Raw genomic sequence first — 67,306 nt, 5'->3', positions numbered from 1 at the left:
TGAACCATAACGACATTATAGTGAACTAAATGTTTTGCAGAGTAAATTCTTCACTATAATTGCGTTTTAGTGCACAACACCAATTTGCAAAACACGGAGTGAACCAAAACGTCATTATTGTGAACTAAATCGCTTTTATAGTGAAGTCCATATTTGTTCTCTAGTAATGGATTTTAAATTAGTTATATATTGATCATCACTTTATATTTATTGTCTATATTTATTAGGGCATCCGCAGTGGTCCGGATAGTCCCGGCGGAATTCCCAAAAACACCTCCTGCCACGTCATAAGGACTTCCCACTGCTCTGCCACGTCATACGGAATTCCCACTGCACAGTGGTGGAATTCCCGGCGGAATTCCCGACGGAATTCCCACAACAAACAAAATTCACAAAGTAACAAATTAAACACTTTCCGGAATTAAACAATGTACGGAATTAAAAAGTTCGATACGAATACGGAGAAAATTCAACCACTTTATTTAAAAAAAACATACTTGATTAAAAAAAGTACATTATTTTTTAAATAAAAATCGGCTCCTCACTCCTCGGATTCCCCGCCGTCGGTTCCCTCGCCGTCCCCGCCGCCGCCCCCCTCCCCGTCGCTATCCGACGTCGCATCGAACCCCAAGTCGAGACGCATACTGTTGAGGAAGGGTCTAAGCTTCCGCTTGTAGTGGGGGTCGGTCGCTTGGCGCCATTCCTGCATCCCACGTAACAATGCGTCATGTACGGCGATGCGGGCATATGAGGGGTTCTCGGGATCCGGATCTTTTTGGGTGGGTGCTGCCGATTGGGCCTCGGCGGATCCGCTGGGACTTTCCCTCGACAAACGCGCCACGGACCTTTGCGCAATCGGGCGACGGCGGCGGGCCGAAGATGTGGGAGTGGGGAACTATGCATCGGCGGGGGGGAGTTCAGCGGAACCAGCAATGCTGCTGTACTCTCCGTATGCGCTGATCCTCGTCCGCTTCGGCCAGCCGGATTCCACACCCGCTGTGAACTTGGGCGAATCCTGCACCGCGAGATACACCTCCCAATATTTGAATTCCCCAAAGCCCTTTTCGGAGTCAGGGAACTGCTGGTGAGACAGCAGCTTCACATCCTCGGCGGACATGCCACTGGTTGCCGAGCGGAGGTTGTTTATGTAAATGCCGGCAAATCGGCTGAGCGGCTTCTTCAACCGATCCCACTGTTTCCGGCATTGCTCCGAGTTGTGGAGCTTCCCCGTTGGCGGTTTGAACTGGAGGTAGCTCTGGCTAATGCGCCACCACATCCGGTCGATGTGCTGGTTCACCCCGACGTATGGATCCTCAACCACACAGATCCATGCCTTCGCCATCGCGACACACTCGTCCGAGCTCCAGATGGTCCTCTTGGTCCTGCTAGATCCCTCCCCCACGTCAGCAGCGTACATCGGGACGCCCCGTCCCCTGCCCCTCCCTCGCCCTGTCCTCCCCCTCCTCTCTGTCGTCGGCGGATTCTCCCGGATCGGAGAAATCCCCAACTCCTCCAACTAGAACATGTCGATGCCAGTGAACTGAGTCTCGAGAGGAGAACTCACCGGGTTGTCCGTCGACAGTAAGTCCATAAAGGGCCGATAGACATTGTCCACCGGCGATTGGGGGACCCCCGGCCTACTCCCCCCCGAAGCGCCAGGCGATCCTTGCATCATCTCGGTGTTAGGGTTTTGTATACTAGAAATCACCTTTCGAGTGATTGGATACTGTAAAACTCTAATGGTTATTTTCCAATAAATGCAACAGATTATTTTTGTCATAATATTGTTATGTTTTACATTTAATGGTTGTTTATTGCATATTTAAATGTATGAGCAAACGTAACAAAGTCTAAGTCTTTGTTTTAGTAGACCGGTTGTGGGCGTCGTCCAATTTAAGGTAACACGGTCAGTTCTAAACAAAGAAAAAAAAATAAGAATTTCACAACCTAGATAGGCCTAGACTACCTATCGCGAAAGGTTGCAATGTCAGTCCGATTATTTCTAAACCTTATTGAAATAAGATGACGTTGGTGTGGTATAGCACTGAATGGATCTAACAGCAAGACGAGTCTTTATGCTATCTACTGAAATACGAGGTCTTGAAAATTAATTTCTTAATCAATATACGTTAGCATTGTGCATACGATATTAAGGATCCACTACTTTGACTTACCAAATGTGTGGGTTTTTCGTAACCCAACGATCCAGGTATATTGGGTAGTGGTGATCATTATCTAGAGGTGCTAGGATTGCTATTATGTTGAAACGTGCGCGAGGAGAGTCTCGTTTGATAAGGCAGTGCAATATTACTTCTATAGTGGTTGCTCGTAATATTCCAATATAAGCTTATATTAAATTGTGGGTTTAATTTAATTAGTAAAAAGCTAATTGGGTGAGGCATGTTCCAAATTCTTCCTTAGATCCCTGACTGGGCCCAATGTGTGACTTAATATAAATAGGAGAATAAAGGAGACAGAAAAATACAACAATTATTGTCAAAATTTTCATCCCCCCCTCTAAAGAGAGATCTCGAAAATTGTGCTTCCTCTGTGAGCAGTTTCTGTCTTCCATTATTCGAGTCCTAGTACGTTGGTGAGATTTGCCCACACAAATATCAGCGTATAGTCCGGGACACCAGTCAGAAGATCCGAGGTCTTGTATTGAAGATCTTCACTTGGAGACGGAGCAAGCCATCATCGATTCTTGATTGAATCAACAAGGTAAATTGGCTAATTCCGTAGTAAGCATGTTTTAGGAATTTTATGTGCTAAAGCATGATTTAATTCAAGTTATGAGCATGATACATGTGACAATTACGCGAATAGATTTTGTCTAAATAATATGCTAAATAAATCAAATTCATGTGATCCGTTGTGAACACACGCTTCCGCTGCCAGCCCCCTTCAGTTAGTATCAGAGCCAGCCTTTGGCTCTAATTATTTGGATTTAAATTTCACGAAATTCATGTATGCATGTGTTATTTGATTGCAAAGCATGTTCTTGGTGTTTTTGTTTAATTTTATGCATGATGAACTCAAGAACTATCGAATCAAAGAACTTGAATTGCTCGAACGCACCACGTGCGATCGAGGTAGGGATGTCAAGGCAGTGGGAGCCGGGAGCCGTGATCACGGGGCGACGGGCAGACGAGTGGGGACTCGTGCGCACCACCGGCCGAGACCACACGCACCAGGTGGAACCCGGGTCATGTTCGACGAGGCGGTGACTGGCGCGGAGTGGTGGCTCGTCCGAGAGCCACCTAGACACCGCGAGACACCAGGCCGAACCCTAGGCGGAAGGTCCGAGTTGGCCGAGAGGTGCCGCGCCAGCCGTCGAGACGCCTGGCCGAGACGGACGCGCGGTATCGCCCACCGTGTGCCGAGGCAGTGGGAGCGTCGTGCCTAGGACAGGCCGCGATGGGGGACGAGCCACTGGCAGAGAGGAGACGCGCCACCGCGCAAGCTCCTGGCCGAGGACTGCGTCACCCGACGTGCCGAGACGGCCGAGGAGCGTCGGCACCCGACGGTCGACATGACCGAGACGGGCGCTCGCAGCTGGCCGAGACACGACGACACCCGAAGGCTCGACGGGCCGAGACGCTGGCGTGCCACCTGCGCGCCGGTGTCCGAGACGCTGCGTGCGTCGTGATTCGACGACGAACTCGTTGGATTTTCGTCGTTCATCGTTCGTGCGAACCTTGTACGATGAGATAACGATGAAAGATTATTTTGATGATTATTTAATTATTTTATTAAAAGATATCATTAAAATATTATTATTTAATGGAAATAAAATCTTTTTGGAAGATTTACCTAGATTTTAGGAATATTTTTATTATTATCTATATCTATGGAAATAAATAATACTCCCTCCGTCCCGTGCTACTCGCACGTTTGCTTTTCGGCTCGTCACAAAGTCCTTACACTATTTATAATTTAAGTTAGAATTAATGCATTTAATTAATATGTTAGTTTAAGTTAAGAGCTCTTTTATTAAGTGATGTCTCATTACACCTAAAATTCTTTTTTAATTACACAAAAAAATCAATCCCAAATTTACGGCCTAAAATGAAAAGTGCGAGTAGCATGGGACGGAGGGAGTATTATTTTATTCCTAGATGATATAGATGAGAATAATTTAATAGTTTCCTAATATTTATCTAGATTTAAGGAATGTTTTCATTATTTTCTATATCTATGGAAATAAATAATAATATTTTGATTCCTAGATGATATGGATAAGAATAATTTAATAGTTTCCTAATATTTATATATCTAAGGTCCTAAAAAGGATAAATATGTATGAATACATTAAATAATGAAATATCTCTTCCTAATCTTGAACATGGAATTAATTTGAATTTAATTTTTCATGTCTTATTAAGAATTAAATAATTCATTTATTTTAGTCAAATCTTATAGTAGACATGAATAAAAATTATATTCTAGAATAATTATTTCCTAAAGGAAGATACCAATTAATAAAAGATTTAATTATCCGGTAGATTAAATACCAACAGAATTTAATTAAGCCTTAAACTGCCTCAAGGCTAAAGATAATTAAAGTAAAACCATAACCCAAAATATCTAAGCTATAATTACGAACTCAACGTTTGTATATGGTCTCCATCAATTGGTCTGCAATTTATGAAGCCTTTTTCTAATATTATCGCCACCTGCTCTGTGGGGACAATAATCCTAAGAAAATAGCAAGTTCATGAAGGTGGACTTCTCAAATATAAATAGTATGAACTAGAATGTAGTTTCCAATATTATCGCCACCTGCTCTGTGGGGACAATAATCCTAAGAAACTACGAGATTCAGAAGTTCACACAGAATTTATGAGATAGCTTGATCTTGTTAGCAGCACATAAGCATTGTTATGGAAGTGTGTTGTAGAAACAAGATTCTGTAATGCTAAAGAGATGGTCTTGCTTAGGCAACATTAGGCGGCCATGCCACTCTGTGGTCTCTGGACTATTCGTCGGTGTTGTGACCAGTAAAATTGTAAGATTTTAATGCGTATTGACTTCCTCTGGAGGGTACAAAATTTTAATTTTACAGTTGTAAGATTTTGAAAAGTTTTATGGTTAATCTAATCAAACTTCTTACATAAGTTTATGACAATAGTAAAATACTCTGTTTTGCAGTGCAAATCAAATCGTCAATATGTCGTTTAATCCTCTTTCCGCAATTCTCAAAGAAAATAAACTCGAGGGCCAAAATTACATAGAATGGAAACAAAATTTGGACATCGTTCTCACAGCAGATGAGTACATCTTTGTGCTCACCACCCCGCGACCTCCAGTACCGCCGGCTAACGCTGCGGCAGGAGTCAGAGATGCACACAGATGGTGGCATAAGGCGAATGAGATGGCTAAGTGCTACATGTTGGCTTCTATGTCTTTGGTACTCAAGCATCAGCATTCAGCCATGGAAACAGCCGCCGAGATTATGCAGAATCTCAAAAACTCTAATGGTTATTTTCCAATAAATGCAACAGATTATTTTGTCATAATATTGTTATGTTTTACATTTAATGGTTGTTTATTGCATATTTAAATGTATGAGCAAACGTAACAAAGTCTAAGTCTTTGTTTTAGTAGACCGGTTGTGGGCGTCGTCCAATTTAAGGTAACACGGTCAGTTCTAAACAAAGAAAAAAAAATAAGAATTTCACAACCTAGATAGGCCTAGACTACCTATCGCGAAAGGTTGCAATGTCAGTCCGATTATTTCTAAACCTTATTGAAATAAGATGACGTTGGTGTGGTATAGCACTGAATGGATCTAACAGCAAGACGAGTCTTTATGCTATCTACTGAAAGACGAGGTCTTGAAAATTAATTTCTTAATCAATGTACGTTAGCATTGTGCATACGATATTGAGGATCCACTACTTTGACTTACAAATGTGCGGGTTTTTCGTAACCCAACGATCCAGGTATATTGGGTAGTGGTGATCATTATCTAGAGGTGCTAGGATTGCTATTATGTTGAAACGTGCGCGAGGAGAGTCTCGTTTGATAACATCCAAAAGAGGAGCTCGAAACGAGGTTTTATTATTCGGAACCTAGCTAGTTGGAGTTTGATTACTCTATGAATAATAAATAAGAGTTTCTTGCTAAGTCCACTCTTGGAATTCGAAATATGTTAATTAATTAAGTCTATAGCAGACATTAATTAATTAATGGATGTTTCTATCTTAAGCGCGGGAAATAAATCAAATGCAATTAAAGGAAACCCGGAATACTTGTAATTTCGGATTTGGAAGGCAGTGCAATATTACTTCTGTAGTGGCTGCTCGTAATATTCCAATATAAGCTTATATTAAATTGTGGGTTCAATTTAATTAGTAAAAAGCTAATTGGGTGAGGCCTGTTCCAAATTCTTCCTTAGATCCCTGACTGGGCCCAATGTGTGACTTAATATAAATAGGAGAATAAAGGAGACAGAAAAATACAACAATTATTGTCAAAATTTTCGTCCCCCCCTCTAAAGAGATATCTCGAAAATTGTGCTTCCTCTGTGAGCAGTTTCTGTCTTCCATTATTCGAGTCCTAGTACGTTGGTGAGATTTGCCCACACAAATATCAGCGTATAGTCCGGGACACCAGTCAGAAGATCCGAGGTCTTGTATTGAAGATCTTAACGTGGAGACGGAGCAAGCCATCATCGATTCTTGATTGAATCAACAAGGTAAATTGGCTAATTCCGTAGTAAGCATGTTTTAGGAATTTTATGTGCTAAAGCATGTTTTAATTCAAGTTATGAGCATGATACATGTGACAATTACGCGAATAGATTTTGTCTAAATAATCTGCTAAATAGTTCAAATTCATGTGATTCGTTGTGAACGCACGCTTCCGCTACCAGCCCCCTTCACTCGGGCATCATCATCCCCGCCATCTGGGGCATCATCCCCGCCATCTGGGGCATCACCCCCGGCATCTGGAGCATCATCCCATACCACTGTGGGTACATGTTGTAGTACCCCGCATCATGCCCGATGGCATTTGAGATTGGTGCAGCATCCCCGGAATTTGGGACATCGACTGGGAAAATTGCGTACTTCTGCCGATGGGAAAATGCGGCGCCGATGAATCGCTCGAGGCGGGAGAAGAATCGCTATCGTGGTGCTCCATTGGTGATTCGAAAGAAAGGTATTTAGAGAGAGAGATACTCGTTAAAACAAGTGGTGTGAATGAAATGAAGTTCAACGGGATGTATTTATAGAAAATAAAAAAACATTTAATGCAACACACGGGAATTCCGTGACAGTCCACGCAATGGCGGACGTCAGGACGGAATTCTGTGCGGAATTCCGCTAAACTCCGCGGACCTGCGACGTCCTCCTCGAAATTTCGTATCCGCGCCCGGTATGCACAACGACGGAAGTCCACCACGGAATTTCGGCACGTCCGTGGGAATTCCGCATTGACGTCCGCCATTGTGGATGCTCTTATGGGTGTACATATGATGTATCTAACATATATAGAAGGTGTAAACAAAATTATACTCCCTAGGTCTCAAGGAAGTGACCCCTTCTTTGGGCGGCACGGAAATTTATGAAATTTTATTATGTGTGTGAAGTGGAGAGAGATGAGGAATAAAATAGAGATAAAAGTGTTTCTATTTTTAGTAATGAGTCATTTTGATTGGGACAAACCAAAAAGGAAAGTGAGTCATCTTCTGTGGGACGGAGAGAGTGCTACATAATTTATAATTATAACGTATCATTGTAGTTGGTATGTTTCCATAGTGTACATATCTAGATGGAAGTAAGATTTTATATTTTCACTTATCAAATATTTATTGGTGGTGTATACCAAATTATATTGTTACTTGGGAAGTATTTTACTAATGAATTTTTCTATATCCATCTAAAGTGAGTCATTTTCCTTTTTGACAACATATAAATTAATTACTCTTATTTTATTTTATTTTTCTCCATACGCATCTACTTTATCCTGTACTTTATTGTTTTCACTTAACCCTTTAAACATTATTTCTTTAATCTTGTGCCTAAGAGCATCCACATCGGCGAGCATGCAGTCGTCCGTCCGTCCGTGCCAGCGGCACGGAGACGCTGTCAGCCGCTGCGCTCGCGCCGTTGGTACGGCGCTGCTCGATGCATCGAGCACGTCCGTGCCAGCGAGCAGGCGACATGGCACGTTCTGATTGGCCAACGGCATATCCGTTGGAAAATCATTTTTTTAAATAAAAAATAATACCAAAAAAAATCACAATCCCAAAAAAATTGGCCGTTTTTCCCATTTTTCTGTATTTTTTGAATTTTTTTATATTTTCCCCAAAATCATCTATAATAAACACACACAATCATTATCCATTTTTCACATCAAATCATCTCTCATTACGATGAGGTCTTCCCCACGCCGAGGTGTGCATACGTCGGTGGGTGAGAGGATCGAAACAAGACACACAATGCGTGATACCCGAACCCACGTTGAGCTACAAGAAGACCTAATCAAACACATGTGGGCGAAATTCGGCCACGAGTAGTGGGTTTTTTAATTTTATGAATTTAATTATGTAATTTTTAATTTTTAGGTGTTTAATTATGTAATTTTTAATTTTTAAGATTTTAATTATGTAATTTTTATTTTTTAGGATTTTAATTATGTAATTTTTAATTTTTAATGTATTTTGTAATATTATTACGGGTATTTTTAATGCATTTTAATTTTGTGGAAATGTTTTTATTTAAATTGAGTAATGGAATGGTGGGACCCTTGTGCTCATCCTTGCGGAAAAGCACGGATGTGGGTGTTGTGCTCTTGTCTAAGAGCAGGTAGAAAAAGTGGGGCCGGGCCCACATCTGTGCTCGTTAGCAAGAGCACGGATGTGGATGCTCTAAAAGAAACGTTCGCATGACCGGTTGGATGAATAACTTTTTTTGGCATTGTACACATTGCACTCATGTCATTGTATATATTGCACCTGGCTTATACCACCTTAAATGCATAATTAAGACCAAACATAGTCCACTAGATTAAAAAATGGATAATGTAGATTTTATTGATTCCGGCATTGTATACTTTGCATTTAGATCATTATATCACTGCAACAACCTTCATTATATGCGAATTATTGAAATAAAACAATTGTCAGTTTCATCACTACAAAATCAAAAATATACTTATATATTAATTCTTCTATCCTATAAGAGTATGTATTCTTTCCTTTTTGGTTCGTCCACAAGAATATGCACTAACTAATTTTGAAAACTATTTTCTCTATATTGAGGTGAGACTTATTCTCCACTAACAATACTTTAATTACTTTTTTTTCTATATCTCTCATACTTTACTAATTATGCATTAAAACTCGTGTCCAACAAAAGTGCATACTTCTGTGGACAGAGAGAATATATTTTTTTGACATTATATACATTGAACGTATGTCATTCTAGATATTGAACTGTGACATTGTAACATTGAAATGAAGAGACATATACCGCACGTTAGCATAAATAGGTACAAATTACTCCCTCCATCCCACAATAGGAGTCGATCTTATTGTGGTAACGGATTTTAAGAAATATAAAGAATGATGTGAAAAATTTAGTGGAATATGAGACTCATTTTTTTATATTGGTTTTATAATAAAATGTGAGTGAAGTGAGTTAGTAGAACGTGGAACCTACTTGCCTTTTATGATAAAGATGAAGCGTGACTCTTATTATGGGACGGACCAAAATGACAAAGTGTGACTCTTATTGTGGGACAGAGGGAGTATATTTTTTCGTGAAAATTTATTCGTGCAAATATATGGAATTGAGATTTCTTTAAAATCCTTATAAATTACCTTTAACTTGATATATGATTTGTGAAAAATAATTTTAATGGAGAAAGTTATATAAAATTTCAGTTTGTTGAGATATTCTAAGATTGTCATTTGTCAGTAAAAATGACTTGTGTCATTAAAGATTCCAAAAATATGTAACATTATAACAAAGAATCAAGTTCATTATATACTTTGTGTTTACGTAACATCTATAACATGGAATAACCAATAAACAAACTAATATAATGTGCTAAAATCTTTTAATTATTTTTTAGTTTATATTATAATTTATAGACTACTAAGACAGTTGGGTTATATTATAAGTACATAATCATTAATCATTAAAAAAGTATTAGTATATAAATATAAAAACAATCATCATTCTAACTAAATTCAATTTGAAAGATAAAAATGATGTTATATAGGGTAGTGATAAAATGCAAACTCATATATTGGAGTTTATATAATATTTAGAGTTTGTATTTGATTATATTACTTCCTTTATATATTGAAAGAAAAATATTAAAAACTTAAAATCTGTATATTTAGATACAAAATAAAAATTGAGAAGAAACAATCATAAAATATTGAAAATTGATTTCCAAAAATAAGTGTATATAAAAACAAGAGTACAACTCCATTTTGGTCCAAAACATATGGTCAAATTACGAATTTTGTCCATATTCATTTTCAGGTTTTCGGGTCCATAACATACGAAAATCGCTCTCGGTTAGGTCCTTTTTGGATGGATCCGTTAAAATACGCAAGTCAACCGTTACTAGCAAAAGTTTGACTAAATTAAACAAAAAACTAGATTATTAGTGACTAAATAATTTGCTAATTATTTTCTTAAAAAACACCAATTATCTTTTTTTCTTAAAAACCAATTTTCTGCCTTCAACTCTCATTTTCAAAAGAAGAAGGCAAAGCGTCGTTCTCACTTTTAGGGCGATACATTCCAACTCTTAGGCGATCTTCAGGCGATTCGAGGTGATATACCATTGTCCATCCATGAGTTGGGAATCGCCGTCGCGAAACCCACCTGAACCTGAGAATGAAGGCGAGAAGGGTCATGGTTCGTGTGTAGCTAACCCTAGTCCCGAAGGTGGATTGACCTCGTCGAACCTTAGCCACGTCGCGGAAGTCGAAGTGGAGCTACATTCCGGTAACGACGGGTCTATGTCCCCTAATTCTTCGAAGGCTGACCGACGACCTCCGACTGACGCCGATTTTCCCAAAGTAGAGAGGAGGACGAAGATGAGACTCGACCGCTCAGTTTCTCTTAAGCCGCCACTTCCTCCGAATGAGAAGGCGCTTCTTCTTCTTCGAAATTCAATTTGAGTTCGCCAGTTGAAATCCTCAGAGATAAGCCGCCATTTGAAATTCTAGTTCCACGCCCTCGAAATCCACTTCGAGAAGGTTAGTTTCGAACTGAGCATATGAGTTATTCGTTGCATGTAAAAAACTAGGGTTTGCAATAATTGGAATAGATTGAATTGTGGTCCCATAGAATATGTATGTAAGTGTGGTCCCACCGAATATAGATTGAATTGGTGGTGGGGAAAACAAGTAGATGGTCTGGTTGTAGGGAAACCAGACGACAGGGATGAATTTTTTTGTCTTGATATGTGTTGGACTAATAGGGTTTGTTGTGTATAAATGTTGGACCACTTTATGTTTTTATTGTTTACTTATAGTTGACACCTTTGCTTACAGATGATACATTCACTACAAGGATCCACTACAATGGTGTTATGGAGACATTGGAAGGGGGTGGAAAGCGGTATGTAAATGGTGAGTGTTATTACATTCATAAATGCGATATGGACAAGTGGTCAAAACTGGAGGTTGATGATGCTCTGGAGACACGGGGGGTAGATGTTAGTGGTTTGGAGTACTTCTACCTGTGGCCAAGGATGTCTTTGTGGTGAAAAAGGACACAACAAGAGGAGATGTCCCCAAGCCACTGATGCTGCCGATGCGCCTAATGGTATTTCACTAACATTGACTCTTCTTGAATTCTGAGTTTTTTATTTGTTGTGCTATAATCTGTTCACAAAATTAGTTTGATTCATTGGTTATTGTTTTGTAGAGCCAACTGTGAGAAAGAAGTGGAATCGTGCCGAGGAACTACCAAAGTGCAGTTTGTGCCGCCAGCCGGGACACAATAGGGCACGTTGTCAAAGTACGATCGCGAACATGCTTCCCGAAGGCGGTGCCTAGTCCTCTAACCCTCTCAACAAAAAACGTGGTTCATCCTCACTCACTCGGAAGAAGAAAGGACAAAAGAAAACAGATTGATGAAGAAAACAGATTGATTTAGTGTGATCGGTTTTTTGTCATGTAACATATACAATGAATACTTGCTGGTTTTCTTGCCTGTTGCTGGATTGTTGGTTTTTGGATTTGAGTGTTGTTTTGTTTTGGTATGTGAAGATGCAACCAGTTGCAAGTAACGTAACGTTTGTTTAGGACCAGTTTGAAGTACTTTATGAATATGAAGGATGGCTTTCGCATGTATATTTTTTGCATATTTATGCCCCAAATTAATTTCGAACAAGAACATGTTCGAATGCCAAAGAAGAAGCAAGCAAGCAAGCTAGCTCAAAAATGCATCGAACTCAAAATACAAAATTCAGACAAAACGGTATGTGAAGATGCAACCAACTGCAAGTAGCGTAACGTTTGTTTAGGACCAGTTTGAAGTACTTTATGAATATGAAGGATGGCTTTCGCATGTATATTTTTTGCATATTTATGCCCCAAATTCCAAACCCAATTTCGAACAAGAACATGTTCGAATGCCAAAGAAGAAGAAGCAAGCAAGCTAGCTCGCAAATGCATCGAACTCAAAATACAAAATTTAGACAAAACTAGGATTTTCATGAAATTAATTCATCATACAAAATAACCCAACAATAACTACAAAACATAGAGCATATACAACAACATACACTAATTTCTCCAATTTTGCCTTCATTTCTGCTTTAATTTCGTCCAACATCAACTCTACAGCCTCAATGTTTTCATTAATTTCTGCTAAAACCAACCCTAAATCAGAAGCAACAACTGAGGTTGACGAAGAAGAGGCTCCGCCTTGATTAATGTCGCTACTGACGATTTGGAGTGCCGCTACCTCCTTACAAAAGCAGCGCAGGGTCCTAAATCGAAGGTCGCGCCAACCGCCGTTGTCGCCGGAATTGCCGCTGGAAGTCGACCGATGCATTTCAAACGGTTTGTCGGTGTGTTGCAGGGATGGGGGAAACCAGACGAAGAATTAGGGTTCTTCGCTGATTGTGTGGGGAAGAAAGAGAGTAAGAGTAATACAAGAACAAAATGTTAGTGTTTTATATTTTTTAATACAATTAATAAATATTAGTGTTTTTTAAGAAAAAAAGATAATTGGTGTTTTTTAAGAAAATAATTAGCAAATTATTTAGTCACTAATAATCTAGTTTTTTGTTTAATTTAGTCAAACTTTTGCTAAGTAACGGTTGACTTGCGTATTTTAACAAAGCCGTCCAAAAAGGACCTAACCGAGAGCGCTTTTCGTATGTTATGGACCCGAAAACCTGAAAATGAATGTTATGGATAAAATTCGTAATTTGACCATATGTTTTGGACAAAAAAGCAGTTGTACTCTAAAAACAATCCGAAACCTAAATATGAATTGATGGGTGCTAAGTTTGTTCCTCTCCAATTGAAGCGCACAGACTTCATCTCTGCCCGCGTCTTCTCCTCAAACTCAGAATCCGTTTACCTACGTGCCCTCAAGCTCCAGCGACCCTCCACTGTCCGCTACCAACAATCTCTGTACAACTTTGTCAGTTTGATTGGTGAGATTGATTATCATATCAAACCTTGCAGCAGCGCCACTGCCCAATTCGGCGTCTACGCTTTCCTAAATGTTAGAAGAGCGCCCCACCGCGATTTAGTGTGAGTAGATGCTTAATTTCGTCATATCTATTTCAATTCGTATGAAAACATTGATTGATTAACATTTAACAGGAGGATACTGCTTAAATTTCGGAGGGAAATGGCGCAACTCTCTGTCCAGCATCTTAAGCTACACGATTTAGTTTACGTTTCAGGTCATCTAGGATCATACCTCAAGCTCTCTGAAGACGGGAGCTTTGTGCGTAATTACGAGGTCCCCCCCTTCGAATCCCTTACCAATAAAATGTGACTTGTTTGATTGATACCTTAATTTCAAATTTCATGCCATATAGTAAGCTACATTTACCCTCAGATACCTTTCTCCTTAGATTTTACCTTTCTGGAGAAACTTTTAGATAAATACCCAACCACTACTACTAGTCTACTATGGCAATGCCCTTCCTTGTGTTAGTTTATGTTGGTTTGCAATTAATTGTTTAGGATTTGGACTGAGCAATCAACTTCTTACACAATTAGGAAAGGATCTTAAGTCTGGGTTTTTACCTGATCGATCCGGTGCGCCCCAAGTCCCTAACTAACACCTGGGTATTGGTTACACATTTGTTCTCACTGATTTATAAATAACGATGGGGTAATCATGTGATAGGCATTAATTGTCAGATCTTAGCTCATGCCATTCTCTCCTCTCCTTAGAGTACTTTTCTACCAGATTCTTTCTTCTTTCCTTGCATCCTTGCCTATTATCTGTATTGAATTCATGGTAGTGCACTAGTGCTACAAAAATTTCTTAATCAAACATCTTTCAATCCAATTTCTTGCTCATTCATGCTGGTAAGCCTTACATTTTTTGTTTTCCTTCTTGACCTCACCTCTCCTCCATGGCTAACAATACCGATCTTGCCAAGCTTGGCACCATTGTCACCTAACTTCAAGGTCACTTTGTGGCCCAGTCAACAACCATGACTTCTTCAATCCATGGTGTCTGTACCCAACAAAACACAATGCTTTCGATGAAGGACCTGATGCATGATATAAGTAAACAACTCATCCAGATTGGCCAACTCCTAATATATAAACACACCTTGGTATATGGCTTCTATATATCATTGAATGATCTACGAGTGATATATAGGGTGAGAAATACACAAGAGAGATCTAATCTAGATAGATATATGTGGGATATTTCCTATCTATTGTAGATTTATATCAATCTCTAATATTATCTCATGATTTATATATAATATTTCCAACACTCGCCCCAGGTTAAGTGAGGGGTTCATAGATACTTAACTTGCACAACACATATTAAAACTCTTGGAATATATTGCTTTGGTCAAGTTGTATTTTTGAGATTCAAGCTCCCTAAAGTATCACATTTATCTTGTGGATCATGAATCTCCAGTCAAAACAATTTCTTGTCATCGATATGCCTGTTGAAGTTTTAGCATAATGCTTGAGTTCCATATCCATCTAAATTTTGATAACTTTGATCATGATGGAGTCATCTAGTCTTCCACCTAGAGAAGCCGTATTCCGTCCACAAGCATTGACCTTGTTAGGGCCAATATTTCTGAAAACAAGGTAAAAAACAAAAGTTGAAAATCGGAAATTCCCAATTGCTCCATTTGCTCTTATGTACAAAGGGAGCTTGGCTTTCACACGGTCAAGATCATGATTGCATAATTCGGGTTGCGACCATCGAAAATGTTAGACAAAGATGACTTTAGAACATGTTTACAAAAAATGTAAATAAAGAAATTAGAGCCTTGACAAACTTCAATTGAAGAGGAATGATGCCCTAAATTATTGCATAATTATTTCCTAAAGAAAAGCTAATATTTTCAAGATTCAAGTTGTAGAAAACAGCTCTGCTCCTTTCTAAAATTTTCTAGACATTGATTCTTGCAAAATTAATTTGCAGGCATTGCTGCTTTCCATAATGAGTTTCATTTGGATTGGTGTTTGTTATAATTACGATGTGATAGAGTAAAGGCTGGTGCCAGTAAGGAGCACGAGGAGTGCTCGACAAAATGCCCCAAAGGATAACTCACAATGTGTTTGACAAAATAATCAAATGAAACAATAATTAATTCTGGAAACAACTCTCGGCTTTATTGAATAACATGAATGGAAAGGAAATGAGTAACAAGACTAATCCTCACAAAGGAGGCCTGCGATCAATCGCCCTCTAAACTGATCTTCCTCGATGCCACAACCATTAAGAGGACTCTCTAATTTATAGGTGATTAGCTTAACAAGAAGTTACTATAATAAAGGAAACTAAATAACAAAAGTGGACTAATGACCGCCGAGATTTTCAAGCTGCTATAACAACTTCATTCCACCAAATCCTCCATTTCGGTTGGCCCAGCTTCTCCCTCCATATCCTCCTTTTCGGTTGGCCAAACAACCTCTCGATTTCCCCGCGTGTACACCCTCCATTCCCTGTCCGTAACAACTGCCCCGTCCGCCAAAACAGCCTTGTCCTCAAGGCGGAAATAGGGGAATTGGCCGCACACGTCAGCTACATTCATCCACGTGGCTTCGTCCTCCGGCAGCCCCGCCCACTTAATTAGGACTTGTTCTTCTGCCAGTCCATCCCCTGAGGTGGAACGTCGATCAAGGACCCTTTCCGGCAAGAATGGTGGGTCAGCATCCATGAGGCCTTCCGGAAGAGTCTGCTCCGGAACCGCATCGCCAATGGCTCTCTTCAAGAGGGAAACATGAAACACCGGGTGTATGCGGGAGTCGGTGGGAAGTTTTAAACGGTAGGCTGCTTTTCCAATCCGCGCCTCCACCTGGAAAGGACCAAAATAACGGGGAGCTAACTTCCGATTAGTGGACGTGAACAGCGTTGACTGTCTGTAGGGCCTGAATTTCAAGTAAACCCAGTCACCAACATTATATTCGACATCCCTCCTATGTTTGTTAGCGGCGACGGCCATGCGCTGCTGGGCACGAAGTAAATGGTGCCTCAAGTGGGCTAGTGCGTCGTCCCTTGAACGCAAAGTGTCAACAACGGCCTGTGAACGGATCTCGCCGGGTAAGTAGTTGTGGAGAGTCGGCGGTGGTCGGCCATAGACGACCTCGAAAGGAGTTGTGCCTAATGCGGAGTGCATACTTGTATTATAACAAAATTCTGCCCAAGCAAGCCAACGGTTCCAGTTCTTCGGTCGGTCCGATGAGAAGCAACGCAGGTATGTTTGCAGACAACGATTTAGCACCTCAGTCTGGCCGTCCGTTTCGGGATGATATGCCGAGCTCATCTTTAGTTTAGTTCCCGTTGCACGAAACAACTCCCGCCAGAAGGAGCTAAGGAAAACCGGGTCTCGATCCGAGACTATGGACCTCGGGATACCGTGGAGGCGGACCACCTCTTTGGTGAACAGGGCGGCGACCTGTTTTGCAGAAAATGGGTGGCGGAGAGCGATAAAATGGCCGTATTTGGACAAACGGTCCACCACCACGAAAATGCAGTCCATTCCGCCGGCCTTGGGGAGTCCGGAGAGAAAATCCATACTGACGTCTTCCCAAATCCGCTCTGGAACCGGGAGGGGTACAAGAAGTCCGGCCGGCGATTTCGTGTCAGATTTATGGCGTTGGCACGTTGAGCAAGCTGCCACAAAATTCATGACGTGTTTCATCATCCCAGGCCAATATACGTTGGAAGCTAGGCGTCTGTAGGTGCGATATGCTCCGGCATGACCGCCGCTCGGCGTTAGGTGGAATTCTGCCAGCAGCTTAGGGATCCACGACGACTGGGATGGTACCACAATGCGGCCTTTATAAAATAGAACTCCATGGATCAGTTCGTAGTGCGGTGCCGCCGGCCGTCCTGCTTTCAGCTCGGTCTTGATCTTGGACAGCAGTGGGTCAGCCGATAGCGTGGACTGGACATCAGACCAGGCCGGCCAAGTCGGTCGTGATAGCGCTGAGAGCTCGAGACAATCCTCATCCCTCCGAGATAATGCGTCTGCGGCGCGATTATGTTTCCCCTCCTTGTATAAAATAGAGAACTCGTACCCGAGCAGTTTGGCCGCCCAATTCTGTTGTGCTGGCGTGGATAACGGGTGTGCTAATAATTGCTTCAAGCTTCGTTGGTCGGTGTGGACCACAAAACGGCGTCCCAACAAGTATGGTCGCCAGTGATGAATGGCTAGGACCAGAGCCATTAATTCTTTTTCGTAGGCAGACTTGGCAAGCCAACGGTTAGATAAAGTCTTGCTAAAGTAAGCTACCGGCTGTCGATCTTGCATGAGGACCGCCCCTAGGCCACGGCCGGATGCATCGCACTCGATGACAAATTCTTTGGAGAAATCAGGCATACGGAGTAGGGGCGCAGAGGTCAAGGCCGCCTTCAAGTCAGAGAACGCCTTGTCTGCCTCAGCTGGCCACGCCCATGTCCTCTTCTGGGAGCTTACCACGGCCTTCTTCAATAAAGAAGTCAGGGGTGCTGCAATTTTACCATAATCCCGGATAAAACGTCGGTAGTAGCCGGTAAGGCCGAGGAATCCACGTACCCCCTTCAGTGAAGTTGGGGTTGGCCACCGTAGGACAGCCGAGATTTTAGATGGATCCATTCGAACACCATCGAAGGATACTATATGGCCAAGGTACTCCACGCTGTCGCGGCCCATTAAACACTTCTTTGGGTTGACCACCAGCGAGTGCTCCTGCAGGAGTTGAAAAACCCGGCGAAGATGATCCAAGTGGTCCGACCAAGAAGTGCTATAGACGAGTATATCGTCGAAGAAAACCAAAACGAACTTCCGCAAAAATGGGCGAAAAATGTCGTTCATTAACCCTTGGAAAGTGGCAGGTGCATTGGTGAGACCGAAAGGCATCACGAGGAACTCATAGTGACCGGAATGTGTGCGGAAAGCAGTTTTGTGCACGTCGGGGGCAGCCACGCGGATTTGGTGATATCCCGCCTTTAGATCAAGCTTACTGAACCATCTGGAACCATGCAACTCATCCAATAGTTCCTGAATCACCGGAATAGGGTACTTGTCAGGAACTGTTCGCTTATTCAGTTCGCGATAATCCACGCAGAAACGCCACGACCCGTCCTTCTTGCGAACGAGGAGAACCGGGCTTGAATAGGGGCTCGTGCTTGGTTGAATGACCCCCGAAGCTAACATTTCAGCGACAAGTTTTTCCATTTCATCCTTCTGCAGGTGGTTATACCGATAGGGCCGGACCGAGACTGGCTGGGACCCCGGTTGGAGAGGGATCCGGTGGTCCGCACGTCGCGCTGGTGGCAGCTTGGTTGTAGCCCGGCTGACCGTGGGAAAGGCGGCAATAATGTCTCGGATCTGCTCTTGGGCTGCAGCCGACAGATTGTCGTCAAGCCCAAACGCCAATGTTTCCTCGCTGCCTTCCAAAGAGCGTAAAACCCAGCAAGCGTCGCCCTCTTCGAGTGAATTGATGTCGTGGGAAGAACATGCCCGACGAGTGAGAGTGGGGTCGCCTTTAATAGTCAATAAACGGCCATTAATAGAGAACTTCATAAACATTCGATCCCAATTTGCCATTACATTGCCCAGTGAGGCCAGCCAAGTGACTCCTAAAATGACGTCGACGTTGCGCAGTGGAAATACGTAGCAAGATAACTGAAAAATCTCTGTGGCTAGCCGAAGTGGTACGGCGTGACAAATGCCTGCGGCCCGAACCCTTGAACCATCTCCCAACATAACGGAATAAGGAGAAGTCGGAGTGATCTGTAGCTGTAGGAGTTGGGCAACCTGTTCCGAGATAAAACAATGGCTCGCACCACTGTCAACCATCACCTTCACGTTGTGCGAGTCAATGTCGCCGAATAGCTTCAAGGTATAAGACGTGTCGAGACCATTTGATGAAAGTTCTGACAGCTGCAGCTCGACACCCACATCTTGATCGTCTGGATCGTCTATTATTGGAACATCAAAGACAGGTTCCTCATCATCAGCCACCAAAACATTCAAAGTTTTAGGGGGACATCTATGCGTGGGGCTGAATTTTAGTCCACACTTGAAACACGTGCCGGCGGCGATGTGTTTCTTATACTCCTCCGATGACATGTTCCGAAACTTCCGTGGAGGGGGACGAGGAGAACTTGCTGACGAGAAGGATGAGGACGAAGAGGAAAACCCCTTCGGATTTGAACGCACCACAGAATGTGGCGAACTGCTGGAGAACGGTGCGGCTGCTGCCGTTTTCTGCGCTACTGCCGGGTTGTCCAGCCGTAAGGCTAACTGGACCGCATCTGAATAACTGGTGATATTTGATGCCTTCATATGCATCCGGATCTCTGGGCGTAAAGCTGCCAAGAAGAACCCGAGATATTGGTGGTCGGAGAGATCAGTCTGGGCGAGGCGGGCTTCGAAAGCTGCCACGTAGTCGGTGAGAGACCCGTCATGGCGAATAGCCGCGAAAGCTTCATACTCATCGAGCGCCATATTATCCCCAAAACGCTTCATCATTTCCTGTGTAAAACGATCCCAGGACAGAGTGGGAATCCGTCGTGTTAAAAGGTGAATCCATGGCAGGGCCTGGCCTGCCAAGGCTGCCCTGGCAACCTTCAAACGGTTTTCTGGTGGGGTGTTGGACACCAGAAAGTACTGCTCCGCCCGCGCGAGCCAAGCGATTGCATCGGATCCATCAAACGTCGGCATAAGTATGGGCGACGTGCCCACAGAACCGGCTATGTTTGATTCATGGCCTGCAGATGACTCTGTGTCGTGTCCCTTGCCGGAAGCCATAACCTTCCGGACTTCCTCCATGAATGTTTCGAGCTTAGACCCCAACGCCGAAACCCGCTCATCGTTTTTTTGGAACTGAATACTCATCCGCTCGTCCGTTTTCTGGAACTGCATATTCATCTCGTTGACCGCATTGGCCAATGACTCATGACTCTTCTCCAGATCTCCCGCAGCCTTCTCTAATCCTCCCAATCGGGCCTCCGTACTACGCGTACTAGCCACGTTCACCGCACCAAATTGATAGAGTAAAGGCTGGTGCCAGTAAGGAGCACGAGGAGTGCTCGACAAAATGCCCCAAAGGATAACTCACAATGTGTTTGACAAAATAATCAAATGAAACAATAATTAATTCTGGAAACAACTCTCGGCTTTATTGAATAACATGAATGGAAAGGAAATGAGTAACAAGACTAATCCTCACAAAGGAGGCCTGCGATCAATCGCCCTCTAAACTGATCTTCCTCGATGCCACAACCATTAAGAGGACTCTCTAATTTATAGGTGATTAGCTTAACAAGAAGTTACTATAATAAAGGAAACTAAATAACAAAAGTGGACTAATGACCGCCGAGATTTTCAAGCTGCTATAACAACTTCATTCCACCAAATCCTCCATTTCGGTTGGCCCAGCTTCTCCCTCCATATCCTCCTTTTCGGTTGGCCAAACAACCTCTCGATTTCCCCGCGTGTACACCCTCCATTCCCTGTCCGTAACACGATGTCAATAAGTTATGTTAGAAATCTGCTTATGTTTTCTATCTCTCTCTTGCTTTACCAATTCTCCTCTAACAATATTTCAATCACTTATATTTTCTAACTCTCTCATACATTACCAATTGTACATTACTTATGTCAATCAAAAGTTGCTAATTTTAAAGGACGAATGTAGTATTATATAAATGTGAAGCATGTTTGTCCGTTAAAACATCTCCTCCTATGAGATTTACTGTGTCAGTATGATGAGATTTATGTATATAGGTTGATGTCAAAGAAATGAATTTTGTTGCTCAAAATGTTCCAGAGCTGGCCTGTCAAAACCTTGTCAAGTTGGAACCAAAAGGTACAGTTTCTTTTATTTATTCCTTTAGTTGAGAAGAATGAACCTTGGATACTCTCTCAGCAATCCCTTTCTACTTTCACTTTCATGATCCACTTTTCATTCTCTATGAACATAGTTTCAAGCATATGAATAATTGAATTCTGATAATCAGTTTCATTTTTCGATATAGGACTATTAATCTATGCATTGTGCTATTGACTGATACAGTTTGGAACCAAAGTATGTGGCTCATTGCTTTACCTTCTTTGCTCTTCTCCACTCTGCTTTATCTGATCATAATGCTTCTTACTGGATTCTACTCTGGATTGATAGGGGTTTGCATACCATGTGTACTAGCATACAATGATGTGATGAACAAGTTTACACCCATTTTATTCTGTATTTTCTAGCTATTTGTTAATTTCTTCAAGTGGCAGTTTCATTGGAGGATATGATGCAGAAGCGTAGGAACCGGCTTTATTTGTGGCAAGTATTTTTTGCTAATCCGTCAGAGTGGTGGGATAATCGGAACTCTAAAATGAAAGGAAGAGCACCAGACTTTAGGCACAAGGATACTGGTGAGGCACTATGGATAAATGACAATGATCCTCCATGGATCAACCAGCAACTCCAATTGCACGATTCAAGATCGACTCAACGAAGATATAGACCGGACAGAGGCTTGGTCTCACTTGTCCCCTTTGGTTTATGATGAATTTATAAGAAATTGAAGCCAGGGTATGGATCTCAGATGATGAAATCACTATTTATTTCTGCATCAGAAAAAAGTCAAAATCTTCATTGCTGTGTTTGTGTTTCTGGATCTTAAAATCTCTGTATCTATGAGACTGCAGTAGCTCTAACCCTTATTGTTTTATATATTGGTATGATATCAAAGCATCTACTGCAACAGTCTACCTTGTGGACATTTACTGTATGGTTTGTGCTGGTGACACAGATTGTTATTGGTTCTATGTTTTAATCGCCCAAGAATATAGTTTGAATTTTGTAGCTTAATAGAGTTTATTAGAATAAAGAGAGGTCAACATTCTCTACGGTTATGTATGTGTCAATGCCAAGGATTTGAATCTTGTTAAAAAATATAAAATCAACCAACTAAAAGTTTACACAGTTTAAGCATATGCCCCTCAACAAGGTATAACTAACTGTTGTTCATCATTGATATATTGCTATTTCAAGTGTAGTTTCAAGATGTCAAATTTTCTTTGGTTTGTATGATCTGATCGCGTGAAACATTATCAGATATAGGAATTTAAGCAAAGAAAAATCTAGAAGTGGATTGGATCACCGACATCGCGGATGATGATGAGCTTGCCTATGCTGCCGAGGGTCAGCAGGGGATTGGAGTTTTTAAGGACAGGGTCATCCCGGTTGGCAATCCACACTGTTTTATGATTGTTGTATGTGGATTGATTGGATTCAAGGGTGAAGAGGCCGTTGAGAGGATGAGTTGAGAGTGTCGATGGAGGAAAGTTTGATGAGCAGAAATAGCAACACACAAACACTGCAAAATTGATCTGGATGAAGCTTTGGGAGTCTGCATCATGGAGTAGCTAAAATCTTTGGTTAAATTCCTATATCTGATTCTAGACCTTGCAGAAAAGGCGAGCAGGATGTTGTTAGAGCTTGAGCCCACAAATGCGGGGAACTATGTGCTTCTTGCTGAGATATAAGATTTGAAGAGAGTTAAGAAGCTGTTGGAAAAGAAGGGGCTGCAGAAGAAGAGGGTGTAGTCGATTAGGCTTGTGGACAAGTTGAATCCTCAAATCGAGATCAATGGTTTGGTGGTGTGAAGCTGTCGGAGGAGATGATGGAGTAGTGGTATGTGCCGGAGACAAAAGCGGTGCTGTACGAGCTTGATACTCTCCTCAGCGTTTGCTATTGGGGCACAATAAGAAATTGCTGTAGAGGAGAAACCATAAGGATGAATTAGCAAGAATATGAGGTTAAATTAGAATTCAATTCCACACCAATTCTTTAATTATACCAAACAAAGGATTTAAAATTAAATTAAAATTCAATTCCAATATCACTTCTCCAAATCACAATAACTCTGCAAAGCCCAATGACCCAAGAAAAAGATGAAATGTTTCAATCTAGGCACATTCTTAGAATTATCAGTGACCAGAGAGAAAAAAAGATGATGAAACGGAGATGCATATCGCACCAATCATCGAGCAGTCAGTACATTGTATTCGAGAATAATACTGCACATGGGAAGAAAACATTCTACATATATTTACCATACAAATTAAATGCTCGTCCCTAAACTGTTTCATTAGTAAGTTGGAGGTTCCTTGCCAATTCCTTTCAAGGAACAAAACACACAGATCCATACACACCGTTATGTATTCTCAATCTCCTGGTTAATTTCATCGACGTGATCTCTAAGAATTTTCCACTGCAAGAAGGGATGAACATCTTAAGATAGGGAAAGCATGGAGAAAGTGCTTATGAGTGAGTTATAACTGAAACATACCTGGTCCATGGACAACGAGATACCTGTAATCATACATAAAGGAGAGTTACTTACAGCCATCATAAAACAAAAATATACTGTAGTAGTTTCATATCAACAATGTATAAGTTTTACATTACTAATCAAAATAGGCATCCAGCGGATCACAATACAACACTACAAAATTTTTAGCAAACTCTCTCTGTAGTTTAGAAAGACTAGTATGAATATATAAGGTATAAAGGCGACAACAGCACAATCCAAGTGAAGATATCTAAATAACAATGTATCAGAATCCATGTTATTAAATGCGTAAAAAACTACCACAAGGAGTGTCTCCGATAATTAAAATATAAAACCATCAACATCAATGCTAATTGAGCCTAAATTTGAATCCTCCTCAATCAACATCAACAACCTAAACTGCCATCCTCATTCTCATTGATATCATCGACATCAGAATGTGTATTTAATGTGTTTGACAAAAGGACTGACTAAATTGTAATGTGCACAAACTGTTAATATAAATGACTGGCCGGATTTATGGAAATGGAAGTCATACGCATCATGCATTCATGAATGTACTGTCGAACTACAAAGGAGATTCATTAACTTAGTCTTCCATGGCACTTTCTGGGTTACACGTTCAATTCATAACATAGATGACCACCTTCTCTAATCCAAGTGGTATAAATAATAACTACACATAATAGCATAACTAACTCAACCCACTATTCTAATTAACTATCCACAACAACTTCCCCTTACAAAATCCATCTGTACACTTTCTCCGATGGATATTAATAATCCCACTGTCGAAACAGCCTTGTCCTCAAGGCGACGATTAAAACCTAGACACGTTGAGTCTGGAGATGGCTCATACCCATGCTTGCAGACTTGAGGGAAAGAAACACAAAAGAAGAATTGTCTAGAGGTGGAGACTTGGGCAATGTTGCAAGTAAACCCAGTAATGTTGCTGACAACTTCTTTGATGTTCTGGTACTATTCTTGCCCTAATCACTTTCAGCCCAAAGTTATCACTGCCGCCGCTGCAGCCATATTACGTAATGGCTTTCAATAATATTTTTTAAACTATTTATAAACCGCCATGACCCTACAACATATCCCATTGACAACATTGGTCCTCCATGACACTTGTCCACATTCAAGTCATAACATAGATAACCAACTTCTCTAATCCAAGTGTAATAAATAGTTCAGTACACATAATAGCATAACAAACTTCCCTCTGCACATTTTCTCTTATTGATATCTACTTACCATTCAAAAAGACAGAAAATATATGTAAAAGAAAAATGAGCATGGGCGTTTGAGAAAAAAATCAGTTGAGTTTGAAAAGGTTCACTATTCCATGCTCAATATGGACCAATTCACTAAAATGTTACTCGATCTTAACCTCCTTCAAACAACTAAAGTCAATTCACTTATATAACAAAGTAAAGAAGCAAAGTCGAAAGCATCATGGTTATAACGTGTACTTACACGACCTACAGATAAAAAGAGGGGAAAAACATGGACACACATGACACAGCATAAAAAAAATACACTAAGAGCAAAATAACCAAATTTTTAGCAAGATCAATCCTTCTTGGCTCCAACAATCATCTTAAGAGATTATCCGATTGTAATAACAAAGCTTATAGAAGAAAGGACAACGAAGAATGCTGGTAAAAAGTTTAAGCTAGAAGCCTAAGCTCAACTCCACGTTCCCAACCTTTCCACCACTTCCAAGTCTCTAAAAATGATACACTATATGGCACTAAAAGTCCAAAATTGATGAGTCAAATGTATCTCATCTGTTAGCTTTACATCAACATAATGTCTCCTTCACAACTTCCAAGATGGTGATAACAGCACTCATTATCATATTTGATAGAATCCGAGAATCTAGTAGTCAATGATATAAACACGGTCAGAAACCCTAGTTATGACACTAAAGCTTTATGAACATATTCTAAGAAACTAATGTATATTATGTAATTGAAGGTACTTCAACCAAACTCATACACTCAACTTCAAGCACATGTAAACAAGCTATCATCTACACTCACAAGTCAAGAAACATATGTTGAGTTTGTATGTATAATTTTGTGTTTTCACATAGACACATACAGTTGACATAACATTATCAAACTAAAAGGTCGTTTAAACATAGATTAGAATTTTAAAAAGTGAGACCTTTCTTGCCAGGAAATTCCTTGCCGTCTTTAGAATAGAATTCCCTAATGTCCACCACAACCTTTCCCTGCCAGTTCCTCACGGACACTTTCCGATTCTTCGACAACTACATTCCACATAATCAAAATCAGGGTTTTAAAAAAGAAAATCAGTTTACGGTATTAAAAGACGGGAAATAAGCACAGATACCTCACATACTACGATTTGATCAGGGTCATCTAAATCATTGTCGGGCTTGGAAATCTTCTTTGGAGGCTCGTCGCCTTCGGAGAGCGCGCCTTCCTCCTCCCTCTTCTTGCCCTTGTTCGACATTTCCACTTATTTCAAGCAACTTTAGTTTAATGCAGCAAAAGCAGTCAAATGAGAATAATTGTGAGAGAAGAGTGAGTGATAGAGAAAGGGGGATGAGAGCTAACCACTCAGATGTACGGAAGTTGGATGAATTGGGGAAACAAGTGGAATGCGTTAGGGTTTTATTATTGAGCCGTTTAAGATTGCTAGCCGGTTCAATCGGACTTTTAAATAAAAAATAACACTATATGCTCTAGAGATGCCCAGGTTTTCAGTTCCTGCGGTTAATCGGGAAACCGTAACTGCCATATTTTGAACCGCGGGCTGGTTCTGGTTTCAAATTTTACTAACAGAAACCGTGCCGGAACTGCCGGTTCTGGATGGTTCCAAACGGGAACCGTGAAAAACCGTCGGAAAACCGTGAAATCTAGTCGGAACCGCGAAAAACCGCCGAAAACCGACTGTTCGGAACCTTGAAAAATCGTAAAAAATCGGCGGTTTGGAATCGGAACCGTGAAATAGCCTCACAGTTCGGTTCTGGTTCCACATTTCTCAAAATCGGAACCGCCGGTTTACGAACCGTGGGCATGTCTAATATGCTCCTCCCCCCGTCCGCCATTGGAAGTCCCATTTATGAGCTGCACGGGTTTTAAAAATGTTAAGAAAAGTGGATGGAAAAAAGTTAGTAGAATAAGAGTCTCTCTTGTATATATTAGTTTTAAATGAAATGTGAGTAGAATGAGTTAGTGAAAGGTGAAACCATGTTACCATTTATGGTAAAAGTGAACCGGGACTCTTATTTGCGGATGGATTAAAATGGGAAAACGAGACTCTTATTCGCAGACGGAGAGAGTATTTATGTCGTGTGACTGTGAACCTCCCGTTGTCTCTTGCACCCTTCTCTTCACCACAATGTGATGGTGCATATCTATACATCTAGATGACAATCAACAAAGATTGAGACAAGGAATAAGGATTGAGAATTTAGAAAAAATAAATTGAGAGGGTATTCAGAAGTAGAGAAACTATGTGACATCGGCGTGAGGGATTTATCTGATATGGCGGCATAAGGGATTTAGATTAAGGTTCGTGATTTAAATATGGGTATTCCGTGTTGGGGTAGGTGGACAATGCATGGAAAGACAAGTTTAATTTTTTTCTAATTTCAAATTTTATTTTATTTTGTTTTAAAAGTATATTATGTACTTTTATCCATATGATTTTTTTTAATTTTTAATAAATTAAATTTAAATTATATGTCAAGTTGTAATTGACAATGATATTGCAAATGATTATTGAATATCAAAATTTAAATTTATTATTTTAAATTTGTTGTTATGTTTAAGTATTTGTAAAAAAAATTCATAATTTATCATTTGAATTTATGCGTAATTGGGTACACTTATTAGCATTTTAAATTTATTGTTATGTGTAACTATTGAATATATATTTAATTATATACTCCCTCCGTCCGCCATTAAATGTACCATTTTTCCTTTTTCGTCCGTCCGCCAATAAATGTCTCATTTCACTTTTACCATATTTAGTAAGTGGACCTAACATTCCACTAACTCATTCCACTCACATTATATAAAATTAAAGCCCACATTCCACCAACTTTTCTACCCACTTTACTTCATAAAGTCAAACAATTTCTTAAAACCGGGCCAGTCAAATATGAGACATTTAATGGCGGACGAAGAGAGTATGTAAACGTATATGCTACAGAAATCGGTGGTTTGATCGGTCTGACTAAATGAACCGTGAACCGATAGCTACAACAATTCGCTTGCCGATCTGATTTTTAAAACATTAATTTTATTTTATTTATTTGTAGAATTTATCCAAAAATATATAGTAGAAGTATTTTTGTGAGGTATTTATACATATCTAATCTTTACATATCTAATGGGACGGTTGTGAAACTTCCCTAGAAATTACCATGGTGTGTCCTCTTTGACGGGAAAAAGATAAAAGCATGTGTAATTACTTTTTTTGTATAATTGTTGGGCATGTGATAGAGAGAGACCGGGAGAGAGAAAAAAAGAGAGAGGGAGACAAAAAAATGGTGCACCAAGGGTGAGGGAGGAGGGGTGGTGGCGACAAGGCGGTGGCTGGCCGAGAGAAAGTGAGGGATCCGGAGCGAGAGAGATGGGGACGAAAGGTGAGAAGATGAAAAAGAAGAGGAAGTAGAGAAAGAAGTATTGCAGCGGTGGCGGCTGCCAGGGAGTGCAAACCCATCAAAATCCTCCACAAAACTCCAATTTCCTATGTTAAATCCCTCCTTCGCGTCCTCTCGGCCTCCCTATCATGGTATCTCTAGCCACCATTTCAAAGATCCGATCTTTACCGGCAACAGCGACAAGCGGCAGTAGGGCGGCAATAGGGCTAAAACGAGAGGCAGGGCAGCCGGGTGAGGTGGCGGGCGTGACGAGTAAGGCAGAGTAGTGTCGCGGATGAGGAAGGCGCGACGGGACGAGCGACGAGGCAGTGTGGAAGGAGAGACGGCAAGGAAGAATGAGCGGTGATATCCGCCGCTGATTAGGGAGGGAGGTGATGCACTTTCTTAATAAACCTGCAAGTATACATGGTATATATAGTATAGTAAAGGTCGGTACCAGATATCGAACTCAGGGAAAACTATTACAGATTGTCTACCTTCTACTAAGTTTCTTCTACTATTTGGAGAAAACAAAAGGTTTTTGAATTTTGAAAATAAACTTATAAAAACAACGAAAGCAAGTAAAATTTGCAGGTAAAAACACAAAGATGAACAGATGTGATAAGGGAATTCCAGTGATGTGTTTTTACAGTTATGGTTTATACAAATTCCAACTACAACACCCCAGCACAATTCATACTTCACTAGAACGACTCACATATTTATTGTTCATGAGGCACAAAGTGGATTTCAGACACTAGAATCCTAGATTAGTAACTCCTAAAGGTTCCTAAGACTCTATGTTCTCGCTCTCAATTAACAGTGCCATTTTAAGGGAAGCTAATTGTAACGTCAACTAAGCTCTTCAAACTCGCAAACCTCCTCTCATGATTTACGTTGCAAGCCAGTAGATCATCTCAGAATGTGTACTCAAACATGAAGCAATTATCCAACAGTTAGAATAGAAGCGAAGTAATGAACAAAACGAATATTAAATAAATAGGAACTTTACAAACCAAAGTCGTTACTAACACATCCCTAGAATTCTATGAGTTTAGTTACACATAATGGAATAAGCTAAACACATAGTTTGTAGGGAAAACAAAGAAAACATTAGAACTAAAATGATAGAACACAAAGGGTGAATCTTGTAGCCTTGATCTTCTCTTGATTCCACACTTCAAACTCCTTTGATCTTGATGAAGAGTGAAAGGAACTCTCAAATATTATGCTCTGTAAATTATGCAGCAATAGGTTCCTTTGATGAAGCTTTAGGGAGTATTTATAGTTATAGGGTCGAACTTTCTTGATATGTGATAAGGCTCGTTTCATGCATTAGTTATGGGGTAAATTTCTGTGTTTTCAAGGAGCTAACATATGTTTCTAAGTTCAGGTGTGTAGAAATCTGTCGGATCTGGGAAACATGTGCAGATCAACCGGGCAGATGCAATCAAAGAGAATTTGAAGTGAAGTACGCCAAGCCACCAAACTGACCTAGGAGAATCCTGAAAGCGGTGACATGAGCAGATGTGGAAGCGAAGAGCATATTTTAAAGGATCTTTCTCAGGGGCACAAGTGTCAAGTCAGCAAAAAGGCACCCTAGGGATCCGAGCCTCACCTATAAAAAGGGACGACCATCTAAAGAAGAGGCAGCTCCACTTAGTTTTCACCAAAGCTCACTTCACTTTTACTTAAATTTCTCTGCGACATGGAAATGAGATGAAATTAGGGTGGCTGTGGTAGTTTTCTGTCTAGTTTAAGCTGTGTAACACCGTCCCAAGGGGGCAAAGATACAATCTCTTTAAATTTCTGTTATTTTTAAGTGTTTTTTTTAATCAAACACCTTCATAGTGGAGGGTTCGTGGGTCCCTCGTCCTTATATTTCAAAGTAAATGGATTACAAACGGGGCCCAACCCAAAAGTAGTGTGCCAAGACAAAAAACGGGAGTAGTAGGCGGTCTGAACCCATATGATTCGCACCTCATCACACTCCTTACAAAAGTACAATTGAGCCAACAAAACAAGTAATTCTTCTTTCTCTTGTCCTCATTCCGATCTCTAGTCATCATCCTCACTTATGGCCCGGATGTTTGGGACACCCATTGCGTCAAGTCGGACGATTGCTTTGAGAAGCCTCGGCGCTGTAAGGGCATTCATGCAGAGGTACTCCGCTCATTCCAGTCCCATTTTGGCAAGATGGTCAGCTGCTTTGTTCCCCTCCCGATGGATGAAAATAGATCGGATGACTTGCTGTCTTTTGTGGATGACAAGGCGCGCCATAATTCGGCTTATATATGCTGGGCCCCAGTTCGGGCCATTAAGGAGTTTGACCGCTTGTCTAGCATCCGATTCGACCCAGATAGGCCGATAAAATTCTGAGGCAAGAACCAATCCATGATGAATGGTTAGTAGTTCCGCCTCAAGGGCCGAGTATGCTTCGAGAGGGGTAGCGAAGGCAGCAAGCATATTGCCCGCATAGTCTCGTACAATACCTCCCCCTCCAGCTTTGCCCGTTGATTCCATGAATGCACCATCAGTATTAAGTTTGATCCAGGGGATGTCCGGTGGATTCTTTTTTTTTTAACACCTTCTCGGTGGAGGGTTCATTGGTCCCTCATCCCTATATTTCAAAAAAAGAGGAGTACAAATCATGGCCACACCCAAAAGTGGTGTGCCGACAAAGCCAAGAAGAGGAGTAAGCGGTCTGAACCTATATGGTCCGGACCTCAACCTACTCCATCCAAAAATACAAAACCAAACGACCAACTACTCTAGGTACGATCGTCCCCTCGGACTCGAATATTAGGGATCCCCAGTTCCTCCATGCGGATCATGGTCGTCAGGAGCCGTGGCGCTGTGAGGGTGGTCATGCGGTGGTATTCATTCTTCTCGGTACCCATTTTTGCAAGGAAATCAGCCACCTTGTTGCCTTCACGATGGATGAAGGTGGCGTGGAAATTGATGTGTCGTTTGAGGACAACCAGCCGTGCCACTTCATGTCTGACCTGAGACGGCCCCCAGCTTACGCCATTTAGAAGATTGGGGGCTTGCTCGGAGTCTACCTCGAGCCATATTGGTTGATTGAGCTCCTTTGCCAAGACCAAGCCCAGGTAGATGGCCTTGAGCTCGGCCTCCAGAGCCGAGTGTGCATCGAGTGGTGTAGCGAAGGTGGAGATCATCTTTCCCGTAGAGTTTCGGATAACACCTCCCCCTCCGGCCTTGCCCGATGTGTGCAAAAACGCGCCATCCGTGTTGACTTTAATCCAAGGCCTGTCCGACGGGTGCCATTTGATCGGCACGGCAAGGGGCCACGGGGCCCTTGTCTCGACCTCGATTGGTATGTTCATGTCGAGCTTGACACCTTTCCAATGTTTCGGCTTAATAATCCCATTTGCCATGCCTTGAGCCGTTCCGGGATGGTATCATTGATCCGGATCGGGGGGAAGGACCCTTCAAACCACCTGTCAAATTCTCTCCAAACACTAACCGCGCCACAGCCTTGGATGAAGAGGTGCTGAAGTGACACCGTATTCGGCCGGTGGGGGCAGCATTGACACCTGGAGGCCATCTCGATTTTTCGCCACTGGAGCTTCGAGTCGACTGGGATTCGGTTCAACAGGAGACGCCAGTTAAATATGGAGATTGATTTGGTGAGGCCGACCTTCCATATATCATCTAGACCTTGGACGAGTGGTCTCTGTGCTCGGATGGTCTCCCATGTAGTGGACAACGAGAACTCTCCCAGACGCGAGAGAGTCCATCTTGGAACATCCGGAGCCCCAGAGATAATCGGCGTATCCAGGATTTGGGTGGTTGCTTGTTGCGAGAGGCCTGCTTGGTCTTGGAGCAATCGAAGTTTTGGTTCATCCCAAGACTCGTCCCTAAAATAAACACAATACACTACACACGCATAGTACTCTACAGAGAAGCTCTTCCTTCTCTCTAAAAATCACCCAACTATTGTCCCACAACCAATCACCCACCACCACCCCACCTTCCGTCGGCCTTGGCCGACCTCCGCCACGCACCTCTCTCCCCCGACGTTTGCCCCGCCGTCCTTCACCCTCCGACGGTAACAAACCACCCCGCCCGCCCACCCTCCTGTGTCGGTTCGGCGTCTAGCCAAGTCGGCCGCCGACCAAACACTTTGTTCGAGCAGCCCAACCACTTCCCCGGCCATGCCGGACGATCCGCCGAACGACCCGCCACCACCCGAGGAGGTGCGAGCCATCTCGGACCAACACGATCCACCGAATGACGCGCCTCCAACCGAGGAGGTACGCGCCTTCTCGGACCAACAAATGGTATTTTGCTCGAGATAGGCTTCCTCCCCAAAAAAGCACCCAAAACCGTGAAGATGAAGGCATCCAAAGCAAAAATCAAAATGAGACGTAGAATCCCGGCTCCTCCTACAAAAGGTACTGGCCGGAAACGGTTTGTTCCGTCCCCGCTCCCGGAGGACAAATAATTACGGAAGAGGTTGTCATATGGTGCCGATGATAGCTCCAATCCCAAGAGTTCAAAATGCAAAGGAGAAATCTTCCCGGCGAGCCACCACCATGGAGAGGATACTACCGTGAACCTTGCGAAGGAAGAGAAAACGGCGCATTGCATAGAGCAAGAAAAGCTATCCGCGGCCCCCGACTCCAATGCCGCATCCATTGCAGACTTGTCGCCGGAATCTGCCCATGCCGCCGGCACCCATATGGCCGTTTCCGATGAGGGACCCCCCCTTCACGACCCCCAACCGAAGATATTTGGATCATGTGAGGTACAAGCTTCCTTGGGTGCTGAAAAAGCAAGCTTGCCCGAAATGGAAGTGGAGACAAATAAGCTTTTGGAAAGTGCTTTGGTGCCTTACCATGGAGAGAGGTCACGTGATGTCCTTGCTGGGGAGTCTCCAATGCAGCCAAAAAAGGATAGCATCTTCAACCTAGCATCCTTGGAATCCGTGGAGATGTTTGACTCCTTGGAGGTGAATGACTCGAGATTTAGCTCCATGAGTGTCGCATGTGAGCCCCCCAACCGGGAGATAGAGGGCCTCATCGAGGACCTTGATCCAGGAGGGCATGTCCCTAGCGGAGGTATCCCGATTGCAGGCCTTAGCTAGGTGAATGGACACGATTTTTGGGGATGCAGAGTCGGCATCAAATGGTAATTGGATTTTGAGAGTATTTAGATGACCATCCTAGTTGTTAGGGAGACCCTCGTTGTACTCTAATTGTCATGTCTTGGCGAGTCGTCACTTTTGGGCGACTCGGTGTATGTTTGGCTGTAGCAAATGGTTCCGGGTAATGCACAGGCGTGGGTCCGCCTCAACCCTCCGCCCCTTAGGGTGTTTTAAATTAAAAAAAACCCCTCCTCACCCATAACCGGACGATCAACGGGAGCGCGACCGATAGTACATGGCTCACCTTGACGGGAACCACGACTACGACGGTGGAGGCCCAACCGAACACCCATGCACCGTCACTTGAGGATTTTCTACCCCTTGAGAGGGGCCAAACTAGGAAGATTCGGGAGTCGTTCGAACATGCCTCGATCCCCCCAAGGAAGGTAGGGGGATGGTCGGGCAAAAAGACTAATGTCCAAGTGTTGATAGACGCAGATACTATCCCGGGTCCGTAAATGGATGCAACATCTCCGAAGGAGGCCAATAATCCTACGGAGGCTTCGACTTCTTCTTGGGCCGGCCGAGGACCCAAGAATCAAACCGATGGCGTCGAAGAACGGAACAAAAGCCACACCAACCCAAGCCTCCATGGAAATGGTGGGCCGGCCACGAACCATGCTAGTAAGCCGAGGACCATGGCTGATTTATTTCGGGATCAACCTTCATCCGATGGACCGCAAGTATTTATCTCGTAAAACATCAAGAATATTGGTTTTGCAACTACCTCAAATGGCATTCCGACAATCTACTTCTTGGGGTCGGAGATTGAAAATTTGGCAACAAACCTTGGGCACTCCATCGTCGGTAAGTTTTCACACTCTATCCCGACATCTTCCCAAATTCAAAAGGCTCTTGAAAATATTAAATTTCGTCGAGGTTACACTTGGAAATATATTAATGCAAAACATATTCTTGTGCAATTTGAGGACCTTGCGGATTACGCCCGGCTCCTAAGTGGCCCCAAAGGAACACCCGTGTGGTTTATTGATCGTCACCCGATGAGGGTCTTCAAATGGTCTCCGAACTTCGACGCCTATTGTGAATCCCCTATTGCGGCAATTTGGTGCAACCTAATCGGCCTACCCATTCACCTCTATGATCAATCGGCGCTCTATGCCATAGTCAAGCTCCTAGGTACACCGATCCAAGTCGACCGGGCAACCGCTAACAAGTCTCGCCTTTCCATTGCCCATATATGCATTGAGATCGACATCACTAAGCCGCCGCCGAATGAAATCATCTTGGATATTTGTGGCCGGGAGTCGGTGCAACAAGTGAGATGGGACAAAATCCCACCTTATTGCCGAGAATGCAAGCATGTAGGGCACACGAGTGAAGTGTGTTATGCGGCCAGCAAAGGGGAACGCCCATTGAAGAGAAACTACAACATAGCAACCCCAAAACAATCACACCATGAAGGCCATGCCGAGAAAGGGAAACAAAGCCAACCGAGACAAGCTTCTAGCACCAACGACCGGAAATACCAAGGAAAACCAAAGGGATGGTCCAACCACACAAGCTTGGTCCCCATGGAACACGAAACCGAGGAGATTGGATGGGATGGTCCGGACATCATGGGAGGGTCACAAGAAGACCATGGAGGACATTCGGCTAAAATTGGCGAGCAAATTTTTCGAAGCAGCTGGGAGGGTAATATGCTCCCAAGTGGCTCGGCAATCGGGTCTTCAGCCCGGGACGATGAATTCTTTGGTACCGAGAGGGAAGGATCCTTCGGGTACCGAGGAGCTTTCACTCCTACCCGAGGTGGCATGTGAGGCACGGGGCGGTTTGCCTCGGCAAGGGGCCGTGGTAACCAAGCTCCGAGGAACCTCCTAAGCACCAACCAATATTTCTCCCTCATGAACAACGAAGCGTTTGATGACGAGGAACATGGGGGGGACATTGGTATGGAAATGGACACGCTTGCCAACATGGAAACCGATGGTGATAACCCCTCAAACATGATTGCCACAAGCGATCATGGAGAGAATATGGCCGTCGACCCGAGCTCAAAGGTGAATAATGGGCAACTCGTTGAATTTCAATGGGGTCCTTCAAGCCCGCCGGGTATGAACTCACCTTGTTAATTATGTCACTCAATTTAATGTTTTGGAACGTTAGGGGGGTCGCTAATGCGCCAACCCAAAATGTTTTGAAAAGATTAATTAAATCTAATAATATCAACTTTCTTGCTATTTTGGAGCCGCTTACTACTTCGAATCCGGATAGATACTCGAAGGCGTTAGGGATGGCTTTTAAAGGCTCAAATACAAATGGGAAGATTTGGATTTTTGTGGAGGAAGGGGCCAATTTTGAGATTGAGGATGACACGGAACAACTCCTCCACGGTACATACTCATCCCCTCGCTTGGCTAGTTACATTGCTGTCTCGGCCGTTTATGCGAAGTGTGCTAGGGCTGAGAGGTACCCGCTTTGGGACAAATTGAGGGATCTTTCGCATCTCTCCGAGGGCACTCCTTGTATGGTTGGTGGTGACTTCAATACCATACTCTCCCCGCAAGACAGAGTTGGGAGTAACACCAATAGACAAGCTGAAATGATTGATTTTGCCGAGGCCATCGAGGATTGTAGACTACTTGACCCGGGCTTCGACGGTGCGCACTTTACATGGGCAAAGAATGGCTTGTTCGAAAGGCTGGATAGGTGCCTTTTGAATGAGGCTTGGTCGCGACTTTTTGAGGCTACTCGGGTCTCGAACCTTCCCCATGTTGCCTCAGACCATAGGCCGATTCTTGTTAGGTGCAAGCCGTGGAATCATCACAATGGAGGCAGCTCTTTTCGTTTTTAAAATATGTGGACGCGGCATGAAGGGTACGCTGATCTTGTGAGTGAAGAATGGTCCCAACCGACCGGGGTCGGGGGTCTTTTAAACCTTCAGCTTAAGCTCTCAAGATTGAAAAAAGCCCTCAAGAGGTGGAACAAAGACACATTCGGAAATATCCACAACAACTTGAGGGACATGGAAGGGAGGATAGTCGAGGCTCAAGCAGACTTTGAAGCAATGCTGACGCCCGGAAACAGGACGATGATCAACAAGCTTATAGCCTAGTACATCCTCCTTCTTAAGATGGAAGAAGACTTCTGGCGACAGAAGGCAACCCTCCGTTGGCTAGAGGAAGGGGATAAGAATACTAGGTTTTACCAGAGTTGGGTTAAACAGAAGAAGATCCGGATGCGCATCCATAAGATCAATGTGAATGGCCGAGAGATCACTGATGAAGTGGAGATCAAGAACTCGGCTATTGAATTCTTTAAAGAGCTCCTTGCGCCAGGTCCTCTAACACTTGCAGAACCGGACCTTGGCTTGATCCAACGAATCCCAACCTCGCCCGAGATGGAAGCCCTCCCTAACCCTCCAGAGGCGGAGGAGATCAAGCGAGCCGTGTTCACCATCTCGGGGGATAGTGCACTTGGCCCAGATGGTTTCACCTCTACCTTTTTCCAAACAAGTTGGGAGACCGTGGGAACGGATGTAGTGGTAGCAATAAGGCAATTTTTCCAAGGGGCGTTCCTACCCCGGAGTATCACAGCAACAAGCATCGTGCTCATCCCTAAGAAGTCATCGCCTAGCACGTGGGGAGATTACCACCCTATTAGCCTCTGCAACGTTCTCAATAAGATCATTACGAAGATCCTCACAAAGAGGCTCACTCCCATCCTCCCACGGGTCATCTCCCCAAATCAGAGTGGTTTTGTGAAGGGACGACTCCTGAATGATAACGTCCTACTTGCGCAAGAAATGTTCTATGAAATTTCAAGATGTGCCCCGGCGCCAAATGTTGCGATCAAGATCGACATGGCCAAGGCCTATGACCGTGTTCAATGGTCGTTCCTTGTGAAGATTATACGACGTATGGGCTTCCCGGAGACCTGGATTTCCTTGATTGAGAGATGTGTGGGCTCTTGCTGGTTCTCAGTACTCATAAATGGCGTACCATCCGACTTCTTCAAATCGACCCGAGGGCTGAGGCAAGGAGATCCCATATCCCCGGCCTTGTTCGTCCTTGCCGCGGACTACCTCTCAAAGGCTCTCAACCATCTAATCTTGGGTCGAAAAGAAATGACCTACAAGGCTTCGAGACGGTGCATGGAAATTAGTCACCTCGCCTATGCCGATGACATCATCATCTTCTCACAAGCTGCAACGACTCCCCTTCGCCGCCTTAGAGCATGTCTTGATGAATATGAGGAGATCTCGAGGCAACAAGTCAACTTGTCAAAGAGCTACTTCTACATCGCTGAAATCCATGACGGCTGTGCAAACCTAATCCAGACTGAAGGAGGCTTTTCTCGAGGTACTTTCCCTTTTATTTATCTGGGGGTCCCTATCTATCGTGGAGTTAAACGCACAGACATGGTTATGTTTATTCTAGAAAAGATAGTCGCAAGAATCGCTGGGTGGGCACACCGCCACCTCTCTTTTGGAGGAAGGCTCACTCTCATTCGTAGTACCCTCGAGGCGGTGCCCATTCATATCTTTCAAGCCATAGAACCGACTGCCGCTGCCCTCAACCAACTGGACCAGCAACTGGCTCGGTTCTTCTGGGGTGCAACAACCGAAATGAAAAGAACACACTAGATAAGTTGGGATCAGATTTGCCTACCGACGGCGGAGGGAGGCCTCGGCATCCAATGATTCAAAGAGGTCCTACGAGCTTTCAACATTAAATTGTGGTGGAGGTTTAGAGAACAAAACTCCTTATGGGCCAAGTACATGAAGGCTAAGTATTGTTCTAATGTGTCCCCCTTAGCGGCCAAACCGTCGGGGAGGAATAGCCCTAATTGGAAGAGGTTATTGAGGGCAAGAGCCCAAACGCAAGCACATATTAGATGGGTGGTGGGACATGGAATCTACTTTTGGGATGACGTTTGGCTTGAGGATGTGGCCTTCAGAGAACTCTGCGTTGACGAGAGGGGCGCCCCGCTTACCTTGGTTTCAAATTTCATTCGGGAAGGGAAATGGGATGAACCTAAACTCCAATTGCTCCAGTACCAAGCCGGAATCCCTCAACAGACCATTAGCAAGATCCTGGAAACGCCTATCTTGGAGGGGGAGTTGGATGTCCCGAGATGGACCCTCTCTCGGAGTGGTAATTTCTCGCTGACTACGACGTGGGATACAATTCGAACACACAGGCCGATCATCCCGGGGCTAGATGACATTTGGAAAGCCAGACTCACCAACACAATTGCAATCTGCAATTGGCGGCTGCTATCGAATCTTATTCCGGTCGATACAAAGCTCCAATGGCGCAAGATTAAGATGGCATCCAAATGCCAATGCTGCCCTAGTGCACCTAACATAGAATCCCTTCAGCACCTTTTCATCCAAGGGGGAGGAGCCACCAACATATGGAGGGAGTTTGACGGATGGTTCGAGGGAACTTCCCCACCTCTCCGCATCAACGACACCATCCCCGAAAGACTTGAGGTATGGTCCAGGAGTACTCAACAAAATAACAAGAGGCATCTTGGTCGAACCATACCCTACCTCATCTTTTGGTTCATTTGGGCGGAGCGTAATAGAAGTCGACACGACCAGGTGCAATTCAAGCCGTTCAACATGGTGTGGCAAGTTCAAATGTTCCTCCGGAACGGCATGACAAGTGGAGTTATCAATCCTAAACATTGGAGAGGCGTGACACCTAAGATGAATATCCCGAGCCAAGTCATCCGAGACCGCTTGTCATGCCTATCAAATGGTAGCCCCTGGACGCACCATGGATAAAAATCAACACATACGGCACTTACTCGGAGGCAACTGACAAGGCAGGAGGGGGGGATTGGTTAGAGATGGGAGAGGTATCATCCTAGCAGCCTTCGCGACCCCCCTCGAAGCACACTCGGCTCTGGAAGCCAAACTTTTAGCTATACACCATGGCATCGTCTTGGCCAAGGAGTTCGAAAGGCCAATGTGGGTTGAATCGGATGCAGAACACGCGACCAAGCTCCTGACTGGCACGGATTGGGGACCGGCTCATGCCCGCCAGGCCATGGTGCGCCTAGCCATCCTCAAAAGACAACACAATCCCCGGATTACTTTCATCCATAGGGAAGGAAACAAAGCGGCTGAATTTCTTGCTAAGATGGGACTCGAGCAAGCCTCCTTCCAACGTATGTCAACACAAACTTGCCCAAGAATGCTTAAGGCCATCGCGAGTATGGACGCGTTGGGAATCCCCAATCTACAGCTCTGGGATGATGATCGAGAGTGATACAAGATCGTGGATGGACCAGCTAATCCTGATCTCATTGGATACTGTAGAGTACAAAGGTGTTGAGCCATTTTTCGGCATGTCCCCTCCCTACTCTTATGGTGTATTCGTCCTAGTGTAGTTTGTAAATGTATTTTGTTACCTAGGCTTTGATAGATTGGTCCTCTTGTATCTCCCTGATTGTAACCATCTTTTGATTTGATATATAGGGATGAGGGACTCACGAACCCTCCACCGCTACGGTGTTAAAAAAAAGACCCATCCCTAATGAAATCCGAGACCAGGGTCTTGGGGTTACCCTTATCATCAATACACTGTTCTCGAAGGGGTGAGTCGTTGAGCCAGTTATCATCCCAAAAAAAAGATCCTCCCATGTCCCACGATCCATCGAATGAATGGTTGGGCTTGGGCTTGAACTTTCAGCAGTCTTTTCCAAGTTGGGTTGTTTCTCCCGGAGGGTTTGCAAGATAGTGGGAAGCCATTATTACAGTATTTAGCCATCATATACTTAGCCCACAAGGAGTTTTGCTCACGGAACCACCACCACAACTTGACATTAAAAGCGCGCAGCACTTCTTTGGTCTTCCGGATGCCTAGGCCACCTTCGGCCGGGGGGAGGCAGATATGGTCCCAACCAATCCAATGTGTCTTCCTTTTATCATTAGTTGACCCCCAGAATAATCGGGCCAATTGCTGGTCCAATTGTTTGAGTGCCCCTACCGTAGGTCCAATTGCTTGGAAGATATGTAGGGGCACCGCTTCAAGTGTACTCTTGATGAGCGTTAACCTTCCTCCGAAAGAGAGGTGGCGGTAGGCATGCACAAACCGACCCGGCCCGGCGGTTAACCGGCGGTTCGGAACCGCCGGTTCATGAACCTGAACCGGGCCCGGAACCAGCGGGTCGAACCGGCAGAAGGGTCGCAGGGTCGGAAGGGCCGGTTCAGGTTCGACAATATATTGAACCTAAACCGGCGGTTCGGCGGTTCGAACCGCCGGTTCGGCGGGTCGAACGGCATACGGTTCGTAGGGGTTCGTAGGGGTTCAAAGTAGGGATTGGTATGAACTGGCGGTTCACCGGTTTTGGGCGAAAACCGCCGGTTTTGGACGAAAACCGCCGGTTTGAACCGGCAGTTCCGACCGGTTTCCACCGGTTCCGGAAGCTTTTCAGGCGTAGGGGCTAGGTGAGGTCAGAAACCGGCGGTTTGTGTCGGAAAACCGTGGACCAACCCGCCGGTTTTGTGGAAAAACCGCCGGTTTTGTGGTTGAACCGCCGGTTCAGGCGGTAAACCGACGGTTCGGCCGAAAATTTGAAAATTTGAAATTTGAATTTTTTTTTTATTTCTTCCAATTTTACTCCTATAAATACCCCACTTCTCCTTCATATTTCCTTACCCCATTCTGGTGTTAACAAGGATTTCATTCTCAATCTCCATTTCTCTATTCTCTCCTCATTCTCTCTAATTGCGCAAGTTTAATTCTACACTTTCTGCTCACTACTATATTTGTTGTGCTCATAATTTACCACTTCTTTTATACTTTATACATATTTCATTCCAAGTCAATATTACTTTTCATTTATCAATATATTCAATATGTCTTCTTCTCGTGGTGGATCGGGACGTGGTGATCAGGGCAAGGGAATAGCCCTAGTCGTCGAGATGTTATGGAAGAGGTTTCCCGATTGGCAGCCGAACGCATGCAAGTAAGTAATGAAAAATTTGTTTTCCAATTCACATGCACAAAATTTCATTAATTTTTTTTTGCGTTCATACTTTTAACTTCTACGTACATAATATTTGTAGATGGAAGAAGATCATAGGACCGCCATGCTACTTGCTGAAATGCAACAAGGTGGGGGTAGGGAAGGTCGTTCCCAACAAGATGAGGAGTTCGACGTTACTATATCGTCGGACTCGGACAACAACGAGGATAGATCGCATTCTCGTATTCCTTCTAGCACCGGCGGAAATGAGGAGATGCCTCCCCCTGCACCCACTAACACGGCAAAAGCTTTGAAATCGAACATTTTTATCAAACACTACGTGGACTTTGATTCCCTAGATGAATCACAATTCTCATGTCAAGAGGGATCACAAGATGAATTCACCGGGGATGAAGATTAGGCCAACCGTCAACCGCCGCCGGCCAAGCCAAATAGGTAAGTAAGGTAAGAGAACTACGTGGACTTTGATTCCCTAATGCAAATGAGCAATTGGGATACGTAGGCACCTCAACTTAAATTTTTTAATTTAAGTTGAGCTCAAGTCCTTTTTCTTTTATTTCTTTTTTTTCCCATTAATTCCTACTTTAAAAATATGCAAATACAATTACATAATTGTATTTGTATATACTCTAGTCGATGAAGTATATTTCTCTATACGGCTAAATGAGGGAAACTTTTGACAATTCTACTATAATTGTTGATTGTTAGACGAAACTCAACATTTAAAGTTGAATTGCTAAATGTGTCCTTAATTTAGTTATGTAGAAAGATCTTCTTCGCCGGTTAAGAGTATATATATAATACACTTATACGTTTAAGAACTACAACGTCATTTCTTGTCATTTGTAATTAGTTCTTCACTAGTAGTCTCATTTGTATTTAAATTTTGTTTAAGACTTCAAGACCGCCATATGTTTTCAATTTGTAATTGTTGTAACTTGTAACGTGTAATTTGTAAACATGCAATTTCAATAAAATTGCAACTTTAGCCGTATTTTTTTCAATTTTATTTACTCACATTGCATACAAAAACAAACTTGAAAAGTGTAATTTAATTTGATTAAAATTGAAAAGTTGAAAAATGCAAAAAAAAAAATTAAAAAAAAATAAAAATTCATCGAACCGCCGAACCGGCCCGGAACCGGCGGTTCAAGCCGAAAACCGGCGGTTTTGAACCGTCGCGTAACCCGCCGGTTTTTTGAACCGGAACCGGAACCGCCGGGAGCTAGGCGGGCCGGTTCAGGTTCGGCAATTTCTCGACCCTTGAACCGCCGGTTCGGGCCCGGAACCGGCTGTTTACGACCCTTGTGCATGCCTGGCGGTGCGCCCATCCTGAGATCCTTCGAGCAATCTTCTCTCGGAGGAACATGAACATGTCCGTGCGTTTAACACCTCGATAAATAGGAACCCCCAAGTATAGAAAGGGAAATGTACCTCGGGAAAAGCCACCTTCGGTTTGGATTAAATCCGCCCAATCATTGTGCTCCTCGGCAATGTAGTAATTGCTCTTGGTGATATTGATCATCTGACCCGAGACCTCCGCAAGCTCATGGAACATTTCCTGTGCAAGGAGGACATTATCATTCAATAGCCGGCCTTTCACAAAGCCACTCAGGTTCGGTGAGATCACCTCCAGGAGGAGAGGTGTTAGTCTCTTCATGAGAATCTTTGTGATCACCTTGTTGATTACGGTACAAAGGCTGATGGGTCTGTAGTCACCCCATGTCTCCGGGGATGTGTTTTTCGGGATGAGGACAATGCTTGTCGCTGTAATGCTGCGTGGATCCTGGAGTTGTTCCGAGGGTGGGAGCTGTTGGATCAAGTCAAGATTCGGTTCACCAAGGGATAAAATCTTCCTGCCTACCGCCGAGGGAGACCTTGGCATCCGTAAGTCAAAGGAGGTCCTCCGAGCCTTCAATGTCAAATTATGGTGGCGGTTTAGAGAGCAAAACTCTCTTTGGGCGGTCTATATGATGGCCAAGTACTGTAGCACGGCCTCACCGCTCGTGGCTAGGGCTTCGGGAAGAAGAAGCCCAACTTGGAAACAGCTCATAAAAGTTCAGGCACAAGCGCAGCCGCATATTCGGTGGGTGGTGGGCCATGGCAAGATCTACTTTTGGGACGACATATGGCTTGGCAATTGTACCCTGAGGGATCTAGCTCTTGATGATAGACGATGCGCGAAGGAAATGGTTGGAGACTACATACGGGGTGGAAAATGGGATGAACCCAAACTCCGAATCCTCCATGTCCAAGTCGGTCTCCCGCAACAAGTAATCCAGCAAATTCTCGGCACCCCAAATGTATACGGAGAACCGGACATCCCAAGATGGAATCTATTTCGACTTGGGGACTTCTCCCTTGTCACGACATGGGAGACCATCCGGATCCAGGGCCTGGATTACATATGGAAGGCTAGCCTCACCAAATCAATCTCCATTTTTGTTTGGAGGCTGCTTTCTAATCGTATCCCGGTCGACACAAAGCTTCAATGGAGGAAAATCGAGATGGCATCTAAATGCCAATGTTGCCCATACAGGCCAAGCATTGAGTCTCTCCAACACCTTTTCATTCAAGGTTCCGGGGCAGCCAGAGTGTGGAGAGAATTTGATGGCTGGTTTGAAGGACCCTCGCCCGCAATCCGGATCAATGACACTATACCGGAATGCCTGGAGGCCTGGTCTCGAAGAACCCGACAAGATAACAAGAAGCACCTTAGCCATGCCATGCCTTACCTTATCATGTGGTTTCTGTGGGCCGAGCGAAATCGGAGCCGGCACCAAATGACCCAATTCAAGGCGTACAACGTGGTTTGGCAGGTACAAACTTATATCCGAAATAGCATGACTAAAGGGAGCATAAAGCAAAAACATTGGAAGGGAATGAAAATCAACTTGAACATACCGGCCGAAGCCGAGACAAGGGCGCCATGGCCAATTGCCGTGTCGATCAAATGGTACCCCCCAGACGGGGTATGGATAAAGATCAATACGGATGGTGCGTTTATGCACACCCTTGGTAAGGTCGGAGGGGGAGGAATTGTCCGTGAGTTCGCGGGGAAGATGCTAGCCGCCTTCGCTACACCACTCCAAGCACACTCGGCCCTCGAGGCCGAACTCAAAGGCTATCCACCACGGCCTAGTCTTGGCATAAGAGTTCAACCACCCAATATGGCTCAAGGCGGACTCCGAACAAGCGCTCAACCTCCTTAATGGAGCAAGTTGGGGGCCTCCTCAAGTTAGACACGAAGTAGCTCGTTTAATAGTTCTCAAACGCCAAATTACCTTACGTGCATCCTTTATTCATCGGGAAGGTAACAAGGTGGCTGATTCTCTCGCAAAAATGGGTGCCGAAAAAACAAATTACCACCGCATGACCGCTAGTACAGCCCCTCGACTTGTGAAGGCCATGGTTCGCATGGAGGAGATGGGAATTCCTAATATCCGAATCCGTGGTGAAGACCTTACCTAGCTTAGATGTGTTGTTTGTTTTTGTTTTTTTGGAAGGAATAGGACGAGGTCCGCACCGTGTTGGCACGGACCGCTAACTACTCTAATTGTATTTTCGATTGGAACACCACTTTGGGGTGTGACCATGAATTGTAACCTTTTATTGATGCAATATAGGGATGAGTGACCCACGAACCCTCCACCGTGATGGTGTTTGAAAAAAAAGGAAAGCCCCCATAAAGAACATCCTGATCGCTGCTGTCACATCCGGCCCCACTCTCCCCCAACAAGTTTGGAAAAATGTCGCTGTGAATCCATCTGGGCCTGGTGCGCTATTACCGGAGATATCAAAGACAGCCCTCTTAGTCTCTTCCGCATCGGGTGGGGTGGAGAGGCCATCCGTTTGTGCCGAGGGTGGGAGTTGTTGAAGAATGCCGAGGTCCGGATCCACAAGCTCCAAAGGCTCGGGTGCTAGGAGGTTTTTGTAGAATTCAACCGCCGAATCCCTAATCTCTATTTCATCTGTGACTTCCCTCCCGTTCACTGCAATTTTATGAATGCGAATCCGGATCTTCTTCTGTTTAACCCAGCATTGATAAAATCTTGTGTTCTTGTCTCCCTCCGCTAGCCATCGAAGTGTCGCCTTCTGCCTCCAAAAGTCCTCCTCCATTTTGAGGAGAAGGATGTAATTAGCAATAAGTTTGTTGATCGCCGTCCTATTCCCGGGCGAAGGCCTCTTTTCATACTCCTCTTGAGTCGAAGCAATGTCTTCTTCCATACTCTTAAGGTTGGCATGAATGTTACCGAACACTTCTTTGTTCCATTGCTTTAATGCTTTCTTAACCCTTCATAGATTGATCTGTAGGTTCAGAAGGCCCTCGGCCTCTGTCGGTTTTGACCAACTTGGTGCACGAGATCCTAGAAGCCTTCGTGTCTCGTCCACATATTTTGGAATTGGAAAGCGCTTCCTCCTCGACGAGTACTCGAAAGCTTGCATCTGATTAGGATCTGCCCATGATCCGAGGCGATACGAGGAAGGTTTGTCACCCTTGTGGAATCAAATACTCTGACCCACGACTCACTCAGTAGGGCTCTATCCAATCTCTCAAATAAGCCGTTCTTGGCCCAGGTGAAATCCGCTCCATCAAAACCCGGGTCAAGGAGCCTGCAATCTTCAATGGCCTCGGCAAAGTCGATCATCTCGGCCTGTCTGTTGGTGTCGCTGCCTGATCGATCTCGCGACGATAGAATAGTGTTAAAATCACCCCCCAGTAACCAAGGTGAACCTTCCACAATGTGGGCGAGCTCCCTCATTCTGTCCCATAGGGGGTATCTTTCCGCCCTAGTGCATTTTGATCACAAAGCGGGGGGGGGGGGAGGGGGGGATGAGAAGGACCCGTGTAAGATCTGGTCCGAGTCCGATTCGATCACAAAGTCAGCCCCTTCCTCCACAAAGACCCATATCTTCCCATTATTACTCGAACCTTTGTAAACCATCCCCAAAGCTTAAAAAATCACGAATTCAACTTTTCTAGAGAGAGACGCTCTCCCTTCTCTCTAGCAATCCCTTCCCTTTGATTTTTCCCGTCGTCCACCCTTTCTCACCCACGACCGCCGTGGCCCTTCCCACTCCATCCACCACACCACATCGGCCCTCGGCGTGCTCCCCCTACTCCCCAAGGCTGACCCCGACCCTTGCTTTCCTTTGATAACTCAATCTCCGGGTACTTGGATTGTTCATAGGCCAAGGTGTGCACACCGCTGTGGCTCGCGAACCAGCCCTCGAACCGGGGCCGGACCCTCGGTCGGCCATGTCGGTACCTCCACCCGACCTCGAGCTAGGAGTGGAAGAGCCTCGAACCCTCACGGACCAGCAAATAGTGTTCCGGTCTCCCGAGGAAGAAACCTCCAAACCCCCCACTAAAGCCATGAAGATGAAGATGGCTAAGGCGAGATGCGAAGCTAGGAAAAATACGCCGGCACCACTCTCTAGAGGGAGCGGCCGGAAAAGGTTCGTTCCCTCTCCCCTCTCGGAAGACAAACAACTCCGAAAAAGGCTCTCTTTTGACGCCGATAAGAGCCCTGGGCCCGAGCACCCGAAATGTAAGGCGGCGCTATTTCCGGCAAACACCGATGAGGACAAGGAAGTTTCTCCCATGGGGAGCCCCCGCCCCACATCCCCACCCAACGAAAACGAAGTTCAAATGCTGCTGAAGCCTCGTGACGATGAAGAAGAGGAAACGCCGGCGTAACCCGTCGGCCTTTGCTCCGATAAAGACAAGATGACCGTTGGTAAGGATGGAGACAAATCTTCATGTGTATCCCAAGGGGATTTGGCTGATTCACGTGGTCCCCAAAGCTCCTTGGTGGACGCATTGGTCAACTTTTCCGAATCGGGCATGGGAACAAAACTCCTTTCCGAAAGCGCCTTTGTCCCATACCTAAATGGGAAGTCACGTGTTGAACCATGCTCCTCCCTCCCAATGCAGCAAATGAAGCTAAAGGAAGGTAATGTCTTGCAAATATTCTCCTTGGAGGCGGCGGAAACCCTTGATGCATCGGTGGCTCAGCCTCTCCTAGCCGGAAATCCTCCGGTTGAGACCTACACAACAACGGCAAATGCACCCCTATCCATGATGAGTAAGATGGCCGGACCATCCGTGCTGCTACTTGAGAATGGCCCCTCCATTGAAGACTTCCCGCCGCTTGAAAGGGGACGGACCCGGAAACTCCGAGCCACATTTGAATCCGGACCGGCGCAAGAGCAGGTGGCCTGGCCGAGGTCCAACCCAATTCCCCTTAAGCTCCGAGAGACTCCCCCATCCGTGGCCGAGGGCATGGACCCGACACGCTCGGAGGGACCCGAGATAGAGTTGGAGACGCCGAAGCCGCCCGACGTAACAATGGATGAAGGGGACCCGGCCGAAGGAGCACATAATGAGGCGAACCATGGCGCGGGACCGCAAGACAACCCGGCAAGTACCTATCCCGAATGTGGTAACGAGGCGAAGGAAAGGAATACCAACATACCCAAATCCATGGCTGATATGGTGCGGGCCAAGTCGAACAATGATGGGCCGCAAGTCTTCCTTCCGGAGAACATCCAAAATATCGGCTTTGCTTCTACATCCAATGGTGTTCCATCAATCTACTTTTCCGGGGCGGAAATAAAAAAGTTGGCCACATCCCTCGGCCATGTTATTTTAGGTAAGTTTTCCCATTCTATTCCGGGTTCGCATCAAATTCAAAAAGCTCTAAATAACATTAAATTTAGCCGAGGTTTCACTTGGAAATATATTAATGCTAAGCATATCCTTGTGCAATTCGAGGACTTGGCATGCTCGACTCCTTAGTGGCCCCAAGGGCACACCGGTGTGGTTCATTGACCGACACCCGATGAGGGTCTTCAAGTGGTCGCCGGACTTTGACGCGTATTGTGAATCCCCAATCGCGGCTGTGTGGTGCAACTTGATTGGACTCCCGATCTACCTCTTTGAACAATCGGCCCTCTATGCCATTGGGAAGCTCCTTGGTACACCGACCCAGGTTGATAGAGGAATGACCAACAAGTCAAGATTGTCATTTGCGAGGATTTGCATCGAAATTGACATTACACAACCACCTCCCGATGAGATCATCCTTGATATATGTGGACGCACGGCGGTGCAACAAGTGAAATGGGATAAGATACCGTCTTATTGCATGGAGTGCAAGCATGTCGGCCATAAGAGTGAGGTTTGTTATGCGGTAGGGAAAATGGTCCGGCCTCCAAAGCGCAACTATAACATAGTCCCACCAAAACAGCCACAATCCGGGGGACACGGGGACAAGAAAGCTAATGAGGAGCCGAGGCAAAATGATAGTAACAAGGAATGGAAACAACACGGGGAAGAACAAGACCAAGGAAAGCAACTCACGGTCGAGCTTGAGGGCGCTCGAACATAATGAACCAAATTGGTCGGGTCCGGACTTCATGGGAGACATGCAAGACGTCGGTGGTGCGGACTTGGTCATTTTCTCGGACGAGGTGGACCGATATGGTCGCCCCCGACCCAAACATGATAGGGGATCGCTCACTAGATCTTCCTCTTTCAGAGGCGGGCGAGGGGGTTCGGCGAGAGGATCAAGCTCGAGCCGGCACGCTACACCCTCGGCATTGGGTGATCTAGGGTAGCTGAAAGGCGCGTTCCTTCATTTTGATCTTGAAAGGGCCGAACAACAAGAGGCGAAAAATCACATGAGTACCAACCGATATTTCTCCCTTATGGCTCGGGAGGACTTTGAGGGGAATGAACAAATGGCAGATTGGGAAAAGGATGACCCTCCCAATGGAGCCGAGGACGGAGATAATCATATGATTACGGAGGCCGAGATATGCAATGCCGAGAATGGTCTCCAAATCACCGAATTTCAAGGAGGGTTTTCAAACCCGCCGGGTACGGACCTCTCTTGTTAATCATGTCAATAAACTTTATGTTTTGGAACGTTTGGGGGATCGCGAATGCGTAAACCCAAAACGTCCTAAAAAGATGAATTAATTCTCATAATATTCACTTTCTTGCAATAATGGAGCCCCTTACCTCTCCAAATCCGGACAAGTATTCAAAGGTGTTGGGGATGCACTACAAGGGCTCAAACATCAATGGGAAAATTTGGATCTTCGTGGAGGAGGGGGCGGATTTCGAAGTTGAAGATGATTCGGATCAGCTCTTACACGGACGATTCATGTGTCCTAGACTTTCTAACCCCATCATGATCTCGGCTGTTTATGCGAAATGTTCGAGAGGGGAACGGTTGGCTCTATGGGATAAGATGAGATTTATTGCTCAAATGGCGGAGGGAGTGTCGTGGATCATCGGGGGAAACTTCAATACCATCCTTTCCCCTCGAGATAGGATGGGCAGTGATACAAATCGGCAAGTGGAAATGATTGATTTTGCCGAAACCATTGAAGATTGTAGACTTCTAGACCCGGGCTTTGATGGAGCGGATTACACTTGGGCTAAAAATGGCCTCTTGGAAAGGCTGGATAGGGTGCTGGTTAGCGAGATGGTGGCGCCTCTCTTTGACACGGTAAGGGTCACAAACCTCCCTCGAGTAGCCTCGGACCACGAGCCGGTCCTAGTTAGAGGCAAACTACCGACCATTCAAGAGGGTGGCAGAGCGTTCCGATTCCAAAACATGTGGGTTAGGCATGAAGGGTTTGCCGATCTGGTGCAAACGGATTGGATGGCCCCTACGGAGGCCGGGGGATTACTCAACTTGAAGATCAAACTAACTAGGGTTAAGAAAACGCTCAAACGGTGGAACAAAGAGGTCTTTGGGAATATCCATGCCAACCTCAAAACATGTGAAGAGAACCCCCGGCCCGGAACAGAATGGAGATTAACAAGCAGATCGCCGAGTACATTCTCCTTCTCAAAATGGAAGAGGACTTTTGGCGTCAAAAGGTAGCCCTGAGATGGCTGGAAGAGGGGGATAAAAACACTAGGTTCTACCAAAGTTGGGTGAAGCAGAAAAAGATTCGATTGAGAATTCACAAGATTAATGTCAATGGGAGGGAACTCACGGATGACCGTGAAATCAGAGACTCAGCAGTGGACTTTTTCCAAAATCTTCTTGCGCCTAACTACCCGGAGCTCGCTGAACCGGACCTTGACCTCTTGCACCAACTTCCCTTCTCGGAGCAACTGGAAGACCTCCCTAAACCGCCAGATGCGGATGAAGTTAAGCGAGCGATTTTTGACATCTCGGGAAATAGTGCACCCGGCCCGGATGGGTTCTCGGCCACCTTCTTCCAAACTTGCTAGGGCATGGTGGGGGCGGATGTAGTGGATGTGGTTAGGCAGTTCTTTGGTGGCGCGTACCTCTCCCGAAGCTTTACGGCCACGAGCATTGTACTTATAGCGAAAAAGGCGGCACCCGAAACTTGGGGAGATTATCGGCCCATCAGCCTATGTAACGTTGTCAACAAGGTGGTCACGAAAATCCTCATGAAGAGACTCACCCCCTTTCTACCCCGCGTCGTCTCACCGAACCAAAGTGGATTTGTGAAAGGGAGATTGCTAAATGACAATGTGTTCCTCACACAGGATATGTTCCATGAGCTTGCAAGATGTACCCCGGCCACGAACGTTGCAGTAAAGATTGACATGGCAAAGGCTTATGATCGAGTTCAGTGGCCATTCCTACTCAGGGTCCTCAAGCGAATGGGCTTCCCGGAGCCAGGGATTGCACTTATTGAAAGATGTATAGGATCTTGTTGGTTCTCGATCCTCGTTAATGGCGCCCCTACAGGTTTCTTCAAATCGACCCGCGGGCTCAGACAAGGCGACCCCATATCCCCCGCCCTTTTTGTTCTTGCAGCTGACTATCTCTCGCGGGCTCTTGACAAACTCATTCTCGGGAATAGGGAGATGACTTTCAAAGCCACACGGGGGAGCTTAGAGATCAGCCACCTCGCCTACGCCGATGACATCATAGTTTTCACGCAAGAGGCCACAACATCTCTTAGGAGACTCAGAGCGTGCCTTGACCACTATGCTGAGGTCTCGGGCCAACAAATCAACCTTGCTAAGAGTAATTTCTATATTGCGGAAGCACATGAAGGGTGGGCGAACTCTATTCACACGGAAGGGGGCTTCTCTAGAGGTATGTTCCCTTTCCTTTATCTTGGTGTCCCTATCTACCGAGGGGTTAAGCGATCGGATATGTTTATGTTCCTTCGGGAGAAAATTGCGGCAAGGATTTCAGGATGGGCACATCGGCACCTGTCCTTCGGGGGAAGACTCACTCTAATCAAGAGCACACTTGAGGTGGTCCCACTCCATATCTTTCAAGCAATTGAGCCCACGGGTGGTGCACTCAAGCAGTTGGATCAACAAATTTCTTCTGGGGTTCGACTAATGAGAAAAACAAGACACACTGGATAGGTTGGGACCAGATCTGCAGTCCCACTGCTGAGGGAGGCCTTGGAATCCGCAAGTTCAAAGAGGTACTCCGCGCCTTTAATATTAAGCTATGGTGGAGATTCAGGGAACAAAATTCCTTATGGGCACAATATATGATGGTTAAGTACTGCAATAAGGCGTCTCCACTTACGGCTCGGGTGGTGGGAAGAAATAGTCCGACCTGGAGAAGGCTCCTAAAGACCCGGGCACAGGCTCACCCATATGTCCGATGGGTGGTGGGTAAAGGAAGGATGTATTTTTGGGATGATTTTTGGCTCGGAGATACCCCACTCAGAGAACTTAGCCTAGACGATAGGGGGAACCCCTTGGATCATGTTGGGGATTTCATCATGGATGGGGCATGGAATGAACCGATGTTCCAAATGCTTCAGGCACAAGCCGGACTCTGAGAACATGTAATCCTGAAGATCCTTGACACGCCAATCATTTTGGGGGAAGAAGATACGCCGAGATGGACGTTGTCTCAGACAGGGGAGTTCTCACTTGCGACAACCTGGGAGACCATCCGGACACAAAGGCCTTTCGTCCTTGGACTTGATGATGTTTGGAGAGCTGGCCTCACCTCGTCGATTGTCATCTTCATTTGGCACCTCCTATCCAACCGAATTCCGGTGGACACGAATATACAATGGAGGAAAATCGAGATGGCATCCAAGTGCCAATGTTTCCCACATCGGCCGGACATTGAGTCTCTCCAACACCTCTTCATTCGAGGGGATGGGGCCGTGAGTGTCTGGAGGGAGTTTGACTCGTGGTTTGTGGGAACTTCACCTTTTCTTCGGATTAATGACACAATCCTAGAAAGACTCGAAGTTTGGGCCCAAAGACTTTAGCAACCGGGTAAGAAGCACCTTAGTAAAGTCATGCCGTACCTTATATTATGGTTCCTTTGGGTGGAGCGGAATAGGAGTCGCCATCAATTGGTTCAGTTCAAGGCCTTTAATGTGGTTTGGCAAGTTCAAATGTTTATACGGAATAGCATGGCTAACGGGAGCATCAAACCGAAGCATTGGAAGGGTGTAAACCTTAAAATCAATGTCCCGAGCCAGGTGGGGTCGAGGAGGAGTAGGCCTCTTGCGATGCCGATCAAATGGAACCCGCCGGATAGCCCTTGGATCAAGCTCAATACCGATGGCGCATACTTAGAAGACATGGACAAGGCGGGAGGGGGAGGAATTATCCGTGATCACGAGGGTAACATGCTCGCAGCCTTCGCCACTTCACTCGAGGCCCACTCGGCCCTTGAAGCGGAGCTTATGGCCATACATCAAGGGCTGACTTTAGCCCTGGATTTTGGTCGACCTATTTGGGTTGAATCGGATGCCGCCCAAGTGGTTAAGCTTCTCAATGGCTCAAGCTGGGGGCCAGCACACACGAGCCGAATCTTGGCAAGCATCGCCATTCAAAAGAGTCAACAGATTACCCGAACAACTTTCATACATCGGGAGGGGAACAAAGCAGCATACCTCCTCGCAAAAATGGGAATGGAGAGCCCTGAATCTCTCTGCATGAACACCTCAACGGCCCCACGACTCCTTAAAGCAATTGTCAGACTGGAGGCTATGGGCGTCCCCAATATTCGGGTCCAAACCGAGGATGAAGATTAGGTTTGAGTGTCGAGGAAAGATGTGTAATTTCTTGTATGTACCTTGCAATAGTAATTTTGAAGAGAGTATGATGAGGTTCGGTCCCTGCGGTTTCGGACCGCATACTACTCTTTCCTCCGCTATGGCATACCACTTTTGGGTATGGCCACGTTCTGTAGTTCACAACCTTTTGAAATATAGGGATGAGGGACCCACGAACCCTCCACCGTGAAGGTGCTTGGAGAAAAAAAAAACCATCCCCAAAGCTTTAGAGTATCTCTCCGGGTTAGGCGTTGTAAACGGTTCCATTATTGCAAGGAAATTAATCAAGTGAGATTTAATTAATCTTTTTAGGACGTTTTGGGTCGACGCATTTGCGATTCCCCTAACGTTCCAAAACATGAAATTGCAAGACATGATTAACAAGAAGTGTCCTTACCCGGCCGGCGTGAAGGGCCCCCTTGAAAAACAATTATTTGCTGATTATTGGACGCTTGCTTCGGGTTGGCCTTGGTGTCTCGGAGATGAGCCACTTCCACTTCGTTGCGAGCTTACAAAATCATTTCCGAATTCTCAGCTTCCCCATAGTCCTCCCCAATAAAGTCTTCGTTAGCCATTAGGGAGTAGTATTGGTTGGTACTTAGAGGATCCCTAGACCCCGAGGCATTTCGCCCCCTGGCCGAGGAGTGCCGTCCCGAGCCTCGCAGCCCACCACGCTTCGAGGTGAAGTCTCCTTGCCTTTCGGCAAAATTTCCCCTCGGACCCCCTAGAAGGCTATCGTCTTGTGAGAATGCTCCGGGAGAAATGTCCCAAGAGTGATTGGCCTCCACTCTCCCTCTTTTAACGTCAAATTCCAAGAGGGAGCCCGAGTCCTTTCCACGATCCGCATGAGGTCCTCCCATAATGTCCGGCCCCGACCACACATGGTCCGTACCTACTACTTCCATTGGTGTGACTTTCGGTTGGCCATTCACCCCTTTGGGTTTTCTTTGTTGTTTCCATTCATTGTTGTTGCCGTTTTGCTTCGATTGTCCTTGCTTATTTTTCTCGGCTTGTTCTCCTTGTTGTGGCTGCTTGGGGGCCCCCACATTGTAGTTCCTTCTCGGCGGGCGCTCCACCTTTCCCGCGGCGTAGCACACTTTGCTTTTGTGTCCAACATGTTTGCACTCTTGGCAAAATGGTGGGATTTTGTCCCATCTCACTTGTTGCACAACTTCCCTCCCACAAATTTCCAAGATTATTTCCTCGGGAGACGGCTTGGTGATATGAATCTCAATGTAAATGCGGGCAAAGGAGAGTCGGGACTTGTTGGCTGTAGCACGGTCTATTTAGATTGGAGTACCGAGGAGCTTTCCAATGGCGAATAAGGCCGATTTATCATAGAGATGTATCGGTAGGCTGATTAGGTTGCACCAAATTGCCGCAATGGGGGACTCGCAATACGCATCAAATTCAGGGGACCATTTGAAGACCCTCATTGGATGTCTATCGATGAACCACACCGGGGTCCCTCTCGGACCGCTCAAAAGCCATGCATAATCAGCGATATCCTCGCATTGAATTAGAATATGCTTGGCGTTAATGTATTTCCACGAAAAGCCTCGGCAAAATTTAATATTATCAAGTGCTTTTTGAATTTGAAGCGAAGTCGGGATGGAATGAGAGAACTCACTGACAATGGCGTGTCCAAAGCTCGTAGCTAACTTTTGGATTTCGGCGCCGGAGAAATAGATGGACGGGATGCCGTTTGAGGACGATGCAAATCCAATGCTCGTAATATTTTCCGGGACAAAGACTTGTAGCCCATCCATGTTTGGTGTTTCTCGCACCAAGTCCACCATGGTTTTTGGCGTGCGGTTCCGTGTCGGGCTGGCCTCGACACTCCCCGCCTGGTTTGGGGGATGCGGTTTGTTGTTCGGTGTCAAACCTTCATTGATCAGGGTGCCTTGGCTCGGCTGTCCATGGATGCTTTGGGCCATTTCCAGATCAGGACCCGACGTTTGCATGTTCCTCGGCTCCGCTATCGGGACATGGTAGGGGTCGGCCGAGCCCCCACCCCATTCCTTCGTCACTACCGGGATACACAAGGACTGGTCGGGCCTTCCACTTTTCGGCCTTGCGCCTTCCGACCCACATCTTCGTTCGAATGTTTCCCGTAACTTCGATGTTCTGCCCCTTTCTAACGGAGGGAATTCCTCCTAGGATGGGACAAATGTATTCAGCTGCCTCTTCATTGTCGGTTCGACCACCATAGGCAGCGCATGACATGGTTCTCCGGTCGAGGTCTCCTTCTCCGGCTGGCCGGCGGCGAGGAGGGGTTGAGCAGTCATCGCGTCGAGCATTTCAGCCGAGTCCAAAGCGGCCAATTGGATCAGGTCGTTCTTTTGCTTGAGCTTTCGGGAATCACCGACTGGATCTTCACGTGACTCACCAAAGTGGGAAGGCGCCACACTACTTTCCGCAAGTAGGTTTGTCTCCATAGCCATTTCCGGAAATATGACAATACCATCGTTTTTTGGCTGCATTGGAGGGGTGGTAGGAAGTACATCACGTGATCCCTCTTGTTGGTAAGGGACAAAGGCACTTTCAAAAGTTGTTTTTGTTCCTTCATCCATTTGAGGAAAGTTGACTCTCACACAAGCCAATGCATTTTGGACACCACATGGGTCAGCAAGATCCGTTGGGGAAGCGGACGAGGGTTTGTGCTGGTTTTCTCCAATGGCATTCAAGTAGCCGCCGGAGTCCCGGTTGATCGGCGGTGCCTCAGCGGTGACGCCGCTACCCCCATATTCGAAAATTCTCCTCTTTTCTATCTCTACTCCGACGGGGGTTGCGATATCGTTCCCAGGGTGGTTTTCCTTTTTGTTGTGCTCCGGGCTCGACGGGAAGATGGCCACCTTGCATCGGGGCGTTTCGGAGTCAGGGCTGTTACCGTTCCCGAACGAGAGTTTTTTGCGAAGCTACTTGTCCTCCGGGAAGGAAGAAAGGACGAACCGTTTCCGACCACTTCCTTTGGAGGGATGCGCCGGAGTATTTTTCTGAGCCTTGCACCGAGTTTTTGCAATCTTCAACTTCATGGCTTTGGTCGGTGGTTTAGGAGAGGTACCTTCGGTCGACTGAAAAACCATTTGTTGGTCCGGGATGACTCGTGCCTCGTCGGTCCCAAGAGCGGGGTCCGGTGGAGGGTCCGGCATGGCCGGGCGTTGGGCAGTCGCCGGAAAGTGGGCTTGTCGCCACACGAAGCACAAGCGGCGAAGTTCAAAACCAAAAGGGCGAGCTACCGACGACGTCCAGATGCGTGAGAGCGCGCTTGGGTAGGTTCAGTGGTCGGAGAGGTTGGTCATGCCGGGGTGGGAGACGAGGTGGAACACCAGCGTGGAGTAACACCGGCGAGGTTATGGGGAGAGAATTCTAGAGAGAGAGACTATTCCTCGCTCGCCACGACTTGGGAGACCATTCGAACACTAGAGCATAATATGTCCAGTGGATTCCACTTGATTGACATCACAAGGGGCCTCGGAATCCGGGGCTCGGCTAGGCTTGGGACACTGATTTTAAGCCTTACTCCCTTCCAATGCTTCGGTTTGAAGTTTCCATTGGCCATGCTGTTCCGAATGAACATTTGCACTTGCCATACCACATTGAACGCCTTGAACTCAACCGATTGATGCCGGCTTCTATTCCGCTCTGCCCAAAGGAACCATAAGATAAGATATGGCATAGCTCGGCTGAGGTGTTTCTTTCCTGGTTGTCGGACTCTGTGTGACCAAACATCAAGTCTTTCTGGGATTGTATCATTGATCCCGAGACGTGGGGATGCTCCCTCGAACCAAGAATCAAACTCCTTCCAAACTCTATGAGCCCCAGCCCCTCGGATAAATAAGTGTTGTAGTGACTCAATGCCCGGCCGGTGGTGGCAGCATTGGCATTTGGACACCATTTCCATTTTCCTCCATTGTAACTTTATGTCAACAGGGATTCGGTTGGACAGGAGCCTCCAAGCAAAGATAGAGATGGACGTTGTGAGACCCGCTTTCCATATATCCTCTAGCCCCTGGACAATAGGTCCATGTATTCGGGAAGTCTCCCATGTCGTTGCTAACTCTCCCGTTCGAGACAACTTCCATCTCGGGACATCTGGCTCGCCCGAGATGATAGGTGTGTCAAGTATCCTTGAGATGGTTTGTTGTGGGAGACCAGCCTGGGCATGAAGCATTAGGGTTTAGGTTCGTTCCAAGTCCCTTCCAAGATGAAGTCTGAGACAAAGGAACGGGGGTCGCCCCTTTCTTCTAGGCTAAGTTCCCTAAGAGAGGTGTTGCCGAGCCACAGGTCATCCCAGAAGTATAGCTTTCCTTGTCCCACGACCCAGCAGATTGTGTGGTTGTGTTTGTGCATGAGCCTTCAAGAGTCTCTTCCATGTAGAACTGTTTCTACCCGATGCTCTAGTGGTGAGGGGAGAGGCTTTGTGACAATATTTGGCCATCAAATACTTGGCCCATAGGGAATTTTGTTACCGGAACCTCCACCAAAGCTTGAGATTGAAGGCTCGCAGTACCTCTTTAGACTTACGACTGCCAAGTCCCCCTTCGGCCGTAGGGAGGCAGACCTGATCCCAACCTATCCAGTGTGTTCTTTTCTTCTCGTTAGTCGAGCCCCAAAAGAACCGTGCCATTTGCTGATCCAATTGCTTGAGGGCACCGCAAGTAGGCTCAATAGGAATATATGAAGTGGGACCGCCTCAAGGGTGCTCTTGATGAGCGTGAGTCCCCCTCCGAAGGAGAGGTGCCGGTGTGCCCAACCTTTTTTTTAATAAACACCTTCACGGTGGAGGGTTCGCGGGTCCCTCATCCCTATATTTCCTAATAATCAAAGTACAATACAAGGCCACACCCGAAGGTGGTGTGCCTTGACGAATCAAGGGGGTAGTATGCGGTCCGATCCCAAATGGTTCGGACCTCACCCTACTCCCTTCAAAAGTACATTTAAGCCAAACCAAAATAAAACATGCCATTCTTCTTCCTCTATCCTCTCTTCTTGCACTACACTATTACACACGATAGAGAACCTTTTCCACCTCCCCTGGGGGCCGCAGATGAGCCAATCTCCTCGATTACTCTTCTTCATCATCTTCAATTCTAACATATGGAGTGCCCTGTTGCTCAAGATGGATGATTGCTCCAAGTAGTCTAGGTATAGATCCGTCATTCAAAGTTTGTGGACTCTCTAGACGTGTTCCCATTTCTGCCAACAGGGTTGCTGCTTTATTCCCTTCTTTGTGGATGAAGGAGAACTTGCAGATGCATTCTTTCTAGGTGAGTCTGATCTTTGACATGGAGTGGCGGATACTTGCCGGGCCTCACGCTCCGGAGTTGATCATGGCAATAGCCTGGTGTTCATCCTTTTCAATCCAGACCGGATGCCCCTTCTCTTTCGCCTGCATTAGCCCATATTCAATGGCCATCAAGGTAGCTTCAAGGTTAGAGCTTGCCTTTAGTGGAGTGGTGAAGGCCGAGACGAGCTTGCCCTCATGGTCCCGAATGATCCCGCCCCCGCTCACTTGACCCGAAGCTGAGGTGGGTTATCCGGCGGATGCCACTTGACTGGGATAACCCTTTGACTGATCGGCCTTGCACGGGCTTGGGCTGGTAGAGACATATTGGTTGACACTGTTTGCCAATGTTTCGGGCTGAGATGTCCACTCTCCACGAGCCTAAGGATGTGGGTCTGAACCTGCCAAATAACGCTATATGCCCTGAACCGAACCCCATTATGACGGCTGTTGTTGCGTTCCGACCACAGGAACCAGAATATGAGGTAGGGTGTGATCCGGCTGAGGTGCGATTTGGCCACTTGTTTCATTCTTTTGGACCACCTTTCCATTCTGATTGGAATGGAGTCCCCTTGCAATAGCGGTTCAGCCTCTCCTCCGAACCATGTATCAAAGAACTCCCACACTCGTCGTGCCCCTTGACTTCTAACAAAAAGGTGTTGGAGCGTTTCAATCCGGGGCTGTGTTGGGCAACATTGGCATTTGGAAGCCAAACTGATTTTCCTCCATTGTAGCTTGGCGTCGACGGGAATTCTGTTTGAAAGTAGTCTCCACATGAAAATTGAGACCGACGCCATGATCCCCTAATTCCATAAATCCCCCAGGGCCGGTACAATTGGACGCCGCGCCTGGATAGTGTCCCATGCCGAGGCAATCGTGAAGTTTCCGTTATGTGAAAGGCACTACCTCGGTATGCCTTTGTTCCCCAAAAGGATCGGCACCTTCAAAATTTCATCAATTGTTTGCCGGGGGATACCAGCTTGGTGTTGTATCAAGGTGAGCTTCGGGTGGTCCCAACTTCTGTTGCGCCAATAGTCTGATACTTGTGCCGGGGGATTACTCCTAGTATCGATGCATATTTCTCTCAATGGGCACTCGTTAATCCAAATGTCATCCCAGAACAGAGCTCTTCCATTACCAAGTACCCATCTGATGTTCGGCTGGGTAGTGGGCCATGAGGCGGCAAGTCTTCTCCATGTAGGGCTGCTCCGACCTGAGACACTCGTGGCCAGAGGCGATTTTCTATTGCAATACTTACTGTACATATGGGTGGCCCAAAGGGAATTTTGCTCTCTGAAGCGCCACCAAAGTTTAATAGTGAATGCTTTGAGAACGTCTTCAAAGCGTCTGATTCCGAGGCATCCCTCGACTGTGGGCGAACAAACCTGTTCCCAGCTAATCCAATGCGTCCTCCTTTTCTCATTGGTAGCTCCCCAAAAGAAACGTGCGATCTGTTGTTGAAGGAGTTGAAGTGCTCCTTTGGTAGGTTCAATGGCTAGAAAAACGTGAATGGGTATGGCTTCTAGTGTGCTTTTAATCAGAGTCAACCGGCCCCCATAAGAGAGATGTCTGTGAGCCCACCCGGTGATTCTCCTAGCTATTTTCTCTCTCAAAAAAAGAAACATGTCCGTTCTCTTTATTCCTCTATAGATGGGTACTCCGAGATAAAGGAAGGGAAAGGTACCTCATGCAAAGCCACCCTCTGTTTCGATCGAAGCTGCCCACTCTTCGTGATTGTCCGTTATGAAGAAATTGCTCTTGGTGATATTGATCTGCTGCCCTAAAGACGCGGCATAATCATCAAGACATTCCTTTAGCCGACGGATGGAAGTTGGGGCTGATTGGGTGAAGATGATAATGTCATCGGCATATGACAAGTGGCTGACCTCGGAGCATGCCCGTGTGGACTTGAATACCATATCCTTCTTTCCAAGAATCAGGTTGTCGAGGGTCCTCGAAAGATAATCAGCGGCTATAACAAAGAGCGCCGGTGAGATTGGATCACCTTGGCGCAACCCCCTCGTTGATTTGAAGAACCCGGAAGGCATCCCATTGACTAGTACCGAAAACACACATGAACCAATGCAGCGTTCAATCATGCTCACCCAAGCCTCGGGAAACCCCATGCGCCGAAGAACTTTGGACAAGAAAGACCATTGAACTCGATCATATGCCTTCGCCATATCAAGCTTGAGCACAACGTTCGGGGAGGGCTTGCTTCTATATAGCTCATGAAACTTCTCCTGCGCCAACAGAAGGTTATCATTTATGAGACGTCCTTTGATAAAACCACTTTGATTAGGCACGATCACCGACGGAAGTAGAGGGGTGAGCCTCGCCGTAAGGATTTTCGTGATGATTTTGTTAGACACATTACAAAGGCTGATGGGTCGGTAGTCCGACCAGGCTTCCGGATTGTCCTTTTTAGGCAAAACGCACGATCATCGTAGCTGTGATGCTACGAGGCAGGAAGGCGCCTTGGAAGAATTGATTGACTGCTTCCACCACATCGGGACCGATGATGTCCCAACAAGAATGGTAGAAAGCTGTTGTGAAGCCGTCCGGCCCCGGGGTGCTATCGGCCGAGATGTCCCACACCGCGCGTTTTACTTCATCAGCCGACGGTGGAGAGGTAAGTTCCTCCATGTTTGTCGTGGTTGGGAGCTGATGTAGGAGATCAAGATTTGGTTCCACAAGGTCCAAAGCTGGGGGTGCCAAAATCCCTTTGAAGAACGCGACGGCCGAGTCCTTAACCTCTGCTTCCTCCGTGATGATCCGGCCCTCCACTTGGATGCCATGGATGTGGAGTCTAGCTCGTTTTTGCTTAACCCAACTTTGGTAAAATTTTGTGTTTCCATCTCCATCCTTGAGCCACCGAATAGCCGCCTTTTGCCTCCAAAGATCTTCTTCCATTTTGAGGAGGAGGATGTACTGAGCAATATGTTTATTGATGTTAGCCCTGTTGCTCAGCGAGGGATTTAGCTCAAAGGCTTCCTGTGCATCCATCACGTCTGATTCAGCCTTGGCGAGATTGCTGTGGAGGTTGCCGAACACCTCCTTGTTCCATTGTTTAAGCGTTTTCTTGAGCCTCGTGAGTTTAAGGTGAAAGTTGAGCAGTCCTCTTGCATCCATGCTTTGGATCCAATCTGCTGTCACGACCTCCGTAAAGCCTCCATGTCTAATCCACATGTTTTGGAAGCGGAAAGGCCTACCCTCACTCGGAATAGCCGTCGTCTTGCAATGCATAAGCACTGGCCCGTGATCCGAAGCCACCCTAGGCAGATTTGTGATACGTGAGGTTTCGAAAGCATCAGCCTAGTGCTCGTTCACAAAGACTCTATCGAGCCTCTCAAAGAGCTCATTCTTTGCCCAAGTGTAGGAGGCTCCGTCGAAACCCAAATCAAGAAGTCGACAGTCTTCCACCGCTTCGGCAAAATCCATCATTTCTGCTTGCCTATTTGTGTCGCTCCCCGACCTATCACGGAGGTTGAGGATGGTGTTGATGTCTCCCCCAACCGTCCATGGACAGATATTTATAATGGGGTGAGAGAGGCTCGAACTCTCGACCTCAGGATCACTCAGAAGCTATGAGACCTACGCGCTAGCCAACTGCGCCACCACCCCTTTGTTGTTCATGGAGTATAATAAATAGTACTCCCTCCATCCCAAGGAAGATGACCCCTTCTTGGGACGGCACAAATAGGAACACATAGGCAAAGGTAAAAGGGTTTAGGGTGTGCCCAACCGGTGATTCTAGCCGCAATCTTTTCCCGAAGGAACATGAACATATTTGTTCGCTTCACCCCTCGATAAATAGGAACACCTAAGTAAAGAAAAGGAAAGGTACCTCGGGAGAAGCCACCCTCATTTTGGATTGAGTTTGCCCATCCTTTGTGTGCATCAGCAATGTAAAATTTACTCTTGGAAAAATTGATTTGTTGTCCCGACACCTCTGCATAATGATCCAGTCATGCTCTGAGTGTTCGGAGGGAGGTTGGAGCCGCTTAAGTAAATATGATAATGTCGTCCGCATAGGCAAGGTGGCTGATCCCCATGCATCCGCGGGTGGCTTTAAATGTCATCTCTTTGTTACGAAGGATTAGTTTGTCGAGGGCCCTCGAGAGGTAATCTGCAGCTATGACGAATAGGGCAGGTGAGATTGGGTCGCCTTGCCTGAGCCCGCCGGGGCACCATTAATAAGGACCGAGAACCAACATGTTCCAATGCACCTTTTTTTTTCTCAAGGCACCACGATGGTGGAGGGTTAAGGCGGACCCACACCTGTGCATTACCAAATTCAATTGCAACGAACAACCAAAACATCGAATCGCCCAAAAGTGATGACTCGCAACAACCAATTAAAGTACAACAAGGGCCTCCCTATCGACTAGAGTGGTCATCAATGTACTCTTGGCAAACCTATTACAATTAAAATGACGGAACCTTCCCATCACAAAACAACTCCATCCCTCAATTGAGACCCGCAATACGGATACCCCCGCGATGGACAGTCCCTCCCGGATCAAGTTCCTCGATGAAGCCTTCCTTCTCCCGGTCGGGGAGCCCGCATGAGACACTCATTGAGCAATTGCTCGACTCGTTTGCGCTAGGTTCTTCTCTATCAAATGAAACCGTGGCCACATTATCTTTTGAGCGCCAATAATCGATGTGTTGAGCTTTGGAGTGTGTTCCTCCCATAAGAGCCTTTCCTTTCCGTTTCCGCGACACCAATTGGAACCCATATTCTTCCACACTTGGTTGACTCCCAAAGGACGCTCTTGAGCCCAATGGATCGGCATCCATTTTGCCCTTCTTGTTCTCCTCTTGGTTGTCTCTTTCTTTCTCCTTGTAAGTGTGATCAATGTTCGGAGAAGTGCCAACCCTAGTCGCCACCTTTGGACGCCACTCTCGGCAGATGGTCTTGGGGACATGGCTAGGATGATACACCTTTGTTAATGCTCGATGGTCCTTGCCTCCAACTCGTCCCTTCCTTCCCAACGCATGACATTCATCAATGACGTGCCCAACATGCTTACAATTCTCGCAAAATAATGGGATACGATCCCTTGCCACTTTGTGTCTTGATTCTTTGCCTAGGATTTTTAGGATGATCTCTTCCGTCGGGGGATTGGAGATATCAATCTCTACGCATATTTTTTTTTAATAAAAACACCCCAAGGGGTGGAGGGTTAAGGTGGACCCACACCTGTGCATTACCAAAAGCCATTTGCAACAACCATACAAACACCGAGTCGCCCAAAAGTGACGACTCGCCATGACAATTAGAGTACAACGAGGGCCTCCCTAACAACTAGAGTGGTCATCTATATACTCTCAAGAACCCTATTACACTTTTGATGCAGCCTGTGCATCACCAAAAACCTTAGTCCATCTCCTAATTAAGGCCCGCGATAGGGATACCTCCGCAGGGGACGCACCCTCCTGGGTCAAGGTCCTCAATGAAGCCTTCCATCTCCCGGTTGGGGGGCCCACATGCTACACTCATTGAGCTAGTGCCCGACTCGTTCACACCTGATTTATCAATCCCAAATGTCACCGTAGCAACATTCTCCTTCAAATACCATGAATCAATGTGTTGCGCTTTGATGTACACATCGCCCTCATGTACCTTGCCTTTCCTCTTTCTCGACACCAATTGGAACCCATCATCATCCACCCGTGGTTGACTCCTGCTAGCCTCTTTAATCTTCGACGGTTCTGCATCCGTTGATCCCTCCATGTTCTTCGTTTGGTCGGTACATTCTTTAGCCTTGTTCGGATGCCCACTAGTTGATGAGGTGCCGGCCCAAGTATCCGCCTTTGGGCGCCACTCTTGGCGGGTGATCTTGGGGACGTTGCTCGAGTAAAATGCCTTGGTTGGTACTCGGCGATCCCTACCTCCACCCCGATTCTTCCTTCCCGAAGCATGACAATCTTCTTTCACGTGCCCAACATGTTTACAATTTGCACAAAACAAAGGGATACGGTCCCATGCCACTTTGTACCTTGAATCTTTACCTCAGATATTGAGGATGATTTCTTCCGGCGGGGGGATCGAAATGTCAATCTCTACACAAATCCTAGCAAAGGAGAGCCGGCTTTGATGGATGGTGGCATGATCGGCTTGTAGTGGCTTGCCTAAGAGATTACCGATTGCCATGATGGCCGATTCCTCATAGAGATGCGCCGGGATGCCCATGATGTTGCACCAAACGGCAACAATCGGAGACTCGAAGAATGTATCGAAGTCCGGCGCCCATTTGAACACCCTCATCGGGTGAACATCAACATACCAATTCGGGCTCCCATTAGGACCATTTAACACCTTAACATAGTCGGCCATCTCATGGAATCGGATTAAAATATGCTTGGCATTCAAGTATGTCCAAGTAAATGAACCAACTAACCCCAATCCTCCTAGACTTTTTTGTATTTGGTAAGTAGATGGGAGCGAATGGGAGAATTTTCCAACGACGGCTAGCCCTAGCTTCTCCGAGAGGTAATCCGTTTCTAAGTTGGAAAAGGAGAGGGATGGTGTACCTTCAAAACAGCCGGCTATCCCCAAGGCTTTGATCTTGGTGGCATCCAACGAGATTGGCTCGGCTTTTTGGAATTTTTGCGTGGCTGGTGCTCCTTCCATGGATAGGGATTCTTTCGCCTCCTTCCACGCTCCGGTCGGTGGCACCAGCTTTTCCGGCGAGAATTCCGGCGGTGGTGCATCGGGAGGCCGACCCCCTTTGCGTTCACCATTGACTAGAGGTGAGAGGGAGGGGTGTGTGTCACATGGGGTTGAATTTGAATTCAAATTGTCTCTTACCAAAAAAGGGCCAACACTTACTTCCCCATGCAAAGTAGAATTCGGCCTTTCCTCCATTTGTGGGTCACATGCATCCACTTCCTCACATGTCACCCCCACATCAAGACAAGGGTTCACATGACCTCTTGTACCATCCACATGATGAACGTTGACCAGAACCTTCTCCTTGTGTGGAACATCACGATCCCCACTGGCCGGCGCCGGCGAAATTCCAGCGACCTCCTCACAATCGGGTTCCTCCATTTGACACGTTGTCGTGCTCCCTTCCTTAGACATTTGAGCTAGTGCGTTCAACATCTCCCTAACAAGGGCTTGCTCTGCCTCTGGCGACCTCCTCACTTCACCATGGGGCTTGCCGACGAGTCCATCAACCATTTCAAACGCCATCTTCTTCTTAGCCCGACTAACCTCCGAACCAGATTCAAGACCGGCTCGTTTGAGGGCTTGTCGAGCTTTCTCCGGGTGGGGCGTGCCAACCCTTTTGGTCTTAGGTCGTGCAAGCGAACGAAACTTCCACTCCGGCGAGGAAAGGGGCTGCATCGTGTGTATCAAGGCCGCGGTCTCTCCCTCCGGCAGCTCACCACCGGACTTCACCATGTGTCGGATGCAACAATCACGTTTCACCTCCATCAAAGGGGAGGGAGGGAGAGTGGACAAATTCTAGAGAGAAGGGAGAGCTTCTCTCTCTATGCCCTCAGAACTTGCAACATTTTAGAGAGAAGAATCTCTACGCATATCCTAGCAAAGGATAGTCGGGTTTGATTGATTGTGGCATGATCCGCTTGTAGCGACTTGCCTAGGAGCTTGCCGATCACCATGAGGGCCGATTCCTCAAAAAGGTGGGATTCCCATGATATTACACCACACCGCAACGATCGGCGACTCGAAGAATGTATCAAAATCCGGCGCCCACTTGAACACCCTCATCGGATGATTATTCATATACCAAATCGGACTACCATTAGGACCGTTTATCACCTTGGCATAATCAACCGCTTCTTGGAATTGGAGTAGTATGTGCTTAGCATTCAAGTATTTCCAAGTGTAAGTTCCAACTAGCCCCATGCACCCTAAACTTTTTTGAATTTGGAATGAAGATGGGAGCGAGTGGGAGAACTTCCCCACAATGGCTAGTCCTAGTTTCTTCGAGAGATATTCTGTTTCTAGATCGGTAAAGGAAAGATAAGGGGTACCTTCGGAGCTTACGGCCGACCCCATAGGTGTGGCCTTGCCGGCATCAAGCGGGATTGGCTCGGCCTTATGGGTCTTGTGTGGATTTGGAGCTCCCACCATGGACCCCGTCCCCCCGGGACCACGTTCATCTTTGTCTCCATCATTGTCGAGAGGGAGATGGATAGCACATGGTGCTACATTTGAATTCCAAACGTTATTATCCACAAATAGAGCA

The 67,306-nt window shown here is 45.8% G+C and overlaps 3 protein-coding genes and 1 non-coding gene across 5 annotated transcripts; 2 read left to right on the top strand and 2 right to left on the bottom strand.

The window, feature by feature from the left end:
• The first annotated feature begins 13,479 nt into the window (after positions 1–13,479).
• Positions 13,480–22,495, top strand: LOC121761706 (protein OSB1, mitochondrial-like). The gene is made up of 4 exons (XM_042157340.1): positions 13,480–13,744; positions 13,817–13,958; positions 21,424–21,505; positions 21,922–22,495. The coding sequence occupies exons 1-4, from the start codon at positions 13,482–13,484 to the stop codon at positions 22,194–22,196; spliced, it is 762 nt and encodes a 253-aa protein (XP_042013274.1). The 5' UTR covers positions 13,480–13,481; the 3' UTR covers positions 22,197–22,495.
• Positions 22,496–23,646: 1,151 nt separating this feature from the next.
• On the bottom strand, positions 23,647–26,638 carry LOC121762822 (RNA polymerase II transcriptional coactivator KIWI-like). 2 transcript variants are annotated; one of them, XM_042158828.1, is made up of 5 exons: positions 26,579–26,638; positions 26,352–26,493; positions 26,163–26,268; positions 23,985–24,007; positions 23,647–23,906 (listed from the first exon to the last, which is right to left on the bottom strand). In XM_042158828.1, the coding sequence occupies exons 2-5, from the start codon at positions 26,472–26,474 to the stop codon at positions 23,850–23,852; spliced, it is 309 nt and encodes a 102-aa protein (XP_042014762.1). In that variant the 5' UTR covers positions 26,475–26,493; positions 26,579–26,638; the 3' UTR covers positions 23,647–23,849. The 2 variants fall into 2 exon arrangements, with proteins under 2 accessions (XP_042014762.1, XP_042014760.1); XM_042158826.1 differs by having other exon boundaries at positions 26,352–26,631.
• Positions 26,639–49,761: 23,123 nt separating this feature from the next.
• LOC121760625 lies at positions 49,762–51,005 on the top strand. The gene is made up of 2 exons (XM_042156264.1): positions 49,762–50,511; positions 50,646–51,005. Exons 1-2 carry the CDS (start codon positions 49,762–49,764, stop codon positions 51,003–51,005), a joined length of 1,110 nt encoding a protein of 369 aa, XP_042012198.1.
• Positions 51,006–62,620: 11,615 nt separating this feature from the next.
• TRNAM-CAU lies at positions 62,621–62,705 on the bottom strand. Its single transcript is given in 2 exon segments — positions 62,621–62,656; positions 62,668–62,705. It is a non-coding gene; the product is annotated as a tRNA-Met (tRNA).
• Between the last annotated feature and the right edge of the window lie 4,601 nt (positions 62,706–67,306).

This window comes from Salvia splendens, chromosome 13 (genome assembly GCF_004379255.2).
Source record: "Salvia splendens isolate huo1 chromosome 13, SspV2, whole genome shotgun sequence".
NCBI lineage: Eukaryota > Viridiplantae > Streptophyta > Magnoliopsida > Lamiales > Lamiaceae > Salvia > Salvia splendens.
Note: the sequence above shows the minus strand (reverse complement) of the source record. Positions and strands in the feature narration are given on the sequence as shown.

Bases quoted from the DNA above. Each gene is read 5' to 3' on its own strand.
- LOC121760625 (XM_042156264.1), top strand. From the start codon at position 49,762: ATGGAGCCCCTTACCTCTCCAAATCCGGACAAGTATTCAAAGGTGTTG. The intron at 50,512-50,645 runs GTCTTTGGGAAT...TGGCGTCAAAAG, and splicing joins TCAAACGGTGGAACAAAGAG to GTAGCCCTGAGATGGCTGGA.
- LOC121761706 (XM_042157340.1), top strand. From the start codon at position 13,482: ATGGGTGCTAAGTTTGTTCCTCTCCAATTGAAGCGCACAGACTTCATC. The intron at 13,745-13,816 runs GTGAGTAGATGC...AACATTTAACAG, and splicing joins GCGCCCCACCGCGATTTAGT to GAGGATACTGCTTAAATTTC. The intron at 13,959-21,423 runs GTCCCCCCCTTC...TTATGTATATAG, and splicing joins GCTTTGTGCGTAATTACGAG to GTTGATGTCAAAGAAATGAA.
- LOC121762822 (XM_042158828.1), bottom strand. From the start codon at position 26,474: ATGTCGAACAAGGGCAAGAAGAGGGAGGAGGAAGGCGCGCTCTCCGAA. The intron at 24,008-26,162 runs GTCTCACTTTTT...GTATGATTACAG, and splicing joins GGAATTTCCTGGCAAGAAAG to GTATCTCGTTGTCCATGGAC. The intron at 23,907-23,984 runs GTATGTTTCAGT...CCCTTCTTGCAG, and splicing joins TCTCGTTGTCCATGGACCAG to TGGAAAATTCTTAGAGATCA.